The 61802-nt window shown below is 37.2% G+C and overlaps 1 protein-coding gene across 1 annotated transcript; it reads right to left on the bottom strand.

Annotated features, from left to right (window-relative positions):
• Window positions 1-1882: 1882 nt before the first annotated feature.
• On the bottom strand, window positions 1883-6840 carry LOC139730172 (NLR family CARD domain-containing protein 4-like). Its single transcript, XM_071641067.1, has 4 exons — window positions 5423-6840; window positions 4143-4301; window positions 2635-2664; window positions 1883-1927 (listed from the first exon to the last, which is right to left on the bottom strand). The coding sequence occupies exons 1-4, from the start codon at window positions 6779-6781 to the stop codon at window positions 1883-1885; spliced, it is 1593 nt and encodes a 530-aa protein (XP_071497168.1). The 5' UTR covers window positions 6782-6840.
• Between the last annotated feature and the right edge of the window lie 54962 nt (window positions 6841-61802).

Raw genomic sequence — 61802 nt, 5'->3', positions numbered from 1 at the left:
GACATGAAGGCACATCAACTAACTAGGAAATCACCCATTTTTATGTCTATTGCACAACGCGCTCTCCGAAAGTCCATTATTCAATGATGTCCTATACTATAGGTCACCGAATAGTCCAAATGGTCGGATGTGTGGAAGATGCGTTGCTTGTTTGCTAATCCTCCTCTGTTTACATATTATCCAAGATGCTGTCTTTATCCCTGGCAGCATGAGATAATCTCCCTTGATTGTTTCTTATAAGGTGCGAGAAATGAAAGCCACTTGCTCCATCTCTAGTGATAATTTCTAGGTGATTTCCCTATATCTGCTCCGACAAGGGAGCAGGTACAGTTCATTAAATCCACTGACTGGTTTCAAACTTGTATCTGTTTGTTCCCTGTTTCTGTATTGCTGCAAACCATACTGATGTAAGGAGGACGGATGTCACTAAATACGCTTTCCACAAGATAATTTTGTAGGTTCCAACTCTTCCCACTTCTTGTCTTTGTACCCTGATGATAGCGAGAAACCTGAATCAACAAGGTAAACAGTCTTGTTGTAACGATGTCCCTCTGTACAACATGTACATTGTATATCAATGAATTAACAAATAAATATTACAATGAATATAAACATGATGATATAGGTATAGACTTTTTTCTTATTCATCCATTATTCATACATTCAATGCTCTAAGAATCTTATATTATCTAGTCAGCATGCATGCATTACTCACACCACTGTTATTTAGTGCGTGAAGTTTAAAGGGATCGTATAGTTTTGGTGGAGACCTAATTTCAGGTTTCTAACATTTTTTGGTGAGATAATGAGAAACCTCTTATGAAATATGAAAGAGAATATAATTCTATGAGCAATTCAACGTTTATTTGATGAAAATTGGTTTTGAAATGGCTGAGATATCCAAAAAAGAGGGATTCTAATAAAGTGTGGGACCCACACTTAACTACGATCGTTTTGTTTTACTTTATTTTTGAATGTTTCAGTCATTCCAATCCCGATATTCATCAAACAAACTTTGAATTCCTCTTAAAATGGTATGCTCTGTACTATATCATAAGTGTTTTCTTGGTATCTCGCAAAAAGTTAAAAGCCCAATTCTCATCTCCACCAATACTGTACTATCCCTTTAACACCTTGTTCCCTGTTTTCTCTGTTTGAAACCGTCACCTCGGACAATCTTTTCATGGAAAGAAAATTCCTCTAACACTTCTATCTTTGGTACATCTCTCTCTCTCTCTCTCTCTCTCTCTCCCTTTGTATGTTATATCTATAAACAATGTTTTCAAGAACAAGTAAGACAGACAACAGGCAGCGATATAGGAAGACGTGTGATCTGTGACAAGCTTCAATTGTAAATTAGTATTGTAAAAAATATTGTACCAGGAAAATCTCGAACAATTGCTGTTTATGACACGACCCAAGTTTTCGGACCTTTTTGTCCGTCTGTTTGTAGTTCCAACAATGTCTCTCCAGGACAGCAGTCTTGGATTTTGAAAGTGAATATTTAGCACCAGTGTAATTATACTCCATGCTTAGTATGTGTTTATGTGTGTGTAAATGTGAGTAGCTTTTACGAAAATACTAACTCACCGTTTTGGTGTGGTTGTTTGTGTGTGTGTGTGTGTGTGTGTGTGTGTGTGTGTGTGCGTGTGCGTGTGAAGGAACGATTTCATGCTACTAGACTAATCCATTGAAAATCCACTCAAACAATCCCATGAATACATGGATGTTACGTCTGGAAATTACATCAACTGAACTACTGTCACGTCAGACTGAGCATTGGGATGCTATCCACTTCAGCATTGAAGAGGACGTAGCTGCAATTATTAAATCTCGCTTCATCACAATCACTTCTTGAAAGACGAGGGCTAATCTAGAAACGTCATCGTCCAAAGTGCGTACAGTAGAAATCCCGTTTCACGTCATCCTGTAATGATTTAGAGAAGAATAAAGATAGGACACTAGAAATAGAAAAAAAAAGGAAAGGAAAGAACGATAGATGGTTCTTGCTACGCAGGAACTTTGGTCTTGTTTTCGGTTCAAGTTTGTAGATTTTTTTTTTTGTCGTTGAAACGACGTCACAAGTGCAAATTCACTGAAACAATCAATGCTCCAAAAGTATTTATCTCATTTTTAAAAAATGAAATGCAGCAGGCCATTTGATAAAACTTGAAAATACGACACGCTGGTTGCTGAATTTCACCTTAGCAGATAATGTTGAAAATAGGCAAACCTGTCATTATTTCCATCACCAATTATGAAATTGGACCTTGTTTAATACACAAACTACCTTTGAATATTAGACTTTGCAAATGAAGATGAAGAAAAAAGGAAGAGAACATGCTACTACAAAATTGTTGATGTGTAGATATATTGACATTTTATAGTAAAATGTCTTAAGTCTTTGAAAATATTCATGCATCGAATTAAAAAAACAAACAATAGAACTTGCAATGGAAAGAAGTTATTTTGTCCATTTTTGCCCAGTTAATTTTTTTTTCAACAGAAGCCACGGCTGAAGGTTACAGCACTGAACGTGCTATCCTTTCAAGTGTGAAGAACCAATTAAGATAATCCACGGTTTGAAAGAGGCAAAAATTCAAGTTGCATTAAAATCTCAAAATCACGTATTACCTGCATAACGGGATCTTGATCCTCTTTGGCCTGCGAAAAAAACAAACAAACAAGAACAAAAATGATACGGATAAACTCAAATTTCTCTTGGTAGCTTTTATTTCTTAACGGAAATCCAATTAGAAGTAAAACAAGAGATAGGCGGAAAATAACCTGAGATGCCTTTACTTAATATAATCGTTGTATGGCACTGTAAATTAACGTCTAATTTTTAACATTTCTAAAACTAAAACTTTGATCCTCATGGGAGAGACGATAAGGATGTTTCGACACATACGTACAATGAATCCCGAAGTGACGTCTAAACATAGATTTGGTTAGAATGGTTCATTTAGTTCGTTTCTTAATGTATCATGATGCTTCGAAAAGTTGCCTCACCTCGCAAATATAAAAAATACCTCGCATATATAAAAAAGGCGGGTTGAGCGCCTTTTTAAACACTTCAAAACAAGAGTCCATCACTTGAAAAAATTAAAACCTTGAAAGTGATACGTAACTTGTTACTAAAAAAAGAAATGACCATTCTTGAAGTTGTAACTGAGAATATCCCTCATTTTCTTATCACTTTCTCTGTGATGTTTTTCGGTTTTAACGCTCATAATCGCAAATATCTAATTTTAAAAAGAATGCAGTATATGTACACGCATTTGGATCGATCTCTTCAATATTTTGCCAAATGCAGATCACCTCTTCTACTGTAACATATACGACCACAAAAGTCTCATAACATTACCGTTGACTATCCCGAGATCATGACATTGATAAATCATGAGGAAAATTAAGGAAACAAAAGCAACAAGAAGAAAAGGAAGAAACCAATAAACGAAAGGGAATTTCAGTATCCAATACAAACAAAACAAAGACAAAAACAGGGTTTAGTTGAAACAATTGGGTTCACTTAAAAGTAAACAAGAAGGAAATTTTACATGTATTACGAGCGTACTTTTGCAGATTTTCTTTTTTTTTTCGTCTGTATTTCGTTTTCAACATTTGTCTCCATGATTAAATATTCACTTGTATCTTAAAAACGGGCGCAGATGCCACAAGTGAAAATGTAACAAATTGGGTATGTTGGGATGTGTGTTTAATTATACCGTACATTTGTTTCTCTATCTCATCAGATCACTTTGCTCACTCAATTTGTCAACACTTTTGATTTCATATGTGTAAGTGTGTGTGTGTGTTTTAAGAACAGAGGGTGAAACGTTGGCATTGCAAGATACTCACGTGGAAGATGAGAATCCTCAAATTGTTCTCCCTTTGCTTCACGTGAATTCCACGCGCAAAGCTGTCAAGATCACCGTTAATTTGTGTTTTGCAGTACTTGAACCTATCGGTAAAAGAAAGTGTAAGAAAATCGATAACGAAAAAACAGCAACAACCAGTAACAATTGTGTGTCAAATTAAACAAGGATATAGACCTTTATATTAATGTTACAATATCATACACAAAGGGAGAGAGACAGAAAAAAGGAAAATACTCACATTATGCCTTTTGAGGATTTTACATGTCGTGTTGCAGTGACCATCTTCTCCATGGACGATTCTGCCATTTGAACTCCACGAAAGCCAAAGTGAACGAGTCCTCCAAATTGTTTGACGATTTCAGCAAAGTCCTTAATGACTTCATCAGGAAGTTCCATGGACTGTACGCGTGCTAATCTTATCTGAAAAAAAAATGCAAAAGAATAGGAAAACAATCAAATGAATCGAACTAGTACTCATAATGAAATCCTTATGACTTCTTGTCTTTTCTACCGTTACATATGTAGGATTATATCATGCATAGTTATATATAATTCATACACATATACCATGCATGTGGCAAGTGTGTGTGTGGTGTGTGTGTGTTTGGGGGGGGGGGGTGGTTGGCGTATGTAATCCCCTTAAAGTTTGGTGAAACAACACCTGCTGAGTACAGTATGTTTTATACTGAAGCCTTTTCTCCGCATTGTCATTATCACTGTTGCTGCTCTCTGTATCATCTGATCCCATTTAAATCCATTGGACAATCTCATTGCAATAAATTGATGCTTTGAAAGAAATGTCAACATCGAGGTGAATGCTCATTGTGTGTGTGTGTGTGTGTGCCTATGTGCGAATGTGTGTGTTTGTACGTGTATGTGTGTGTCTGCAAGGGCTCATGAATTTTCGCAAAACAAACCCGCTAAGTCTTTTGTCATAAGACATGCTGACATTCTGCTTACACTAAATATCACCTGTCACCATTTAAATCCATTACAAACATCTATTTCAATGAAATCATATTCCGAATGGCACGGCAACGCAATTATTTCAAGCGGACATACATTATTTTGTAGTTTTTATTCATAAAACAAGCACTCTACGTTTATGCCAATAGGAACAATTTAAATTTCATCAGGGCAGCAGAATATAGCAAGTCCTTATCAATGAAAGATACTAAAGAATGTTTCCTGTTGATTTCACAAGAAGTATAAGGGGGCTTATGGCTAGCGCATGTCCCATTTGACCCCTACACCAGAAACATTCCTATGAAATGGACATGTGTTGTGATGAAGAATTCCTTGCTGAAGCATTTGCATCTAAATACAATCGTTGTATTTTAACAATAAAGTGCATGGACAGATGTTATTAAAAAGTGTTGATGAATGACTTACACCTGTACGTTATCAATTCATTCTGAAACACATACTGACATAATTCTTTTCATTTTAAAGTCACTGGTAAATACACAGGCATTTTCATTTGACCTTTGTTTTGCACATGCGCTAATCACAACTGTGAACTCCCTTATTGTGCAAGTTACCTTGTTTCTGACAGTCACTGGTAGTTTGTGCAGCGCCCTAATGACTTGGGAGGGCAGCCCGTGGAGACACAGGTATCCGCGGTTGAATATTGTCTCCAGCTCTGATGTTACTTCAGAGGTGACTTCTTGGCACTCATGAAGCAGGTCAAGGGTCACTCGAAACAGGAAGTTAACGTCAGGGGGTAGAAGCCACTCTTGACCATGAATGTGCTGGAGGACCTTGGCACAGGCGGCCGCGCTCTCTCCACAGGTGAATCTTAATAGATTCTCATAGACGAGGACGCCCTCTTTCCCACCCATTCTTTTCAGCGCGTCTTCCAGGGCGCTTGGTTCCGATGTAAGCTGCGCCAGATACTTACTCGCACAGTGCTCCTGTGCTAGCTTGTGATAGAATTGAATCTCTGTCGTTGAGGGCGGTGCACCTCGCTTGATCTGCCGAGCAGTGACAGTCCTCTTCGATACCAGCCCCATCTTTCGTCCCATTTCAAGCTCGTCTTTCACGTCTTTAAAATCAGATTCTGAAAAGACGATCTTTTTCCTGTCCTCTAGGAGAGATTCAAATGCAATTCTGCCCAGATGTATAACAAGTTCATCTAATCTTGAGTCACTGTCGTCATCATCCAAAGCGTCGTCGTCATCCACGTCACCATCATCACCATCATCAGATCGCCGAGAATGGTGCCAGAGGAACAGATTGACCTGATCAAAGAGACCCGTCTTGGTGTTAACATCTTCCAAGGACTTCTGTTGCCATAGATCGCACAACATGACACAGAATAAGGGAACATGGATTAACTCAGTTATCAACGGGTTAATCTGTAGGAATTCGTGCAACCCTTTACCCATCTGAGGTTCTTCCTTGAAGAATTGTGTGACGTATTCTGCAATGTTCGCATCCGAAAAACCTTCAACGGTCATTTTCACGAATGCAAACTTTGGCTTGTTGAAATCCGTTTCCCTGTAGAATCTCGATGTGACAAGCGTCCGACATTTTCTCAACTTCCTATTGCACATGACATCAATAACAGAACTGCATAGGTGTGGATCTTGTGAGGACTTAGTGCATATCTTGCCAACATACTCATCGTATCCATCCAACACAAGCATGCATTTGTCCTCATGGGCAGCGATGAACTTTTCCAACTCTTCACCTGAGATGCCATCCATGCTCTGAAGGAGCTGAAAAAGAATAGCGTCGCCGAGCGAGGTATCCTTCTTCAGTCGCCTCATAGTTATCACAAACAAAAGTGGAATATCTTTAAGTGGGGAGCCCTCCACGGCGTGCTTCCAGTCGTAGGCAATTTTCGCTACCATTGTAGTCTTTCCTGTTCCAGCCTTCGCAAGAACGACGATGCGCATTGGCAGAATACCATCAAACTTTTTCCGGAAAACGTCATCGACAGAATTCAACTTTAACCTTTCCCTGCTTCTACCAGGGACGAACTTATTTCCCTCTTTGAAAACGGCGATGTTTATGTACAGATCGTTAAGCTTAACGTAGGCTTCCTCGCTCCAGGGAACTAACTGGACGTGACAATGTTCATGTTCGTACGTGTCTTCCAGTCTTTGCCTCAGGTCGTTCACAGTCAAAGTATCTGTGACCTTCGTATCCAGGAAGCCTTTCCAAAGAAGAGACATGGGGTATAATATCGTGATAACTTAATCAGTTTATTTCTGTTGATGTTTTGCAAAAATTTTTGAAAAAGAAATGAACGTGTCTCGGCTGCTTCAGATTAAATATAAAAAGCAAACTTGTTGAGGACGTTCATATTTTTGTATGATTAAAATACTTACGTCTGATCGCACGAAATTCATTAAAAGGAAAGCCTATTCTCCTCACACAATTGCAGACTTCTATTGTGTAAGTAAGTGTATCATGTACAAACGATTCTTACTGATGGGAGAAAGTGGAGATTAAAGTTTCTGTAAGGCAAAGAAAATTGTTAAATGAAATGTATGGATTTCAGTACTACCTTACAACGCATTCATTGTGCAAGAATGTAGCATCTTTTAAAATATTTGATTTTTCTCTTGTAGATGATAACGTAATTAAAAGATTCTTCGAAATGTGTGTTTTTTTTTTTTAGAAATTTGTTATTCAAGACAGGGTTAATCGCAAGACCCGAATATGAGGAACAATTGCTTTCTTACCAAGACTAGGAGCTGATGAGGAGTTGTTGTTATATGGCGGAGCTTCATCTTTGAAATATTTGTCGACCAAGGAAACGAGCCGGGCGTCTAGAAACGCCCTCTTGAGTTCGAAAGCATCCGCATTGGTCCTGCTCCTCCACGCATACAGCATGTCTTTCGTTCCCCTGTTTGTCATCCTTCCAAAGCTCGAGTTCGTGGCCAGATGGCGTGAGATTTCGGCCTGAGTACAGCCCAGGGCACGCCCAAGGGCGTCGAAGTCGTCACCAACCGAGATGTCCTTCGACAGGTTGTCCAGGAGGACATCGGTGATTTCATGGCAAGACTCCGAGAGCGTCACTGATTCTTTTCCTATTAAAAATGGATTTTTGCAGAACACAGTGATAATAATAACAGTAATTGCATTCATACGCGCTTTGTGTTTCTGAGAGCACAAAGACTCTAAAAGACAAAATAACATCAGGACAATGCAAAACCAAAATTGTAATCACAAAAAAGAAGAAGATTACAGAGTGATAATGATAACAAATAAAAGCATATATACCTTTGGGAAGATTTTGTTTTTCCTATGCATTAATTTTTTTCCTTGCTGGCATCGGGAGAACAGATTATCCTGTTACAAAAAGGAACGCACAACTACACATAATTTCATGAGAAATCTTAAACGCAAGCACGTGCAAGACAATTAATGTACTGTGACAAAAATAAAAATAAAAATAAAAAAAGAACAACATCATATACACGCACACCTTGGGGCGAGGGGATCCTTGCAAGCTCGGGGCGCCCAAAATCAAATTTGACTCCAGCCGTTCGCAGGGCTCTTTGAAGCCCGATGACAGGTCCACCGGTCCGACTTCTCCACTCACGTAGCATATCTCGTGTACCCTTGCAGGTCACCCTGCCGCTCATGAAGTTCGTAGCTTCGTGTCGTACAATCTCGGCTCGGGGAATTCCCAGCGCCAGTCCCACTTGGTCGAGGTCTCCGACGCCCATACTCTCGGCGACATCCGCGATGTCTTTGTCGCTGATGACTTCATCTTCGCTTGCTGCCAATAATGGAAACATTCTAGGGTTTAGTTCTCCAATTTTATATCAGGCCATCATTCCTTTCATTATAGTTAAGACGTTGCAAATGGAAAGTTATCTTCTTAAAAACTAACACAAATACAGAGGCTATTTCCAGACAAAATGTTCAAATTGAGAACCATCCTCTCTATCATACAAGATTTGCTCCCTCAGCGTTTAAATAATAATGATTATTATTTTCTTTCTCATGTATTAACATTTGCGCATGATTACAGACATACTGGAGGCCCAGTGTCTTTTACTGTCCTCTTGACGATTTTATCTTTGCTTCTATGTGACCTATTCTACGTGGAAGATTACCGTAATATGATTACAATATAACGGTAATGCACCAAACACTCGAATTTTACAATCATTACAACAAATATTTCCCTATGAAAAAAAGAAAAGAGTCAGTTATAACACATGATTTAATGGCATTTTTCGTGTAGTTCTATTTGTGCGCTATTACTCTACGTATACTTTAGTCAATTAGTATTTTTTTTAATCCTGAATAAAATAAAGACCTTTTGAGGAAGCTCAGCATTAAACTTAAAACATTCCCCCTGTTTTTACTTTAATGCACCAAACACTCGAATTTTACAATCATTACAACAAATATTTCCCTATGAAAAAAAGGAAAGAGTCAGTTATAACACATGATTTAATGGCATTTTTCGTGTAGTTCTATTTGTGCGCTATTACTCTACGTATACTTTAGTCAATTAGTACTTTTTTTTAAATCCTGAATAAAATAAAGACCTTTTGAGGAAGCTCAGCATTAAACTTAAAACATTCCCCTGTTTTTACTTTAATGCACCAAACACTCGAATTTTACAATCATTACAACAAATATTTCCCTATGAAAAAAGGAAAGAGTCAGTTATAACACATGATTTAATGGAATTTTTCGTGTAGTTCTATTTGTGCGCTATTACTCTACGTATACTTTAGTCAATTAGTATTTTTTTTTAATCCTGAATAAAATAAAGACCTTTTGAGGAAGCTCGGCGTTAAACTTAAAACATTCCCCCTGTTTTTACTTTAAATGAGAATGTAAAACATATGGGTAAAAATATATTTTGTTTTAACTAGTGTTTTCCAAAGTCTGTGCAGGTATAGTTGCTAGGAACTGTTCACATTTTATGAAGTGTGACATTTGAGTCCTAAGCGAAATTACTGACGATTTGCTCACAGCAGATTGTCCAATCAGCGGTATCAACATTGATATGAAACATGTAAATAGATACACGCCAAAGAGCATATGAGGGAGTATAGTGATAAACATATTTGGTATATGATATACAATTATCATCCTCCCAAGGAACAATAGAAATGCACAAATCTCGAGACAGGCCGCACTAAATTGAATCCTATTCAATTATCTCGTCTAGATATTGCACAAATCTGGATATACAGAGCGCCCTGAATTGAATCATAATATTGAAAACTATTATCATGAGTATAATACATCATACATATTTTTTTGGAAAATATTTTTAGCCGGGAGATCTTCTTCATTGTTGATACTGCGTGTATCAGAGGGCCCTGTCATTTTTATTACCCCAGCGTTGCTATGCAGCTACCCATGCAGTGCATTTTATACCGGGCTAAAAGGGATATCGTATACGTAAAAAAAAAATCAACAACAACAACAACAAAAAACACACACACACAAAAAAAAAAAACACTGGGCTGGATTTGAACTCGAGTTCTCAGATCGGTAGTCGGGAGTCTTAATCATTATGCAACAGTGCTGCTCCTCCATCACCCCCCATCCTCCCCACTCCGAGATGTTCCAGAGTAAGAAACTTACATCTTTGTAAGCTACTTTGTGTGTTAAGCACATTTCATGAATCTGAAGGAATCATGCTTTCACAAGAACCAAGGACAATGAAACGAGTACTTAATCTTTTACAAAGCAACTTCAAAAAAATGTAAATGCTTTTCTGATGAATAAATACATCGGACAAACGAAATGAAGCAGTTATGAAAGCAACAACCAAACAATCCAACTGATATCTGCAAATAGAAATTGTTACCCTTTCCCTGATGGTCACGTGTTTCCTCTGTCGCCATATTTGCCTGTCATGACAGGGTGAACAGTCTGTACCAATGCTCTTGCAGACATACCTTTCAGTCCCATCAGAAGGAAATCATCCCGGCACATTCTCTTGTCTGTAAGACATTAATTCCAATCAAGAAAAGAACCCGTAAACTCGTATGAAAACTTATATTATTAGATATTAGGCTCTACTTTTCGCTCAGATTTATTTTCACTATTATTTCAGTTCCGGTGAGGATAAAACACCAAATTGATTCGAGCCAAAAGGTAGATGTCTACAAACACAAACAGGGGATAACTGGTGTGGGTTACGAAAAATAGAAATCTATTTATTTTTTCTTTTCTTTTCAAGACTTGTTTGTACTTTAATTATATAGATTGATTACAATGCAACAATAACATGGTCTTGTGTCAAACGACGTACCTCATCTCAATTTAACTGATAAAGGTATTATCAAGTAACATTTCAAAAATACATTCCGTTGTGTATATATGATCAGGTGCCCTCATAACAACTGAGTATATGAATATAAGAACGACCCAAGTCCAATTTTTGGCCAAATTTAGTTTGACATGGGAAATTGTAGCTTATGCATGGACTCATCTTGTGTGTAAATGATAAATCCTAATTACCCCCGGAAGTGCCTGAAATGAATGAGTTAAATCTTATATTAATGTAAGAATGAAGGACTTGGGTCATTCTTACATTCATATAATAGCGCCCTCTCTCATCCTTCTCCCATCTCTATAGCAGAATATCATGTATATGAATCAAAGAACGACCCAAGTCCACCACACAAAATGGCCTCTCCACAATTAATGTAAATGTTAATTGTCATAATGATATATGTTCTAATTTGTAAATACAATGTTGCCTTCCCATCACAGTTAAATAGAATATTATTGGACAAATAAAAAAAGATATGAAGTTTTTTTTTTAGTTTACTCGAAATGATCTTCCATGGACTTGGGTCGTTCTTATATTCATATACCGGTACTCAATTGTGTTCGTTCATTTGCACAAACAAGCTTTAATTCAGGATACTTATACATGCATATTCTGACTACTATTAAGTGCCTTATTATAAACACAAGACATCTCAATTCCCTAAATGTTAATCAAAATAAAAGTCGTCTTAACCCTATAAAGCCCAAGGGGGGGGGGGGGGTACATTGTGCCCCCCTACCAGATTTTCATTTGCCACTCCTTCGTCCTTAATCCGATTTCAACCAAATTTGGTGACTTTTCCTAAAATCTTATTGCGAACATTTTGATATATAATTTAGCTATATTTGATGTTGCTGGTTGCCATGGCAACCATAAACTGACAACCATGTCAGTCAGATTTTGCATCTTTTTTTCTGTTCCCATTTCATTTTACAGCATTATAGTGTATGAAATAGGTGTTTCTTGGCTGAAATTTGTTGAAGAAGCAAAATTTGAAGTAATCGTGGTCCTGAAAAGTTTTTCTTATTATTTCTTTGATTTTATGTGACAAAGGCATAAAACAATAGATATAATAGAGATAATTGAAAGCAATAATATTTTCTACAGATTGCCCTTATATTTTGAGTTATTTTGATTCCTTCACCCAAGTTATGCCTCTGATATCATTATTTTATCATATTTTCAATTTGCAATCTCAAAATTCCACTATTATGCAAATATGAAATGTCATAACTATACATGTACCCATCCCAAACATTTCATCTCAGGTCTCATAATGTATCGCTATGTTGATATGAATAGCGCCCCCATGTGGTGACCTTGAGAAATTTCAAACATAACAAATAATAGAATTCCACTTGCTTATCATTTGTGGCAAATATGAAAATAATTGGTCTATAATAAGACATATATAATGGGGATAAAGAAATTATACCGAAATATCATGTTTTTAGCATATTTCCTATGTATTTCTTTATATTTTTGTAAATAGCGCCCTCCATGGGTGACCTTGTGAAAATTCAAATTCATGTAGAGTATGAGTTACTCTACCCACGTGCCAAATATGACGATGATACAGCAAATAATAAAAAAGTTATGTGGGGGGGGGGGGCACAATGTGCCCCCCCCCCTTGGGCCTGCGAGAGGTCAAAATAGCTTGGGCTTAATAGGGTTAAACCCTTGAACCCTAGCATGTAGGTCTGTATGATTGTGCTTTTTGATAGCAATTTATATCAACGCTGATGGGCATTCATTTTATTTTTCATTTCATCTTTTTTTTCAAAATTCACATTGAAATGCAAAGAACAAAGATGAAATCATAGCATTACATTGCATCACTTTATACAAAAAAGCCCCCAGAAAAATAGATATGACACTTTGAGAGAGAGAGAGAAAAAAATGAAATTGCACGATAAAGTAACATGGAGGAGCCAGCTGATAAATAACATGTTTTTTCCTCTGACGGCGCTGAGTAATTCCTTTTTCTTTTTAAATCTTATGTTACATCATCGCAAAATGATGTAGTATTATCACATGCTACAAGTTTATTCATGATGTCAGAATCGCCATATTGATTTTTAAGGTACGAGATGCATTGTGCTTTGCATTATATCCGTGCATCACAAAACAAACAAAAAGTCGCACACACTGATATTGTGTGAAGACTGAAAATAAGTAAAAGTATGGGTCAACCTAGCCGATCTTGACTTTTTTCATATCTTCTGAAAGAGCAAGTCTTCTTTTACATTATGCCAAAATTTAGGGTTATAAAATGGGCGGGAAGTGTGTTTTTTTAGCAGTTTATCTCGATTTTTTGTAAATAAAATAGTATGATTAGGTGTGTCTTTAGAGTCCCTTTTTCACTTTTGAAAAACCTTGTACACACTCTTCACTTTCAACTCTAATAACTTTTGGGTAACTTTTTTTGGGTAAGTTTCAGCATATATTTAAGGCAATGTTTTGTACATTAGAATAATCAATAATATTATTCAAAAACACGTTACACAGAAGACATAAGCCTGTATTCTAGTCACAACGATATTTTTTTTCTTTGCTCATTTCCCCGATTGACAGGAAGCAATTTGGTCACATCCATTATTTCAATGAAATCTGACACTGACCCATCACGGAAAGACGGATTTGGATATGAGTGTTTATCAATAACGGAAAGTGTAGTCTATGACGTAGGCTGGCTCAATGTACATGTGCCATGCTAATACATCTATTGGTGTCTAAAAGTTATGAACATGAGAGACTCAAGACGTACATAATCCTGAACTATACACTCAGCTATTAAAATTTCAGCATTTTAAACGATACAACCAAACCTCCTCACGATAGGACCACATCGTATTTATGAGTTATTGAGGACATACTTTATAGTTGTAAATCATATTTGTCACCTTTTTTTATTATGGTCACTTGTCCAAGAAAAGCCAATGTAGTTATACACAAACTAGAAAACATGATGTAGATTTATTTAGAAAAAAGTTCTGAGCTAGATGATCCCGAAAAATAATGAAGACGTATTTCTAAGGCTTGATGTTTCCTAATATACTATGTAATACTAGAAAAGACAGTGCCTTGTACCATTATGCTATACGTTGTCATCACGTCCGGTCATCATGCATCGGTCTTACAGTCTACAGTTATGGTTCAGTGAGTACATAGTGATATCTCCTCATATATTTGTTTTGGATATACATTGTATTGAAAAAGAAATTATATGGTAGGATATTTTGTGATACAGCTGATCGACACAATAGTCATATGGATGAAATGTTATAAGTCTAATATTTTTAATCACTGTTCCCAATGGTAAATAGTACCTTTAATGTTTCATTGACAACTGTTCGATTGTTATAAATGTATGGATGTATGAAACCGTATAGACACTGCAGTAATAAGGTGAGGTCAAAATACACCATGTTTTTAATCTCTTTAAGGGAAAAGAGCTACTTTGAAAGATACGCAGCAGGGTACGAACATCTTTCCTTACAGTCAGACCTAAATTTAGACAGTTCAAACACCAAAAGTTTCACTTATGTTCATAAAGAGGAACTATGATATCATGCGCAATCACATGGTATGATATAGTCTCATTTCCAGACCCATTTGCCGAGCAGGACCATTTCTCAGCTCAGCTAGACTTCTCTCGCCGTGTATAAAATACATTGGACGGCAAAGTAAAAAGCAGCAGAGGCAGATTATATGGAAGTCAGACTAGGTATGACATGAAAAAAATAAAATGGTAGATTTCGAATAATTTTTCTTTGTGATACTTGTTGCGGTGATGACATCAACTTCCTTGCGCGTGCAGTCACAAGGAACATTCTCGATCGGTTAAAACAAAGGGCAAAAAAAAATGTGTTGGTCTTTATTCCATATTCGAAAGTATTCTGGAGTGGGATGGGAATTGGTGAAGCGGGGAACCATGCCCCTCTCTACGTCAGCATTTGAATATGACCTCATACCCGGTAACCCTTGGTTATATAATATATATACCACACTCGAGCCGTATGTGCTAATTATATTATAGGGTGCTAGAGGTTCAGGGGAAGTACCTTTCAATGTTTATGTTCTTCTCCCTGTAATATAGGTCCCAACGGTCCCAATCATAGAAAAGAAAAGAAAAATATAGGTCGACAAACAAGCAAATCAACAAACAAACATAATTTTAAACCACTTACGTATCAGACGTGATAAGCCCAGGCTCTTTTCTCTCTTCCTTCATGGCTTGCATTTACCTTCTCAGATAACGCTACCAGTTTTTATCCTGAATGATTAGCTGTGATTAGGCCTGTACGTCACACAGCGCAGCTTCCACACGAGCCGTCGTCATCCTCAACTCGGCCATGACTGTATGCCTCTGTACAGTATACCTCCGGTTAACCAGTTAATATCATCGCACATGTGTGGGACCGCTAGGACGGCCAGACATGCAGGAAAAACAGGCTCTCTTTCTAATGAGGCAGCTTTCGACATCTACTCCCAACACTTTCTCAAAACCAACGTTATTAGTACTAGTTCTGCATACAACTGTTCCAATGTTGCCATTGATTTTCAGGTAGACCTAAGTCAGTTGAATGCCTGCTCATTGTTATACACATCACATCTTTCTATGCCGACGCACTGCACCGCGTCCTTTGCATGCGAAGTACACAGTCAAGTTCACTGCTGTTCCTTCCCGTGCGTTGTACGTAATAAACACAGTTGTTTGTGATACATTTACAGGACTTGGTGTACTATTATATCCTTCCGGCCATCCATGACACCGGACAAAATATCCTTGCCTGCTCTTCGCCTTGCCACACAATCAGTCATCAAACAACTTCGGCACGAAATGATACGATTTAAAATGCGTCTGTTTCTACACTACAACCGAGCAAGTTCACTGTCTTATATAGTAGGTTTGTGCTTGCGCCTATGCTGCATGTGGGTCACCAGCTTTTATTGTGAATTGACGTACAGCGTTTCTCCTCAAGACGCATGCGCCGAATCAGTTTGGGAAAAATTCCAGTGGAGGGAAATACCCGTCCATCTCCTTTCGAACTAGTCTCGTTGACAGGCTCTTTTATTTATTCATAAATATAAAATTGAAATGGCTAAAAAAGCAAGAATGTAAAAGATCAAAGTCAAAGTATGAAATTCCATTTCAAACACTAATGAATATGAATTAAGTACATCATTGCCTGTGGAGAATAGGACCACGTAGAGGTGGCTTATATTGAAAAGGTTATGATATTAGGCGTGTTTAAACATATCTCACAAGCAATAGGCCCTATATCACTTCATTGTTGCTACAGACCTTTTGATACTTTGTGTATTGAACAGAAATCAAAGATACTAAAGATACTAAATTAAATGAGAGAGTGAAAAAAAAAGTTTCTGATACCTGAGAACGTGTTGGACCCCATCAAAATGAAACTAAAAAAAAACAAGCAAATGCCGAGCAGGTTGGTTTATTACCTAAACCACATTATCCATTTATGCATTTTCTTTCTTGGTCTTGTTTCGCACTTTTGTGCATATGGCTAAGACTCTTGATTTGTAAATAGAGTGCCTATGGTTGATGAGTTGCCAACAACCCATCTTAAAATACACACACACACACACACACATAAATAATATAGTTTGAATTTCAATTTGGAACATGTTGACAGTGCAAACGTAGTGCCCCACAGTGTGTCCACAGTGTAAATTTTACACTTGGTACACGTAGTAATAAATCTGTAAACACACAGTAAACACACAGTGTGACAGAAGAGATCATGTCTTATGACCCTGTATTAATGGGTACATGCCAATCCCATAGAAAATAATGCAAACATACTATGGGCAAGGCAGATCAGTGTTGCAAAAGAGAATCACTGAAAATTCTACAAATTTTAGAATTTAATAAGGTTAACCATAGTGTAAACTGAGAATATTTTAGAACTTGCTATTTTACTTTAGCAGGTCTACAGTTGGATCCTTGCTAAAGTCCATTTCGTAAAACTTTTGTTGTTGTCTTTGTGTGTGTGGGGGGGGGGGAGGGAGGGGGTTCAAGTTCAAGTCATCTTTATGACAGTCTGGCTCAACTTTGAGCCCGAAGGGCACATATTCAATAAATTGGAGAATTTAGTGTCTGGTCACAGAGGATGATGAATACCAAAATCAAGATATTTTCTGGTTCCCGTGTAAACGATAAACGATATACACACAGAGAAATTAGGGTTCTATTAGGGTTCTTATTTTCACCCTACGAGCAAATCTAACTAAAAGGCACCTTATAGGGTTCGGGATGGATGTAGGGGTGCAAATCCGAACCCTAAAGGGAGCCAAGTCTTAAGGGTTCGAATTTGGAACCATTCCATAGTCTTTCCCGAAAGCTGACATGTGGGTGTTGAATGGTGTTTGCTTGAAATGCCACACTATTTTTGGATATTATCGTATATTTTTATTTGAAAATATAACTACACGTTGTTAAAGAGTAACAGTGTCATCAGTAATAGGCCTACTGTACTAAAAAAAATTACTACTTGAATCAAACATTTGTTTTTTCTTCTCTCACCGGGATCAAGAATATCATTTCAATGACGTTATCATAGAGTACACGTATTATGCGTGCACGCGTGGACCGTTGAGCACTTGGTCAATGGCAAAGCTAAAATCGCATGCGCACGCCACGCCGTTGGTCGCGCGGTATACGTACGTACGTGCATACTACTGACGTTCCTCGTTTGAAATGGATAGACGACCGTGAGGTTGGGATGATGAATTAATCTTTTTGATGAGCCAAACGTTGTGAGTAGATAGTTGTACTGTAATTCCGTTGAAAATCTTTCACAGTAATCGATGATGATATGTGTGAATTATGCTAATCGAATGCTGAGTGGTGAAAACTGATGCGAAAGAGTTGTATCGAGGTACATGTGTACTAACATGTCAGAAGTGTGATCATACATACAGTAAAGCATAGCGAATAAGTCAATGAAAGTGCACGGTAATACGGAAAGCCTCAACCAAGGTACTAACTACGACCAACAGCCCCATACGCATAGCGTAATTACGCTATGCGTATGGGGCTGCTGGACGCAGTTACCAAGGTACGTACGTAAATAGGTGACCGGATAAAGTCGCATCATTTTCGTTAATGGGAATTATTACGTTTGAGCCGAGTTGAGGCTCAGTTGGATATTGGTTTCTGTGAAGTTGACACGAAGAACGATGTAGGCATGTATGATGTGCCTAATGAAGAAAAATAGCGTTCCTGGTTCATTTAGGAGAATTTAAGACATGTATGAAGATTGAAGTCAGAAAATTTAGGTTGGCCTTGACTCCTTGTTGTCTATCAATGAAAATAGAATGTGTGTTATAAATTAGCAATGCCATAGTCACAGAGCATAAGCAATGATACACGATATGTGAATTTAGATAACATCTACTGGAGAAGTTGCATGTGCTAGACATGACATAAAATAAGTCACACAAACAAGGTATGTAAACGGTAAATCACTTCAGAAGTACAACTACTTGATCCCATACTTTAGCAGGTAGATATTCCAATATTGATTTATGTTGAACTTTGTTTTATTCAATTACAGGTTGAACCTTGCTGATCCATGCTGATGCATGGTGTTAGCTTGGTCTCATACTGGGCCAAAGGGACCTGTGTTTGATTGATTATTTATCATCGAGTTCACTATGTATAAAGTTCAATAATGGTCTTCAGGATGAGTGATGCAGGTCAAACTCGAGAGACTGGTGAGTCATATAAGATGCCAGAGCTGGAGATGGAAGATGTTCAGGATGTCAATCCTGGTTCCCCGTTGAGTCAGTGTGGAAGCCATGCCAGTCCTTCTGAGAGTGATGGCCAGAAGGGCATACTATTTGGCAGCTGAAGCAGGTGCCAAAGAAACGCATCAAAAACTAGAGCTCGAGGAGTTTCGACTTATGCAGCGTAAGATGAGATTAGCTATGAAGACCAAGCTGCAGGTTGCTGAAGCAGAGGAGCAGATATACCTTGACTACGAGAACAAGAAGTTGGGAGTCGGCTTTCCTGTGAAAGCAGAGGATGAAACCTTGCTGTACCCAACTGAATGCGCCAACCAACCAGTACACACGAGTACACCGATTTCCCCGACTAGAGAAGTAGCAAAAACGTTATTTTCAAATTTTCTTTGACTTTTAGCAGATATAGTCCAAAAGCCAATAAGATCATCAGCATCATGTAGTATCCCTGAACCAGGTTTGATGAAAGCTCATCAATTTTTCCGTAGATACATCCGCACAGACCGGGAGACAGACAGGCAACCTGAAAACATATGCCTCTGGCACCATTCAGGGCGGAGGCATAATAATGAGACTCCTATGTCATAGGCTATGTCATGTATGTATAAACCATATAAAATTTGAGACGGGTCACATTGAATCCCCCCCCCCCCCCCCCATTAGAATTGCTAAACACCACGGCTCTAGAAACATCTTTCCATTTTAATCCAGAAAGTAATCACCTCCCTGTTTTTAGCCGAGGGTGAGCATGAAGCCACTCCATGAAATGAAGATTAGCATTTTTTTTTTGCAAAATATATGTGACAATGTCTAATTTCATAGATAACGATAACTATTTATTCTGTCTTCTAAACTGTTGTCAGGTTATTCCCTTTTTTAGAATGCACTGGGCTTGAATATTTACAAGAATACTCTAAAGAAATATATAATAGAAAAATACAAGAGAACGAACTTGCAAATTACAAATTTAAACACAACCTAAAGAGAACTTGACTTCTATTCACTTTTATCTTTTTTTTTGGGGGGGGGGGGGGTGGATTATGGATGAAAATATGAATCTGCTAATGGATATGAAATACTCAAATTATGCTTTCCATTATATTTCATACTAGATGGGGTTAGTTTGTATTGTTCATATATTAGATATTTCTTCACCATCGATAGCCTCAGTGCTTCAATAACACATGCACACTTTGAATTTATTGTTTAAGTTGGGAACAAAAAAAAAAATAAGTCGCCTGCTGTTTTTTGTAGTAGACAGCCACACAATGTATGTCAATTTTGGGCAATCTCTGGCAATGCAATGTCATAAGTGGAGTAGCTTTGTGACACTTGACAAAAGCATGATTTTCTCACAAACCCTTTATGTATATAAGGATTGAAAAATAGAGTTTGTTCCAAAACCTGAGAAAACTCAACATATCATAATAATATCTACTTTTTTTTTTGCATATAAAAGAACACTGGACTTCACTCTTTAAGAAGGCAGAAGCTATTATCATTGCCCTTACATACGTCAGTGACTTGTTGAGGAAATGTGCATGTTTTTCCTAAAAGAAAAAAATTGTGAAATTCTCTTTAGGTTTTCCTTGAATTGTTCTACGCATGTGACATCATAAACTCTTCTCACTCTGCTGCGACTGCACAAATGATTTAAAGATTATTAACTTTTGAACTGAATGTCCGCTTTTCATTTTTTTTTTACTGATGTGTTCTAATAGTATAAGCCAGTTCGGGGTACCAGTTTGAGCATGTGCGGAAAAAGGTTATTTGTACCGAGAGACATGTTGGTTTTTTAATTTCACTGAGATAAGCATCTGTAATGCTAGGATTATTCATGGAATCCTTATAAATGGTGCCTGCCAGTACATCCACTTGACAGCAAGCCTGGTATTTGGCAATGTTAACACACAAAAAAAGTTTGTTAACATATTCAAAACAGCACTTGATAAAATAGAAGTGTTGATTGACGAACCATACTGGTCACTTCATCTACACTGGTTAGGTTCATTCTTTGTTTGAATATGAGTTCCATAAATGGCTATGGTGGGCAAGCTGCTGCATTATGTCACTTTGAATTGAGTGAAGTGCCTAACCAACTGAGAAAAATGAAAGGTCAGTTGTACCTATGTGCACATGAGCTATCTCCGGACTGGCTTATTGCTGCGCATTCACTCAATCCACATGTAGGTCTATATGAAGGTGGACTTGCCCTCTAACTCTGATTATAATTTTAAGCTTTCTTTAAGTAGGTTGTATAAAGTGCTGATATATTTGTGTAAGGTTTGGTGAAAATTAAGTGTTAAAATGATTGGAAGAGTTGTGAGACTGTAACATCAACACTTGAGGTATTTCTCATGCATGATCATAAATCTCTGTAAAATATTGATGGTAATACATGTAGTAATAATGATAATGATAATAATAATAATAATAATAGTAATAATAATGATGATGATAGTAATAATAATATATTTTGCTTCTGATCATTATGCTTGTGATGGTGCCAATACCAATACCTGCTTTATGAATGTGAAAAATCGACTGCTCTTTACAATATTTTGAATGTTGGGGCTAAACTGCATACATTTTGTAATTATATTTATGGTCTACTGAGTACAATGTGCTTCTTGTTTCCATCGCTTGAAAAAAACAACAATGTGTCAAAAAAAAAATTAAACTTGTCTCACAAGACATATTCCTTCCTCTTTATGTCCAGTTTGTCATACCACTGATTGGTTAACTTTATTTTCCCTGTCTGAGGTAACATTTTCTGTGGAATTGTTAATGTTAATTTGATGCAATGCAAAGTGTTTTCAGATGTGCTATTCTGCCCAAGATTTATAACTGGGACATATCTTTAGCTGTGTGCATAAAAAAGTAACCAAATTTAGATGTGCATTCTTCATTTTTGATTCTTTTTTTCACCTTTCTTATCATTGGTGTAATTGTATATGAAAAACAAAACGTGAAGTATACTAACTGTATAATGGGGCACATTCGCTAGCTCTCAAGTTTGGAATTGGATGGAATATGTCAGTACAAGTAGTGAGTTTCAAATATATATGACAGAACTTTGCCATACCCTTCATTGTTTTGGCAATAACTTGTGTACGAGAAATCAGAGTTGACATATCGCTGTTAATGTCTAAGAGCGTCATAAAGGTGCTTTTGATTACCGTAAGATGTGCCGGTAAATTCAAGGTACATATCTATGATCCATTCTAGAAGTAGAAGGACAATGTGAAAGATATTTGTCACATAGTTTACTATTACTCTGCACAAGCTTCAGGGATTTTTTAAATAAAAAGAATTAGTGCTTTTTGTCAATGTGGTAACTTCCTTTAAAAGAAGAAAAAGTAATCATTTGATGGAAAGAACGATTATTTATTTCTTTTTCAATGTACTGACCAAATTTCATACATTTTTGATTTACATTGCCCTTTTTATGACAAAATATGCATCTCGTATTAGAATTTGTAGAAATACAATGTATATTTGATGTTCACTTTAAAGTAAACCATGAAAAAGAAAATCGCTGTTAACTTGTCCCTCTTCCATGAGACATATATTAAAATGTTAATAATTTATATGTAAGTATGCACTGTATTCATCATGTTTATGTTCTATTTGTTGTTGAATTGAAGTCTCTGACTTCATATTTCGAAAGATTGTGGATTTAATTGACTGAGAAACTGTGTGTAAATCTATGCATGCTATTTTGCGTCATGTCTGGAGTGTTGCCTTAGGTAATTGTTTGTGAAGTCAGTGAAGGCATCCAGTAGACATTAGGTAATTGTTTATGAAGTCAGTGAAGGCATCCAGTATATAATTATTTTGGTTTAAAAAAAAGGTTATAATTTTCACCATATGGGGTGCAGAAAGGTAACCCTATATAGAGACGTGTGCAAATTGTATTGCATCCTATATTGCGGTGACTTTATCACCCCATAGGGTGCAAAATTACAACAATAACAATATGAACCATAATGGGTGCAGGTATGAGGTGCAGAAAGGGAACCCTGTATAGAGGTCCATATTTGCACCTTATAGGATGTTGAATATAGGGTGCTAAATAAGAACCCCCCAAAATAGAACCCTAAATGGAGCCGCTGGTGTTACAACGATATGAACCAGAAAGGGAGCAAATTTGCACCTGAATTTTTGTTCACCATATGGGGTGCAGAAAGGGAACCCAATGGAGGGGTGCAAATATGCACCAGATATGGTGTTGAATATAGGGTGCTAAATAAGCACCCCCAAAAATAGAACCCTAAATGGAGCCGCTGGTGTTACAACGATATGAACCCTATTGGGTGCAGAAAGGGAACCCAATGGAGGGGTGCAAATATGCACCATATATGGTGTTAAATATAGGGTGCTAAATAAGCACCCCAAAAAATAGAACCCTAAATGGAGCCGCTGGTGTTACAACGATATGCACCCTGTAGGGTGCAAATTAGAACCGTAATTTCTCTGTGTGTACCCCACCCGACGTTCAAATGAATTTCATTTACCTTTTTCCGAACAATTTTAAAGAAAAATTAATTTATCTACACTGGTCCAAACTATTGGAATTATTATCTGAACCACGATATAAAAACAGCTCCCTCTTTGTATTCATTTAAACGGAAATTAAAAGCTTTTCTTTTGCAACTTTACAATAACATTTGCCATGAATCGGATTAGTTTTACACGTTATTCATTTTGATACCCTTTTTATAAAATCCGCATAGTTGTTTACACATTGTCGCTCGTACTGGCTGACCACCGCCAAGTTCGTGAATAAAGTTTTGGGTTAAGTTAGTCATGCAGTTGATGGATTTTTCCTCGGGATCTGCACTCTATACGCTTATATAACGAGGGAGTTTTTTTTCCGTCTGGTCTTGTTTCTGTCTTGTTTTTGTTTTCCACCGTCCAACCCTCCGTTATCTCCGTTGTGCTAGTCTTGCTTCCTGTCGTAGCCTGTCTTTTGCGTTTAACTATAGCCTCGTCGATGTCCCATTGTCGCTTTATGTCCGTTTATATGTTAATGTTGTCATTATGTGTTTTTTCCTGTTCTGTCTGACTCTTTATGGGCTTCCATTTCTATTTCTATTTAGTCAATGTTTTTAAACATTTTTTTTCTCTCTAGTTTTTTTTTTCTTTTTCTGCTGTTACAAATATTTTCGCTGTTGTTGCTTCAGACATGCCGATAATTGTTACAAATATTTTCACTGATTCTTTCTCTCCCGAGGGGCCCACACTCTACAAGCTTCGTCTTTTTAGTGGGTCCCTCCGTTTTTCGCCTTGTGTACGTTGATATTCCACTTTATTTCAATTTACTTCAGGCATTGTAATGTATCTTTACTACAAGTATACAAGTACTGTTTTACTCTGTTAAACTCACTTTGTTTGTTTTTTTATACGATTTTTATCACTGAAGAAAGAGTGATGCATGTTATGTTATTTTTTTATTGTCGAAAAACGGAATAAACTTGAATTTGAATTTGAATTTGAATATCTTTATACAGGACAAGGAAATATCGTAGAAGAGTGGGAAGGGGTTGTGAAGATATAGTGATTGACCCCAGAATTCAAATAAATGACTGGACGCAGGATTGTGATTTATTTAAATTTATTGATAAACAAGGTCACAAAGTCAAGAAACACTGACAAAAAAAAATAAAGAAAACATGAAAAAATCATCGCGGTACATTTAGTATGTTCATTGCATAGCATTAAGATTATGCTCTACATCTCATTAACAGTGCTTCATTTCTTAGCTCAATATTATGGACAAATTTAAAGTGCTGTTTCACAATAGAATTATTCATACTTATTAGATAGTGCAATGCAAAAACAACATGTACAATAAACTGTCACTAAACTCATGGACTCAGTATTCACACATGTCCTTGAATACCCATACTTTGTAGGCATTGGTAGGGATATCCATACGACTCATCATCGTCCGATACATGAACTAGTATGGTATTCTCTGGTCGCATGTATCATATGAAGAGTTTGTTTGCAAAAACCGATAAGTCCATATTTGTCAAATGGAGATATATACGATTAAAGGTCAAGAAAAATAAAGAGAATAATGAGAGAATTTTTACTTCTTTTGACCATAACTTCAAAAATATACCTTTATGATCCATGTAGTGACCATCATTTAAAAGGTATTATTTTGTACGTTATGACAGAGATCGTACTTCAAAATCTTCAAAAATGGACTTATCGGTTTGTTTGCAAACAAACTCTTCAGATTCTAAACATGCGCTAGAATGAACAATTCAATCATTTCCTCATAGCGACTATCGCGAACCATGCACACCAATAGTTACTTTAATGCATATCTAATTTTTTTGTTCACTTAATACAAGAAACTATTAAAGCTCACCTATCAACCACCACGAATTTTCCTAAAACTTCACCATATTAGTTAAAATGTGCTAATTAAACAATCATGACTAAAAGTAACTAATGACAAATTCATGTCTACCCTAAGTCACGGTAGCATTCTGCTCTTTTAAAGTATGGTACGGTCCCTCATCCTCGGACAACAACTATACTAGTAATACACATCAATTCATGGACGCCGCCATTTTGAATTATTTTCCTCATACAAGAGCCGCCATCTTCAATTCCATACTCATACTAAAACGCCCTCCACCTGTATTTATAATGAATCATCGAAAAGTTAAAAAAAATCACACTTCAAATACTTATCTAAATTTCCCTATTCCCATCATTTTTGTGAATGCAACCTTTTCCAAATTTCTCCCATTGCTTCTTACAGTTAAATTTCAACTAGCTGTCACGAGCTTAGTCCAAATAAATTTCACCTGACGTCTGTCATTACATCAAATTCAGTGAACTTGTAACAAATGTTCAAAATGCCAAAGAAATAAATGTCTTTCTCATACTGTACTACCTAATACAAAATGCATTTATGAAGAACACAATTCTCTGTGTCCAAAAAGAAACTCTGCCAAATGATATTGTAACTAATAAAACTAGAAATGTCGCTATGGCGACTGATGCCTCCGCCATAACGCATGATTCTCCCCATAGGTGTATAGTACAATGTCTTCACAATGTGTGATCCATGACAGTTTCACATAACTGGCAAAATATTGATATGACAGGTTTGTCAGAAATGACTTGAATGTTCACTTTCCTTGAACTGGGTTTGCTATACATGTAATTGTCGAAGAGTGCAGGTACACATATTTGGGGAATTGAGAATTTTCACTTGAATTCTGACGGACCCTTTTATAAGTTTATGCATTGAGTAATTTCCAAGGTATGAAGAAAGAGTGTAATTACAGTGCAATATATATATATATATATATATATACATTTTTTTTTTGGGGGGGGGGCATTGAAACCTGACCTTTGACCCTTAACCTTTGACCTTTGACATTCTTCCTGGAAATTTTCTGGGGAATCTCCATTAGGTAATACATGTATATATTAAGTTTGAAAACTAATAATGCAAGCATTTCATATACTAGTGTATGAGGGAAATAGTAAACTATTGAGGAGTTGACCTTGACATTTGACCCCGTGACTATCGACCTATGACCCCTAAATTCCCTAGATAATCTCTGCCAGTCAGTACATGCGTATGTACCAAGTTCCATGAAGATACATTGAACCATTTGTGAGAAAAGTGATATTACAACATTTTCACCGAACCTTTGACCTTTTGACCTTTGACCTTATGACATGAAACTCTCTCTGGAGAATCTTTATGCAGTAGTACATGTCTACACCAAGTTTCAAGAAAATACCTTAGGGCATTGCATAGATATTGGGGAAATAGCAACATTTTTAGCATTTGACCTTGACCTTTTGACCTTTGACCTCTTGCCAATGTCACTAAAATCTACTCAACTAATTGTCCCATCATACATCGTCCTTGGAGAAAGTTTGGTGAAGGCTGCTTCATCCAGTTTTGAGTTATCACGTAAACAGACAAATTTCAGGATTTGACCTTGATCTTTGACCTTTGACCTCAGTCCGATTTCACTAAAAAAACTAATCAAGTAATTGTCCCATCGTACATCATCCTCCGACAAAGTTTGGTGAAATTTGCTAGATCCAGTCTTGAGTTATCGCGTAAAAGGATACAATTTCATGATTTGACCTTGACCTTTGACCTTTGGCGGATTTCACCCAAAATCTAATCAACTAATTGCCCCATCATACTTTATACTTGGACCAAGTTTGGTATAATTCAAGTCGATATTACTCAAGTTATCGCGTAAACGAAAGCGGACGGACGTACGTACGGACGGACGGACAACCCGAAAACATGCCTCCGGCACCACTTCGTGGCGGAGGCATAAAAACCGCCAACACAGTTACACAGCCCATTGCCACGCAAGATATATGTACAACGGTGCCAGAGGGCTACATGACCTCATGCACAGTGCAGTACATGAACAGGTGCGAGTGTACAGATCCCAAACTGCAAGTTTATCGAAAATTCATAAAGAACTACATTAGTTCCCAACACGAAATTCTAGTTTTCATATCGGGCATGATCGTCTCGAATGCTAACAGCACTCCAAAATTTTTACTGTTTAAATTACAAGGCACATTAAAAAAAGAATGCTTTTGTAACGAAATCTATTTCACACAATTCTTCAGCTGTAATAAATTCATAAAACAAACTACAGAAGTCTAAAATAATAAAGCGTTTTCATTACTTTATCAATTACCATTTCTTGTCAGAAATATAGTGTAATTTGAAGTATGTGTCAATAACTTAGATCAGAGTAAACTCAACAACAACGACAACAACAAGAATAACAGCAACAACAGCACGGTCACGATGAATTGAAAGCAGAACTGATGTCTTCGTTAATCCCTCCCAATTCAATAGTCGCAGTTTTACATGTTTTGTATGTTACACTAACATAAAAATTATATGTTATATATCAGCATACCTTTCCGATGCATTAAGAAATAGCAAAATTCAATCCTTTTTAAAGTGGTCTTTGACTGCAAAAAACTTTGTCCAGTGACAAGCTGCAATGATCACCATCCAAGAAGACAATCTATCCCTTTTTTCTTCTTGAAATATGAGTTACAACACGCACAAATTTCATAGAGAAAGGCGCAGATGAGTTGCGTAAAAGAAGCAAGGCTAATCCAAATATCACCGAAAAATACGGGAAAAAAGTGATAATGTCATAGGTATCACTTACATGCTTGGTGACGTGTCTATTGCACTGTCTACTGATTACATACATTTTGCTTGATGATATATACTTTTTTGTTTGTTTTGTTTTGGGTTTTTTCCTTTTTTGCTAATGACGTGAATAAAAACCTCTATTCAGTCTATCTAAGATGAAAATTATGTGACAATGCATCACAGAACCAGCAAAAAATGGCCAGACAAGGATTGTCATAGTTGAGGGCAGACTCTGAAAGAGCACACTTTATACGCTTTAATTGAAATAATTCATAACTCAATTCAAATGGACCTTTCTAACCTGTCCAAGTGACTGGAAGGAAGTACAAATTGTGCAAAGCGTTCCTTGAGAAAAAAAGGCCTTGAAGAAGTAATAGGGTCTATTTTTATTTTTTCTTCTATTTTCACCCTCTGTTATGGGGTATGACATACCTAATATCAAAACTAATATCCAGAAGAACAATGACTCTTTCAGAAAACATACAGACATAAAAACGATAGACTGGGTTGAATTTTTTGAACTATTTTGATTTCTCAAGCAAAGTCGGGTCGTACGGCATTTTACCCAATGATTTTTTCGTGAAAGTTTACATATTATTTTCACCTGAAGAATACAACGCCAGTACCACACATCATTGTAAGACACAAGTGTGTAAGATACGTTGTCTTTTCCCAATAGTCTACTGTGAATAGATTCACCACACATATAGAAATGACATTTGTGTTCGAGAACATTGTGATTATTTCCTTCCATAATACTTTGATAGCAAACTGATGACAATGTAATACTAATCCTTAAAATACTCTGTTTAAGAAATCAGTACCTCTGTCCAATTGATTCTTGTTAAGTCCGTTGATCATTTTCCGTCATGTTTGTCTTTGATGGGAACTATCCAGACAAATTTTCGACAAAAATGTCAAGATTGTAAGAAGCCTGCTGGAAAAAAAAAAACACACACGATATTCCATAGTGTTTTCATAATGTGCTCACAGAGTCGAATTGAAGGGTGTGACAATGATATCACACTTTCGTGTGGTTTCTCGTGAAGAGTTCACAGAGTAATCATCCGTTTCACTCTGTGGATTGATGTGAACAAAGTGTGCACTATGTTAAAACGCTCGAAATTAACAGCGTGAAAATATTTCACATTTTGCTTCATACTGTGTGACATCGTGGTTTTTTTTTTTTTGGAAGGGGAGAAAGCTTTAGATTAAATTGTTCTTATCACGTTTATTTGTCTTACCTTTCATTTATTTTCTCTATCTATCTATCATCATACAAAATCATTTCAAAGTAACAAAAATCATTTGCACAAAGAAGGATAATAACCAGAGAGTAAATCTTATCTACACTCATCATCGATGCCATGCAGACCAACCTTATATGTCATACTCTACAACTAGGCTTAACTATTTCAGATTAGGGTGTGTCATAGCAATTGGATAAATTCATTCTGGTCTCCAGTAGCTTTACCTCACACAAGCATTTCTACTCAACTCAGACGTTTTATACCGGCTTGACTTTCATCTCCACAAACGTGAGTGGCTGGCTGCCTGTGGGCCATGTTCTCCAAAACAGGTCCCCTGCATTCTGAGATCCTCCTTCGTAGACACCATTGAGATTGGACTGGCCACACCCATTATACCACCATCCACCTGTCGCAGAGGTGCAAGAGACGTCTACGTTGGGGTCGTTGAATCGATCCGCAGTGCTGAAGGGAGATCCGCTGTGCGCGGTCAGAGCATCCCCTGGGAAGCACAGGTAAGCACAGCAGAGGAAGCAAAAGTGGCAAATAATTGGCAGACAATAATAACCAGGCAGAAAATCGAGATATGGCATAATATGCAACCTACCTTCCTCTCCCCATCTCCCCTCCCTTTTTCTCTCTCACCATTTTTCTGAATGGAGAAGCAGGTTATACTCCCCCTTCATCTTTATATTCGTAGCATACAATTATTGTTACACATTATCATTGTCGTCTGTTGTAATTGTAGTTTCTTTACTGAAACATGCGTAAGTTCATTCAAATGATTTTCAAGAAAAACTACAACAACAAGTGTGATTTTAAAGAAAGTGCATGACAATAACACATGCTTCCCAATGCTTTCGAATAATGATGTATATCAGTAGGAATGACAGAGATAAAAAGAAAAGAAATCTACTTCATATTGTTCGTGTTCATACATGCATGTCCTTACCTCCATTTCCCTCATACTGGGAAACTGTAAGTCGATAATAATTCTCGGCATTATCTAAAGCAAAACTGCTGTACTTTGCGTATCGTCTATTTCCGCTATCGTCCTCGATATCGATCCGAAGTTGAAATGACCTTTGACCCAGTATCTGACGAAGGGGCTCGTTGCCCAACCAGTGGTTTCGGTCTAGATCGCCGAAACCAGATGTATAGTCCTCCCAGCTTCGAGAAAAGTTGCCTTCGCTGTCTACACGACGCTGGAAAACCTACACATATCGGATGAAGAAAAATTATGTGCAAAGACCTTCAGATGAACATTTCTTGGACGTAAATGCTCACATAAATTAATACCACGACTTACCTTCGTTCTTAAGTGAGGCCTAGGAGCTTGATATCATAAACATCCTGATTTGTAGAAAGAAACTGCTAGAAACGACTGAATACAAAATTAATAAAATGTAATTGAGCTTGAGATGAAAATGCTTTCAACATGTTCTACTTTGCGGAATTTACAAGGTAATTCAAAGATTTATTGATTAGTTGTTTGCAACTGATTACTTCCACGCGAGCATTGTTCACCTATATGTATATGTATATATATATATATATATATATATATATATATGTGTGTGTGTGTGTGTGTGTGTGTGTGTGTGTATTTGTGTATGTAGGGGGGGGGGGGTGTTCATTTACTAACCGTCCATCCACCTCCGTCAGTGTCCATATCACAGTAAACACGAACAGGCGACTGGTTATCAGAATCAACAGGTCTCAAAGAGTAGATGCCACTTGAATGCAGTCCGTTGTTATGCAAATCAGAACAGTCGAGGTCCAAAAAACCTGAAGGGAACGGCATGAATTAAACCGAAAAAAAAAAATCGGAGCAAAGATGGCTTGAAATTAAAGTAGGGAAACACACGCACAAGCACAAACATACACGCACATGTAATATTATATGGTTCATATATTTGTGTGTGAGTACGTGCGGAGGTCCGTTACAACAATGCAGTGATAATTATTGAAAACAGGACTCGAATGAAATTCTACAGTATTGCACTTAACACAAGAAGAGAAAAAAAGAAAAGTTCAATTTAAAGTTTAGCGAGGATATCACTACCATTTTCTAGGCCTATGCCCGGTTTGGAAATATGATTTAATCAAAATGTCTTTTTAAGAGGTCGTCGTCTTGTAAAGACAACATACGCTTACAGAAAGCTCCTGCACAAATTCAATCAATTTTGTTTTCTTTTCTATTTTTTAATGCCACCAAAACAAACAATATAAACCTTGTACAACTGACCAGCCTACAGCAATAAAAAGGGTTCACTAAACAAGTCACCTTAAACTATCTGCCATAATTAAATAACAAAAGAAGATGGATGTCTCGAATTCAATCAAGTTTCATGATGATAGGATATTCATGCACTCACCTAACATATGTTACGTACACGTATGTATGTATTTATGGATGGATGTTTGTATGTACGTATGTCTTTATCTTCTTTTTTTTACACTGTACTTATTATCATGTAAACACCGATAGCGCTCGAATTTTGCAGAGGCATAATTATATGCAAAATCCTCTGAGAGGCAGCTAGGATGAGAAAGGTTCGAGAAGATATGATGCATCAACTGGGAAGGAGTAAGGACAGCTACCTTGAACTCAATGTTAACACCCAGCATTAAATCAAACAAGGGGATGATTACTGTGAATGGATGCAACGACAGCATTCATTTTCGTATACCGCGCTGAAAAATGTTCAATCGTGTATTTTTGTTTTTAATGTAATGGGTCTTTTTTTCATGTTATAATGTAGAGGTGCAAGGATGTCATACCGAGGACTTCAGTTCGGAGATATGCATTATTGATGGTCGTGAGTTGATAGATCCTTACAAATCTGGAAGCAGTAGGATCGGGAAAAAGCACCATAACCACACTTTCAAAGTCGTAGTTCGTGGCATACACCTGCAAAATTAACATAATTATGCAAATAAATAATAAGTGTAAATGTCATTCAAACATATTTAATTTTATGACAACTAACGCAGAAGAAAAACGTTTCATCATAAAAAAAAGAGATTTCACAGCTACAAATGATGTCAAAATACCCGTTTTTGCATAAAGGGCCTTAGAAAAATCATTAGGCGGGTCTGCACAGACATTGTAGACATGATTTAAAACTATTCAGCTATCTCAGCAATGGAAAATGATAGATAGCTAGAAATGTGTGTATTAGTTTCCTAAGAGAGTGATCTACAAAACTAGGGTGAAAATTTGGACAACACAACAATGGAATTTAAATATACATATATAATTTTATCAGATTCCCTTAGTTTATATTTGATGATGAAATTATGTTGTTGGTTTTTTGAATGAAATCTTACGTTTGGCATCTAATATTGTTATCTTTGAAATTTATCAGAGGGAGAATTTTGTTGGATCGTGACAATTTTCTATTTGTTCTCTTCAAAATGGTATGTATCGTGATATAAACGCCAGAAATATATTTTCGAATAACCCCCTTTATACATATAGACACGCACGCACACACGCACACACACACAAATAGGGGCCAAAAATGCTCATGAGTTAATCAGATAATACCTTCCAAGTGATTGCTAAAATAGAGATATGTTTATCCTGTTGTCCTATTTATTCTACAGAGCACCACCGGGTGAGATGTAAGACCCTAAACTTAAAGAAGAAAAGTTGCCTTTCTCAGTAAGCACTTTTAAACGGGGTCTACTCTCCTTCTATTATTTAGATAAGTTAGGATAGTCTATTTGGGTTGAGTTATATGTGACTATGCATCAAAAAGCCAACGAAAAGTCGCAAATCAAGATTTTACGTGATAACATATATACCAGATGAATTGAGTCAACCCATTCAAGTTTTAAAAGTTGTATACATTGTCTGAAAGATCAATTTGTTTGTTTGTTTGTTTGATTTATTTATTTTTCTTCCAACACAATTTCATACATAAATCAAGATTCTTTTCAGTAATATCACATAGAAAGTCAGTATGCAGATTACAATGTACATGATTTAAAGAAGCAAAACAAAATTATAAATCGTCATACCAAATTTCCTAATAATTACCTTAGAAATTATGCGGAATAAGGACTCCACTTACATGTAAGTCCAAATTTTGGGTTCATAAATGAAATAGGAAATCGATTTTTTTTTTCGAAAGCTCTTTACTTTTTAAATGAAGAAATACGTGATCACGTATGTCGTAGAGGCCCCCTTTCATTTCTTAAACCCTTTACACACTCTCCTCTTTCAACATTAATAACTTTTGAAAAGGTAATGACTCTTCTGTCGCGTGATTAGTCTCCTTATTACTTAGATCAGCACAGTCGCGACGTCGGCGCGCCAGCCTGAATGCTATCGCCAAGTGCGCGTCGTTCGTTTATGTACATACATAACATACATAACACAGCGTTACATGGAGGCAGACATCTTAAAATCACCTGATTATCTTGACATCACCTGACAAATTTACGACGCGTTGATTGGATAAAGGGGAGGAATGGCATATTACAAAAAAAAAAGATGACGTTTGTCAGTCTCTGCCACAAAACACTGATTTCAGACTAATATAGAACAAACATGTTACAATGCGGTGTACTACAAACTTAACCTATTTTTAGACTGACAAAATGCAAATCGATTTCCATTAAAGTAAAAGAATGAATCTCATTTTAATCTGTGAACAATCTCTCGTAAACATCATTAAGGAATGCTGAATTATTCTTTAATTTGAATAGGGAATATTCATTGAAGAAACCTGTCCAGTTTTAGAAAAAGAAAAATACCCTTGTATTTAACAATCTTGAGCTGTCAAATTTCGACACGCGGTTCCATGGCGTAGCTACTTCTGACCTACGGAGAGGATAAATATATCGTTCTTTACTTCTTATCACTCTTGTTGTCTGTACTACCTTGTAACTTCCACAATGTGTTTGCCCGACGTCCTCCCACGTTGTGCCGTCATTTGAAAGTGATGCCTTTATTGTCGTTCCAAATTCGGAGGCGGTGAAGCGTCCCTGTACCAAAACCCCCGTAATCCAGCGCTGGAGACCCAGGTCCACCTTTGTCAATTAATAAATCTTTCGTTTAATTTCGATACTACTTTATGCAACCACAAAAAAAAAATGTCATTCCATCTGTATGAAAAATAAAATGGCCTAAATTTTCTTATCCAGCAGGTTTTGATCGAATAATTTTTAAGTTGTGTGTATTTACATCAATTACCAAGTGAAGTCAAGTTTTGTTGTTCCCCTTCCCTGCAAAGTGCTGGAAAACCCACGGGTTAATGCTCTGCGTACATTCGATTGTCTAGGATAGTGAAATATTGGGTGCTGTTCGTTATTCCGAAGGTTCGCTATTCTGAAGGTTCGTTGTTCCGAAGGGTCGTTAATCCGAAACACGCAAATTTCCTATACCTAGAGCTTCGTTAATCCGAAAATGAAAAAGGGTTCGTTAATCCGAAAATTTGTGGCGTTATTCCGAAGGTATGTTATTCCGAAGATCGGTTAATCCGAAAATGAAATTCGGAACAATGAACCTTCGGAATAACGAATATTAGAAATAAAGAGCCTTCGGAATAACGAACCTTCGGAATAACGAGCTGTAACCGACATATTAGCGTGAAATTCGAATCTTACGTCCATACTTATAACGTCTTTCACCTGATTTCTTGTTCAGGTGGTCTTACGAATGACTCGTTCATGAAGGTACCCTTACATCACTTTATTACTTGACCATCATTGTTCGTATAGTCCATTACCCACTAAAACAATTAGCAGGCATATATATCTATATATACATCTATATATATATATATATATATATATGATAATAATAATGATACTATACTACTACTACTAATAATAATATAATAATAATGATATTAATAATAATAATTATTATTATTATTATTACTACTCTTATTTTGCGTAATTGAAAAATTGCATGTTTTACTCTGTTAGTCCTATGTGTGCTTACTATTCATGCATGCCCTCAATTTGTGTGAATGACACTGTATTGTATTAATATCATAAAGTAAGTAAATGCCAGCCAAATTTCCATCATCAAAATTAACAAGGCATTTCGTTTCAACACAGCCAAACCTGGTACCAGTCCGTAGGAAAATAATTCGAAAGCCAACCCCCGATGGGCCTCACGCCGTTCAAGCGACCGTTAAGGACGCCATAGTGTGCATGGTTGCCAGCTCTCACAGAAGAGACGGATAGTCCGCTATTCGGAATCCGACCATCCTCTACCCCGAGGCGAAAACCCGGCTCTCTCTGGCAGCCTATCACATTAGAGTCTTCTTTCCAGAACGATAAGTAAAAGCGAGAAGAGAAGGGCAATATGACTAAAACGTGGCAAAATATTTCCTGTCAAAACAAAACGTAACAATAAAAAATATGCTTGCAAAGTTACAGCTATATACCCACATACCAAGCAAATCATCAGATAGAAAACAGGAACATGATATATTACCAAAAAACAACAACAACAACAACAACAAACAACCAAAAAGTCGGGAGAGATAGATACAATGTATTTCAGTTAAGGGGAGATTCAAAAAAAAAGAAAGAAGAAAAGTCGCAAGTGATAGATACAATGTATTTCAGTTAAAGGGCAGATTCTAAACAACTGACCTTAAGCTTAAGCTTTCTGCCGAGAAAAAGAGTTGATAAACGCACCCGAAAAGAGTTGGTAAACGCACCCTAAGACAGATATTCATTCCTCCCAAGAATTATTTGGTATAGATATTAGTTTCTTTCGTTGACAAAACCACGGAGGGAATACCAGTGAAATGCAAGTTTATAAATGCTAAACTAATATTCAGTTGAGGATGACAAAATTATGGCAATAGAAAATGGATGATAATTTTAGTTTCACACGTTTTCATACAAAATGATATCAGCTTTAAATGCATAGTGATTTTAATTATATTTTAATTATATTTTTTCTCAACTCCTGTTGGAAGAAAAAGATATTTCTTCCTCTATCCTATTCAATTGTTCTATTACAACTCTTATAGATACCATGCTTTAATAGCGTCTTTGATTTCCGTTCATACTGAAAAGTTCTAGGTTGATTATAGCTCTCCATCAACACGTTCTGGTTAGGATACTGTAGCAAATATAAGCATATTATTTTGATTACAAGTGAAACTTCTACATTCCGAAACGTTCAATTTCCTGAAGGAGTTCATTGAAATCTGTTTAATTTTACTGCGATTCCATTCAGGTTCATTTAACGTGGTAGAGCTGCGGAAAAGATTTAAATATTTGAATAGACACGCATTAAGAAATTACAAACCTTTCAGTTCTTGTTGTTTTGGTGGGCAAGCACCTGGTATCAATGTGATGTCATCTAAGGCAATTTTGTGAGCGCTGTTGGACCCCATCGTGGCATCAAAAGCAACCTTCAACGTCAAAAAAAAAAATGTTTATGTATTCATATACCTAGCCGAATATAACATTCTCCTTTCATTATATGTGATCAATAATAAACTTTAACATTCAATAAAAGGAAAATTTTTATAGCATCCAAACAGAATTGAGACAAACCACAGCATTTCAAACAGGTGTGTGGATGTTAAAATCATATGAATATGCAATACACAGGTACATTTAGTACTGTATTTTTGCCTGTAATGCTGATTTTGCTTTTAATGCTTATGACGAACAGAAGACAGAAAGAGAGGAAAACTAGTAAAGCAGTGGTGTTGCTTGAATTAATGCAAATAACAGTATTTACTATGAAATTACTGCTGTCGTCTTTGAATATCGGGAGTACTACTCGTGTGTGTGTGTGTGTGTGTGTGCGTGTTTGTGTGTGTGTCTGCGTGTGTCTGTGTGTGCGTTAAAGAATAGACTAGTTCGCCCATGGGTGGCATCTTCCGATGGACGGCCCTGCCATTATCATAACACAACAATCCCTTGTTGACCAATTTGATATTTTGGTTTAAGGAGTACACAAATTGCATTCTAAAGGAGGAGGCGATTTGCTTTGCTCTAGTGTCGCTTTTTTCTTTCATTGTCTTGTGTTTCTTGTTTGATTATTTTGTTTTGCTTGGTTTTTTTTTTTGAAGACATAAGAACAGGGTAGGATTCGAACTCAGGATCTCTTGCAAAAAAGAAAAAAAAGAAAGAAAGAGACTCACTATGAAGAGTGTATCGGATGAAGCGGTTAAAGAGTGGAACCGCCACTCGGACCCCTGGTGCCCGGACTTTGTCCACAAGGGTGCCAGAGAACTATAAACGGTCCCTGCCGGCCACACCGTCACGCTAAGCGTGCCGATACCCGTTCCCAGCATGTGATACCAGAATCTCAGGCAATAGTCGCCTGGAGATGAGTATTTTGGCGTCATCAACCGGGCAACTGACCCAGCCGGTTGGCCTGCATAGTCCGTGTACACAAAGTGACCTTTCGCAATGCAATAAACAAACAAACAAAGATATTCAAAGAATACGTATCTTATGAAATGAACACTTACAGTACTAGATACGTACTTTTCAATTGGTTCCTATATAATCATATTATATATATATATATATATATATATATATATATACTGCTGTATATATATCCGATATACTTAGGTATAGATTGATAGATATCACATGATAGATGATTTTTACTTGTTTGAGAAAGTTGAGCATTTACATAGCTTAATTAATGCAGACAACCCTATACAATGGATCAATATGCTCCCGAGACTGTCAGATCTGAACAAATATGCCCATACGTAATTATAGGACGATTAAGTACATAACGTTAACTGCGTGCCCTGGGAACGTCAGTTGAGAAACTCTGACAAAATCTGACAATTGATAAATAAAATGAATGTTCTGTTTCACACTGTGAATTTATGAGTCTTTATGTGTTCTTGTATTTAACAGTGGGTTCACACTGTGTTTCTCATTGTGTTTCACACTGTGGGACAACAGTTCTTCCCAGCAGGGCTGCATTGCCCTCTCACGACTCGGATGGATGAACTCTACTAACTTTATGTTTGCCACATTACTTTCCTGTCGATAGGACTGGTTTGTGTGTGAAGTTAAGTGCAAATTTGACTCATTGGCATAGATAGGGTTCAGAAACTATGCAAGTAACTTGCTGACAATAATATGATACGATCTAAAGGGATCGAATCAGAGATCAGTATATCTTCAAGAATTCTTCGTCTCTCAGATCTGCTCATTTACAAACGGCTCACAAGAAGACGCACTTAACCTCGTAAAACGGGAACCAGATTCATCTTGCAGTGAAACATTCACCATAAACAGGAACGTTTAGAGGTCTCTCACCACGTGTATCGCCATATGTGTGGTCATGGAGCGGCCCACGGACGTAGTATGAGTTCGGACCTGTTGCTCTATTCCAGTTGATGAAGTTGCCTCCAGTAGAATATCTAAAATCGCAATACATGGTCGTCTCGAAAGTACATCCTACTGCATCTATTCCGCGACAAATGCCATTCGTATCAAAACAGGGAGACAAAAAATATAAGAAGCCAAGCAAAACAAAAACTGTTGCATTTTGTTGTTATTGTTTTTGTTGTTGACATTAGGTCTTAAATAGATAAAGTTATTCTCAGATGAAGGGTATAATTAATATATATGAAAAATATAAGATATATGTGTTCATCAATCCATCCCAAAATGTTTTGTGTGTCTATTGAATCCACTTATAGAGTGACGGTTAAAGGGATGGTATAGAAATCCGTTGAGGTGACGATTCAGCCTCTGTCCCTCTACAAGATACTTGGAAGGAGGAAAAGGAGTTTAAAGTTCAGTTGATGAGAATCAGTAAGTTCGATTTCTCCCACAGTCACAGTTTCAGTACATCTCTGCATGGTTCCCAGATATCAGATATCTTTTATGAATTACGATTATGTATTATAAGTCCCTTATTTCAGTTTCATTACATTGTATTATTTTTTTTTTTCAAACAAGAATTGGATTTGTTTGATTTTTTTTAAATTAAATTTGAAATTATTCATTTTATTTGTTTTATAATGGCTGAGATAAAAACAAGAAGCAAAGCATAGCGATCCTAATATAACGTGGGTCCCATCTTTTATTAGGATTGCATTGTTTTTGGATATCTCAGCCATTCCAAAACTAATAATTTTCATTTTAAAAATGTTGAATTCCTCTTACAATTAGTTTATGCTCTTTCTGAATTCATGAGAGATTTTTTCATGATGTATATGTATTCGAAAAAGCTGAAAAACTTGTATGGACCCATCTCAACCGCTACTATACCATCCCGTTAAACCGTTAAATCAGTGTGACAGGGAGAAAAAAAATAAAACTAATGACATCATAATGTGCATGGAATGAGTACTAACCAATGCAAACACATACAGTTTGCCTTCGGCCTTCGGATAGAGTGAATGCTTATTCTTACGTTTATGGAACTGACGATAAAGATAAATGATAATGATTAATAGTTTTAAAAAAAAATGTTTAAGCCATCCACAGGAGAGCTCTAACTTTGATGCCAATTTATTTCAAGAGAATCTTAATCTCTTTTTATCTGTTTAAATTTTACATTCTACATACAAGGGAAACATGTATCAATATTGACCGCTGAGGGATTCTTCCGATAGGATTCATTTCACATTTGTGACGAGAAGGTGGACGGTCTGTTAAGGACATTCCTCAGTTGAGTTTGTGTGCATCCTAGCTGCGCAGGTTTGCGCGCATCCTAGCTGCGCAGGTTTTGCAGTGACGTAAAAAAGAGCGTAGAAAGCGCACGCACGAGTGATGAGCTGAGCTAGCTTGAGCTGAGCAGCTGCTAGTAGATCGAGTGTGGTAGGTCCTACCTACGGATACCCGACAGCTCCTCACCGCGGCCGCGCTGCTGGGCGGCCTCTCTCGGCTCGCGTGCCGACTGTAAGCGTTACAATTTGTACGTACCACGCAAAAGTTCAGCTGTCCAAGGCCTCATACATGGTCATGGTAGCACAACACTGATCGACGGAATCGGGAAGCTTGGAGGTGGAACTGAGCTGTTTCCATTTTCAAATACATAGATCTGTTTTTTGTGGACATGCAGTTCATTCAACATGGTCAAGTCGAGTGCTAAGGTACCTAGGGCCTACATTCCACAGTCGGGGATTACTAGTCTGCTATACAAGACTGGGTGTTTAAAAACAACAACAGCAAACAACAACAACAACAACAAAAACAAACATATGACAAAACATTTTATCCTTAGGTCTAACAACTAAAACAATCTGAGTATCTCTGTTTAAATCTAAATTAGATCTAAACTTGGCATTACTAATACAAATATTGTTTGTTTTTGTTTTGGTTACAAAATACAAGGTCACGAAAGTATTTTATCAAACAAGTTTTTTATCACTGTCACCATTTAGATATTAATTTTTTGATTACCGAATCCGGTATAAACAATAGGAGAATCGAAGATCTTTTTTTTCTTTCTTTTTTTTTTTGGGGGGGGGGGGGGGGGTCGAGGGGGGAAGGTACTCAAGGTACATCTCCATAGTTTTACAACACGCACTTTACCAACAACTGCAACAACCAACACAAGCAATCTACAAGCAACGTCATTACATCGTGTATTTGTTTTTTCCTTTGGAGGACCGTCAGACTCATGCCAAAAACTCCCATTTCCTTATATTTATTGTATTTGGAATTGGAATTATATGTTTTTTGTATAATCTTTTCCCTTTTTTTTTGAGCGCATAGGGGGACATTGTCACCTTGTGTTATGCTTTATATAAGCACTGTCAATTATTATTATTATCATTATTATCATTATATTTATTCTTCTTCCTCCATTATCTCTTTCTGCACATCGTTACAGCAAGTGGATAAAAACAAACAAACAAAACAAACAAGCATGTCAACGTGGAGTTTTCCACGCTTGCGTCAACATTGTATCATTAAGGCTGACGGTATAAGGGAAATAATGACAAAAAACGCACATGGACTTTCCTTTGTGAATATTTTTGTCACCATATCTCTTAAATTGTTTTTTTGTTTCTTTTTTGAAAAAAAAAAAAGAGGTTTAGGGTGCCCCGCTTGAGCTTCATGCATCCATAGCAAGGTATACTCTGCATTGGTTTCCTGGCCAGATTTGGGGGGCTTACAATGATTTTCTGTCGCAAGGATCAGGCTCTGCTGGCGCAAAAGCGAGCACATGAAAACCACCCCCCCCCCCCCCATTTTTTACAATTGTTCCGCATTAAGTAACCATTCTTCTACAATTTGATAAAGTTTCGTTAAAATGGCAATGGTTTTTGAATGTACAGCATGACATTCATGAACCCCACCTAATCAGGACACCCATGATAGGTTTATAACCAGATTTGGGGTCGTAGGATGATTTCTATCGTGGGGATACTGCCAGCACAAAAAACTAGCTCATGAACCTCTACGTTTTTATTCTTTCTCTGGAATTAGTAAGCCTTCTTCTAGACTTTAGTCAAGTTTCGGGAAAATGTCATGGGTCTTGAATGTACAGCATAAGTTTTATGAACCTACCCTGCCAGGGCATCCCTGCATAGGTTCCTGACCAGATTTGGGGACTTACAATGATATTATGTCGAATGGGGGCGCTGCTAGCACAAAAATGAGCACATGAACCCCCACTTGTTTGCTTTTCTGGAAATAGTAAAGCCTACTTCTACAATTTGGTCAAGTTTTCGTGAAATTGACATGGGTTTTTTAATGTACACCATAAGTTTTTATAAACCTTATCCTTTAGCTCACCTCTAACAGAAAAACGTCGATGGGAAGGATTTGAAAGATTTCGGTTTTTTTCGTCCGCGTGAGGGCGTTGCTTGCTCAAGAATGAGAGTGTAAACCCTAACTGAAATATTTTCCTCGTTTTTACGTACCTTTTTTCTGCAATTCTTGCAAATTTGGAGAAAATTACATGGATTTTTGACAGAATTATGGGGATTTAAGTTTGTCATTGCAGATTTTCTTGCCAATCATGGTCGTGATCCTGTAACGCTATCATTTTGGTACAGGATGACAGATTTGTCATATTCTTCAAAGTCCCGTAGAAGAAATACAAGCACATGAAACTTGGGTTTTTATTTACATATTTGGGCTTCGGATAGTTCAAAGTTATGGCATAGAAAATTTGAAGAAAATGACATGGACTTCACTTTAACTGAGGAACGTCCTTAAAAGACTACAAATGCTGGAGAGAATACGTCGTGTGCAGAGAAATAATAAAACACAAGATTACGAACGTACAAACAGCCAAGCAAGGTGTTCACAAGTACATGGTACTGTGTGGTATGCATGGCCGGTGCAACCGTGGGGGCCGTGGGGGCTCGGGCCCCACATTTTTTTATGCACCATACAAGGGAATACATAAGGTGTCATCACTTTGGGCCCCCACACTTTTTTTCAACCCGGAAGTACGTAAGTGGCACTAAAATAGAAATAGATAGAGATGAATGAAGACCTTTTTTTTTTTTTTTTTTGCTTGCCAGGTGAAAAACACACGGAAATGGGAGAGGAGAGAATGAGCTGAAGACCTTCTTTCTTTCTTTTTTTTTTTTTTTTTTTTTGCTGGTCAGCTGAAGAAAACCCGGAAGTGGACGGGGAGAGATGAACTGAGGACCCTTTTTTTTTTTTTTTTTTTTTGCTTGTCAGCTGAAGAAACCCGGAAGTGGACGGGAAGAAGAGATGAGCCGACGTGTTTGTTGTTGTTGTTTTTTTTTTTTTTTGCTTATTAGCTCATGAAACCCAGAAGTGGGCCCCCACACTTTTGAAAAACGCTGCGCCGGCCCTGGTATATTTAAGTGGGCCTATACAGCAGGTGGCTGGTATAGGCATGATAGGTAGGTGACCGCTAACGGCAGGTTTGCCTCCATATCAGTTTACACAGGATATTTTCCAAGCCTTGACCGTGGTGATATCTGTGGACACATAAAATGAAACGATCTAAGCACTTTTTCATCTGAGAGTTACGTCGTGAAAATGTGAGAGACATATCATACCAGTATCACACAGCCCGGCGGTTAGAGTAGCGTCGTCAATAGCTACCTCTCCGAAATTAATACTAGCTGCTGAAGGTGATGTTGATACCTCGATACTGATGGAGAAAAAAGGTTGTGCTGATGTTTGTAATTGAAAAACTGCAGATGATAATGGTGATAAGGATAAAAGCAAGAAACATTAGACATCAGCAATAATCACGTTTACAACAACTGAGACACTGAGAGCATTGTAATCATCATCAACAACAAACAAAAAATACAGGGTGCCCATCTCTGCCAAATCTAGATACCTTTTTCCTGCTCTGCGAAGCCAAATCTGAAACATTCGTAAAGCATTGTGCCCATGCAGGGTAATTTTTTCATGTTTCTAGGAATATAAATGGCTAGTTTAAGTGTTTTTACTTTGCTAATCGTTTGTGCTTTCTTTCTTGTTTTATTGTATGCCATTTTTCTTTCTCGCTTTCATGAAACGTTGTAAAGTCTGAGTAATTAAGATAATTTTCCTTTGCGGGTGTTAAAAACTCAAATGGCTGGTTTTCCTACACTCCTATACATCGTTGTGTATGCAACTTTGTATTGTTTTAAAGTCTATCAAAGCAGTGTGGGCAAAAGAGCGGGTGCCGTTATGGGTGCATGGCACTCTATTCTCATCCTGTAGTGAATACAGGGAGCTTGGAATCCTATAGGTCCGGAGGTTACTTGTGTGTAGGTTTCCTATTGCCTTTCTTCGTCTCCAAATATTGTGACCGTGCATCACAAAACAAACGAAAAGTCGCACCTCTCGATTTTTACGTGAGAGCTCAAGAAAAAAAAGGTGAAATAATTTCAATTGAGTCAATCTTGAGTTTTTTCATATATTTTCTGAAAAAAGCTATCCTCTTCCTATTATTATACTGTAATTTGGGATCATAAACATGAGTGAGAAAGTGTGTTTTTAAGGCAGTTTTTTATACAACCCTTTTTTTGGTGAGAGTAGAATGATCAGGTATGTTTTTGGAGGTCCCTTTTTATTTCTTAAAATCCCTATCACTCTCTTCAATTTCAAGTCTAATAACTTTTGAAAGGATAACGCTACTGCTTTCAAAGTTGATATTAATCATGGACAGAAGATATTAAAGGGAAACATGCTCAATTTCAGCTTAATCTGATAATCCATTCATTGTTGTTTGCTCAGGTGGTTTTGCATTGTGTGATTTGTCCCTTTCATTGCACAGCTAGCACGGCTTGGTAAAAGATTAAGCACTTGAATAGACTCTGAACTTCAGAAACCTCTTCTCTCGGTTCACACTTTCCCAGAGTTTTGTGCTTTCTTTCCAGTACCTAGACAGGTTAGGGGGAGTCCCATCTGAATTGAGTTATAACACCATTTTGATAGTTTAGAGACTACTCTTTCAGCATCTGGCCCTACCTAAAAAATCCATGTCTGGCGACTTTTTGTTTTGCTTTGTTTTTGTTTTGGGGTTTTTTTGTGGTGCAGGGTTACAATTGGTCAAATTTCATAAAGCCGGACGATTAAAATCGGTGTCCAAAATTTTTCCCATCTTATAGGCCGATTCGGCCTGCGCTGCCCCATGTGCGCTCGCGTATGCGAAGGCATGATAATACATGGACCCCCGCTTCGCGCCCGACGCAATATCTAAGCCATACATTTTTTTAGCATACGCGTGCGCCACCTTGACACCGTCGTGAAATGGCAGTTGTTCTGGTAGATCTAATCGGTCTATAGATCTTAACATCATCCTCAACTCACTCCGTGCCCGGTGCAAAGAAAACATACAGTGCCCCCAACCCCTATTTCTCACCTGTTTCCCTGATCCAGTAGTCCCCCCTGTGTTTCCGGCAAGACGAAAGACCCTCCTCGACATGCTCAGTATTGCTTATAACATCTATGGATGTCACTTTCACCACGAGTTTCATGGCTAGACACGCCCCTGCATGTAGTACCAGAAGCTGAAAACACCACGCGGAAGAGCTAAGGAGCATTGGTACACGTGGACTTACGACCTTCGAAACTTTGACCCGACGACGTGGGCAGCATAGAGGTAGTGGCCATCTGAAGATGGTAATATTGAGATACCAACAATGTCATATTATGACATCGTAAATGTCAGCCTTGATATTACAGTCAATATCGCACTGTAGCCACAGATTTTCTACCCCTACATGTCTGTAGTTTTTTTTGGCGTTTTTCAAGAGAAACATAGAGCTATTAGTATCTGTAAACAATGTATTCATATAACAAAACACCTAAGTCAAGCATCTATTTCTGTGAATACTGTTGTGTCTACCAGTCCTTATTACTTCTTCTCACTTCATATCTGCGAGTATTAATATAGCAAGATAGCTGCCTGAAAACAGGCATACATTGTAGAAAGTAGAAAAGTGTGTGAGGGGAGGGGTTTTTCGCTATTAAGACACCGCGTGTTTCAGCGATTTTTAATACATGCAGTGGCGGATCCAGAGGGGGGTGCAAGAGGCGCACGCCCCCCTTTATTTATCTTTAAAAAACAAATGAAATAAAAAGACAAAAAAAATGAAATGAAAACCCGGAAGTCGCACCAAAAAATAATAGTTACCCCCCCCCCCCCTTACAGAAATTCCTGGATCCGCCCCTGTACATGTGACCGTGCATCACAAAAACAAACAAAAAAGTCGCACCCCTTGATTTTATGTAAGGACTCAAGAAAGGTGAAACAGGTCAACCGAGTCAGTTTTGAGTTTTTCCATATTTTCTGAAAAAGCTGTTCTTTTTCTACATTATCCCTAATTTTTGATATCGTATACATTGAATAGGAAAGTGAGTTTTAAGGCAGTTTTTTCTACAACCCCTATTTGGTAAAGTGGTGTGATCAGGTTTTTTTTTTTTTAGAGGCTCCTTTTAATTTTTTTGAAAAATCCTTTGCACACTCTTCACTTTCAACTCTAATAACTTTTGGAAAGATAATGCTACTGCTTTGAAAAGTTGAAAAATTATTATGAACAGAATGTGTTAATCAATCATATTTAATTTCAGCTTAATCTGATAATCCCTTCATTGTTGGTGCTACAATGGTGGACATCGAGTATTTTTGTCCCCATTCATGGCACGGGTAGCACGGCTTAGTAAAGATTAGGCATTTGAATAGACCCCTGTACTTCACAGCCTCTTTTCTGAGTTCAAACTTTTCCAGAGTGTGCGCTTTCTTTCCAATATTTATATAGGCTAGGAGAATCCATTTGAATTGAGTTATACATCATTTTAAAGCTTAGAGTCTGCTCTTTCAGAATCTGCCCTCAAATAAAAACCTATGCCGAGAACTTTTTGTGTATTTTTAGGTGCAGGGTCACATATATTGGATAAGAAACTGTGCGAGTCACACTGACCTCCACTGGTGTGGTCACTGCTTGGACCTGTGTCCGGCGTCCCAAGTGACCCTTGTCCTCTTTGCCAGTCTGCGTTGTTCGACAAGTCTTGCGTCCATCCGCACAAATCAACTTCATAATCGCAATCAACGCTGTAGCTCACTGTGAATATGTACAATTGGAGTACAATGTACAAAGCATACCGTTGTTGAATTATGCACATACATTGTTTTTTTTTTTTTTTGTCCAGCATGATTTCGATATTATTGCAGTTAAGATCCTTCTAGATTCCGTCAAACTTTATTATCATTGTACGATTTTAAGCGCTCTAAAACCACACAATTTCTCGAACATCATGTGTAAACAAAGTCTAAAAAAACAAACGAATTGGAGGAAGAATTATGGAATTAGTAATAAAACAGATATGTAGAAAAAAAAACAATAAAAATGTAAATGGTGTACTGAACCGTTCATTGTGTCCAAACTTTCTAAAATATTTTCCGCAACTGTAACTCAACAATATTCGATTATAATTTGTCAATCATAATTTGACACTAACAACAAACAAACAAACAAACAAACAAACAAAAAAAAACACTTTCTCAACTGAACGAAGAAATATCTCACCTGAATTACAATGGCCTCTCTGTAATCTCGTGTTGTCTATGGCAATAACACCTTGGAAAGTACTGCCAGCTCCAGCCCCGTTGAAAACAATCACAAACGGATCCGGAAGATCCCATGTAATGTTCATCTATTAAAAGACGAATTTCTCTTTCTTCTTATTATCATCTATAATGCACTAGTTTGGCTAAAATTGCCAAAGGCAAAAACTGCGAGATGCATATTATATACGGCATATATAATGTGACCCTGCATCACAAAACCAACAAAATTTCGTAGACACTTATTTAGTTTGTGTTAGTTTTAAACTCCAAATACATGAAATCGTAAGTTCTTCATATTTTCTTAAAGAAAAATTCTTCTTACATTACTCTAAAGTTTGGGATTATAAAGCGAATGGAAAATGGAGCTTTTAGCCGTTTTTAAGCCATCTCTTGAAGAATTGTGTAATTACAGTTATATAAGTGTGTCTCAGTGTCCCCTTGTCATTTCTTAAAAAGAACTGTGTGAACAGTCTTTACTTTCAACTCCAATAACTTTTGTAAAGATGATGCTACTGCTTTGAGAGTTGGTATGAGTCATGGGTGTAATGGTTACTATATCTTAATCAATTTCAGCTTAATGTGATAATTCCTTCATTGTCTGGCGACGTTTGGTTAGTGTTGCGATGCAGAGCTACTAACGAAGGATTAATATTTAGGAGGGAAATATTGTTACCTGTCCTTCTTTCCAGCCGTTCCATGTTGTGTTCAGTGAGTAGAATGACCCATCTCCAGTCAGGGAAATTTGTTGACTATTAGAAACATAAACGCTAAGAAGATTTGCGCCTACTGGCGGTGCGAAATACGAGAAGGTGAAGCAAAGGTCACTCTCGGTATCGTCCACGTGATTCGCCGGGCTGACCAATCGTGATGCGTGATTTACTGGATGCTTGCTCGGCTCCATGTAGAAATATCTTCCGGCTGTGAACATGGTAATACATTTAACAATTACCTTTGTTTCTTATATGAATCTTGTTTTTTGTTTAGTGTCTTTTCCCTTTTTAAACAGGAACTGTATTTATAGATAACTGTTATTGCCCAAATTTTCCTGTTCACCGGCTATATTAAGCATTCGAAAACATTTAAAGGGAAATTGATCATTTTGATCGGTTGAAGAAGTCAATACACGAACGGACATCTTTGCAACCGACATCGCCAAGCAAATAACCCCAACTTATTGTTGTTGGGGTGATAAAACCTTGTATCTAAATTTTTGTTAAGACCCCCCCTTTTTTTTAAATAAATTGTCAGATAATCAGTTATCAAAAATCTAAGCTGTCTTTCCCCAAAGTAACTACACCATGTCCAATGGAAAGAGATCCCATATTTCGTTTTGATGCTGTCATGTTTTTTTCTGAGTGTTTTTCCCCGCACTCCTGAACATTTGAAATTCTCGAGATGCCAGAATCTGTCGCGCAATGAGATTTCTTGAATTCAAAATCAAGAATGTAATTTCATTATCAGAAAAACTGTAAACGCTGAAATAGAGACAGAAAAAGCTAAGTTTTGGAAAATAGTTGGGGGAGAAAAAAATCACATTATAGGTTAAAAAGAATAAGATCGGAAGAACTGTGATCTCTTTCTAATATACATACATCTCTTCTTCTCATGGGGAACAAAGAAAAGTAATCGAGCAGCAGATGCATTTCAACTAGCTGCACTCACCAAAACTGCCAGATTTGGACAGGATATGATAGGCCTATTTGAAGCACTTTTTTTTTCATATTGCAACTACCAAAATTTCGATGTAGTATAACATGTATATCACTTACACAACTTTATTGCTTTTATAGAGACTGATTTTATATTTTTGAAGCCCTATCCATCCTTGCCCCCCCCCCCCTTTCGACAGAGAAGAATGTTCCTCGTAAAATATCATGCTTTTTCAAAATGTTTTCTTAAAACATCCTCTAAGGGGGAAGGGGGTCGTCAGGTGGGGATATATATATCTTATCTCACAAACTTCCTGTATGTAATCCCAAAAGCACAGAACGCATTGTCATTGTGACATTATTGTCTGTTAGGATGCTCGTTACAAATATGTTTTATTATAAAGTTTAAGGTACGTTTAAAAACACAAATTGTCTTCAATGCGTCCCCGCATCTTTGATCTCACAATTTTAAACCAGAAACTGATTCCTTCTGTCATTGTCTTTGAAGTCGAATTTATTTGACAAAGCACATAAACTGGTAAACTTAACGTATTCTGTCTTTGGATGAATAAAGAAGCATATCAGTGATGCTAACATACTTCCATCTATGGATCTGTCGCGTGAGGGACCTAAGTCTGACGTTGTGACATTTTGGGACACCAGGAACCAATCGAAATCGTCGTTTCTTTCTTGACGCCAGCCACAGACGTTCCTGTCAAAATCACAGTCCACTCTCGATTCACTGTCTGCTGGAAAAGGGGAAATCAATTGGATCACATATTATGTTTATATATATATATCTTTTTTTTTGTTAGACAAGAGTTACGTTTTTGATTGTGAAAGTCTGTATAACATCATGTTAATTACAAAAAGACAGCATGTAAAGTCCATAAAACTGCCATGTGATGTATTCAGATTTTGTACGTGATTTTGTTCACCAAAGTTGCCCGTAACAACCTCAAAGCTCGCCGGAGACTTACCCTCCCTGGCAACAACGAAGTGAATTCTATCCTAAGGAACTTAATGGGAAGGCGCAGGTGAATGAAATGCTTTGTTACTGGGCTGTAGGAAAAGAAACACCAATAAGTTGTTATACTTTACAGAAACAGTGCATTATGAGCATATCTAGATTATACGGAATTTACACTCCAGACTCATGAGTATTACTCCTTCCTGCTGTTGACATAATTCTAAGAATGAATTGACATGGTCGACCTGAATGCTTTTATGTAAATAAAATATGCAGAAATTGAACAGTTCACATTTTTGAACTAACTTCTTACAAAAACTGTTTTGACCAAGGTTAATCTATACAGGAAGAAGGACAATCCTTTCAAAAAGTATTTAAACAAGAACTGCATACGAAATACATATGTTATCCAATTGACTTCAATTTTGTGTTTTTGCTTATTTCTCTTGTTTCATTTCCTAGGAAAAAAGTATAATTACAGCATGACATTTCAAAGTACATTGTTATATTGAATCAAAGAGGCTCGCGTCTTATCCGAAAGGGAATATGAAATCATAATACAAACACATTCATGCCATGTATTTATGAATTCATGAAGTAAACCGTAAAATCATCGTTGATGTTTTCTTAAAGATAAAGACAGAAAACAGAGTAAGAAATAACCTCTAAGACAGGCTCCGTTGAGCAGCTCGACGTCATCAATGGCAATACAGCCGACATTACCAGAACCGATGACGACTTCGAAGATCACACGGAAGAGTTGTGATGCTGGCACGTCGATATCGACCTGGTGCCGGATAGTAAGCAAATAATCATCGACTGCGTGCAAAAATGATAAAAGTGGTAAAATCTAGCATCGCCGAGATGAATCACAGTTCACCTCAGTGATCACCGAGATGATGTTAGATTGTATCCATTCCTCGAGAAATAGGGTATGATTACATGCTTTATATTCCACATTGTTTGACAAACTTGACATGAACAGAACTGAACATGCTTCCGTAAGGAATGTGCACACGTACACATGGTTTAGCTTACACACAACTGTTGTCAAACGATGGATGTGTTTAGGTGTTTGCTTAAAATTGTTTCTTTGTTCCATTTCCATCTGAGAAGATGGCTGGATAGTCCGTATTCAGCTGCAAAAGCTGGTCTTCCATGTAGTCCAGTAGGATGTACGGAAGAACTACTTCACCGGGTTAAACACCCTGCTCTTTGCGATGAATAAAATAATGAAGGGTGATCTTTCCAGCGCATGGGCTGTCACTCTCTCACAAACGGGACCTCAATTTTATGTCATATCCAAGAAACAAAGTGTTGTGCATCTTGCTTAAAGAGGACAGTTTTATCATACACAACATTGCTTCGTGGGACGGGAATCTAACCGGGGTTCTTTGGACGGTGAGGCAGACGCGCTACAGCTGAGCTAACTCACTGCCCTGTGTGTGACTGTGTGTGTGTGGGCGTGTGAGCGTGTGAATGCGTATGTGTGTGCGCGCGCGCGCGCGCGCGCGTGTGTGTGTATGACTGTCTGTATGTATGTACTTAAGGTCTGTGTCTGTGTAGGGGAACCAAGACGTTTCTACCACTCTTACTTTATGGCTTTTTCTTTTTTCCTTTACCTATTTTGTGCAAACATAGCACTCGGGGAAACACAAGCAAAGAATATTCATCGTCCTATCAACCCCATATTTTGCTCATGTTAAGTTCATGTCACGAACATCATTTCATGCGATAACAACTACTTCCTCCGACACCAGCTTGGGTAGGTAAAGTAAGGTCAAAGGTCAAGTGTTTAATCCTGTATCTTGGTGAATGCATGTCCTATCTTTCCCACATTTTGTACACGTAAGGACCATGTTGCAAAAATCATTTCACAAAATAACAACTCATGCTCAGATGCCATCTTTGCTGTGTAAAGCGGTTCAAAGGTCAATTAATATACTTCATTCTGTAATCTAATAAGTGTATTATGGTATCATCGCCATATTTTGCACACACATGAACCTTGATAGATGGATCATTTTGTAAGATAACGACGCTTTGGTCGGACGCCATTTTGGCTGTGCAAATGAGGTTCAAAGGTCAAATAATATTCTTTATTTTGTATCTTGCTTTAATGCTCAATCGGGGCCAGATCTTGTGCATATATGGACCATTTTTACCCGGCTCATTTCATAAAACAACGACCTTTGACTCAGATGCAATCTTGGCTGTGAGAGGTATATAGAATCAAGGGTCAAGACTACTTTGTCCTGTATCTTGGCAAATGCATGCCCTATCACTCCTATATTTTGCACATATTTAGCCCATGGCATATGGATCGTTCATGAAATAGCAACTTTCTAATTAGACACCATCTTGGCTGTCAAAAGTAGGTTAAGGGATCAAACACATTTTTCATAAGATAATGGTTTTTTCTCATACGCCACATTGCATGTCAAAAAGAGGTTCAAAGATATAAAAATTTCTTTTTCTCTCTTTGTTAGCATAATATGCACTTTCCATTTTAAATCTGTAGGCCTGACAGGTTTGATTCTCTTTTCTTCAATAACAATCTCAGAAATCATTCACTTCAGAATCATATCGGGTCACCTAATTTGTCAGGCTTGACAAATTCTCGAATCTAGTCTGCATTTCTTTTCCGTGCCAATGAATCGTTCTTTTGTTTGTATTTCTTATCATATCTATTGCCTATAACGAAATTTCTACTATAGATCAAATGCTCAGGCCCCTTTTGACTCCATTTTACTCCATTGGCTCGCCACTACTAGATATGCAGTTTTCAGCAGATTTTTCGCTACACCTTTCACGGTATATACTGTCCTACTTTGGCAAAAGGAAGCAAGTGACATACCATCCGAATTTGAGTTATTGATGTTTTCATAATTCACATAATAATATCTTCTTTCAGGCCAAATTTCATGCAGAAACATGTGCACTCATCCTACTAAGAGATATGTTAGATAAGACATCATGATAGTCCGTTGACGTCAGTGTAAATGACAGACACATTTTGCTCTTTTACGAGAAATGTCACTTTTGTCACTTGCTTCCTTTTGCCAAAGTATGGCAGTATAGGTCTTTACATTATTCACCAGTGATTCCCGTGAAACGGATACTTCCAGCTTTTGACTGTGTATCAGACAGAACTCCAATGAAAAGCTAACAATGTGAATCCACTGATAACAAAGAACCAGCTATGCTGTATACAGCAAAGATAATTAAATTTGACGTGGCATTCAAATCGAATTAGACCCCTGACGTAGATTACCATAGAAACAAGCCAGGCATCCCCTTGATTGCCTCTCTGTTCAAAAGCGACCTCTGGAGGCGAAGTATAGGTTGTATTTTCCTCTACAGTTATAACACGTAACGTCCCAACGTCACCGCCGGTCATGTGTGACCAAAATCTGAGGCAAGTGGTGTTGTGACCGCTCGGTACGAGTAATGTGGGTCCGGTGATCCTGGCTGTCTGGCCAGATGTGCCTTGTGACTCGACGAAGACGTAGCCACCGTCTGACGGACGATAATGTGAAAAAGCGAATAAACAGGCATGACCCATTCTGATGAAAACATAAACGTATGTTCAAATACGCACATACACTCACACTCACATACAAACAAACATACACAGACATCATGTAATGTATAGACATTAATATATATATGAAGAGTTTCGTCGATAAACGAGATAGCTCTATTCTTGTTAAGTTGAAATATTTGTGATTAAAAGTGCTAAAATCAAAGAAAATAATAGGAAAAATACAAGATTTTTTATCATTATTTCTAGAATATTCTTTGTCATTTCACAAGAGGTATTACTGCAAGGGATCATTTTTGCTCTATCTGATGATGGTCTTACTTTGAAATGTTAGAAAGGGCAATTAGCTCATTTTGCTATGAGACTCTTCACATAATTATTTATACTTTAATATGTATATATACTTATACATATATGTTATACATATATACTTATATATGTTATATAGTATATATATATATCATATATAATATGTGACCCGCTACAACTAAAGGTTCCTGAACTCGCTGACGGGCGAGCCAAGCATGGCCAAGAAAAATGTTATTTTCAGGCCTTTCCTTTGATCATTTAGCTTCGAAATTTCGGCAAATGATAGAAGATACATTAGCCTACGAAATTATGTAAAAACAGAAATCCGAACGTTTTGACAAAATTTTGGTGATCTCACTTCAAACTCAATTTTCTCGGCTCACCCGTCAGTGACTTTAGGATCCTTTTGTTGTTGCGGGTGACACACACAGACACACACACATATATATATATATATATATATATATATATGCGTTATAAAGGTTACAAATCAGAATTAAGCGCAGATATTTGCAAACTCCCGTTCCACTACATTGAACTATCAACTGAAGCTGAATTTCTGTTTATTTCACTCATTTTAAGCGTGACTTGCTCCATAACACCCGTTTTCCTTTCTCATCTCCACTGAATGACTACGGACAACAGCTTCAAATCGTCCGTGAGCAACGCTTAATATTGAAAAAAGTGGAAGGAATCTGTGATGGCGTTATTTACAAGTCATACATAATAGATCAAGGACACTTGTCGTGAATACAAGTGGAGGGAGGTATTAAGTATTTGACCTTCATACATCATTTGAAACACTACCGGCACAGAGGCATTTTTTTTTTTTTTTTTTTTTTGGCTTCAAATGAAATTTGGGAGATGGTTCGGTAACTTACAGACCCTTCGGCATTAGGAAGCGATTCTGATATGATGATGATCTGCCAAATTAACATTATCATAACGGTACTTCCATTGTATTTTTTCATTGCAGTTATTGGTATCAAGGCAAACTGGAATGCCCCCTAACGCGTATCCCCTCCATACTAATCGCTTCTCTCTCACAGAGATGAAACATGATCTCTCTTTTGTAGTAGCTACCAAGTTCTGGTCGTTTATCACTGCTGTAGAGAGAGACAAACATCGAACCAGCATTAATTCATTTTCGCACTCGGATCTTATATCGTTCATGCCACATGTACGAGGCGTAATGTATATTAATACTGCAATTTAGCGAATGGAGCGTCAAAAAGAACAAAATGGAAATAGAGAGGGAGAGAGAGAGAGAGAGAGAGAGATAGATAGAAGGCCATCAATCATATTCTAAGCCTGATAAGCTTGCAATTATAGAATAAAAATTATCTGGTGTAAAAGCGAAGTATCATCAATTAGCTTGAAAGTAAATGGGTCCTGTATAAAACACACCGACAATGAGCCGGTAATGGTATTGCAGTAACGTCACTTTCATTTTTTTTTCCTTTTTGGCGGGGGTGGAGATATTTTTCTCACTGCCAATCATAGAGGGATGCTTTTAAACCAGAGCTTCAATTTATATGATGACCTATAAACGTTATATTATCGGAGCACAACAGCTGTTGCTATGTACTTCATTGTCTATTGTTTATTAGATTGTTACCACAATACATCGCTACTATAGTACATCATTATCTATATGCAGTATGAATATGAAACGCATAAAACAAATTCTAACCTCTCTGCGGTTCGCTTTTGCTTTCATTTTCCATGTGTTCGTATTACACACACACGCACACATACTCACAGACAAACGTATGCAAAAAAAAAAACGAAAAAGAAAAGAGAGTATGCACTTCTCTTATTATATATTTTCTTAGAAGATCTTTGTAGAAATATTTGTGTCATATAGCATATCTAATTGGCTATCAAACCAGTAGGTTAGTCATTAGAGAAACTTTAGAAATGAGTGCACGCATTTTTTCTTTGTCTTCGAGAGATATATCATTTTTCACAAAAAAAGAAATATCGTTATACTTGATAACATAGACTCACGTGGTATTTCAATGTCGTTGGGAATTTGAATAGTCGAATATATTTTTCAGTTTGCTGTGTTTGAACTTTCTCACTATCCTTGTTTTAATTTACACATGCAACATTCAATGGATTTCAGTTATGTAGAGCAGTCATACTTATCATCTTTATCTCACTCCTTTCGCTTACATTATGATATGATATGATGTGATAATATGTATCATATCCATTGGTATGCTCGGAGTGTAGAGAAACTGAAAAAAAAATCCAGTCAATAGAAGCGAATTTCAATATTTTGTTGCACTATGGCGACGACTGACATGTATCTTGCTGACAACAGATTGTCTTGTTTAGTATGATTTCACTATTGTTGTAATCATAATACAGTATCCAATTTACTATAATCTTCACTCTAAAATCATCCGGGTCACTCTGACACGGAAAAGGGTCTATTGGGGCCACACTCCGTTCCGAGTCAGTAATGACAAGGAATAGGGTCAGGGTGACCCCATTCCGGGTCTTCATGTCCAAATTCCAAGTCATTTTTGACCAGGAACGGAGTGTGACCCTAACGGACCCCTTTCCGGGTCAGTTCTGACCCGGATGTTTTTTAAAGTGTTCCAGGTCATTTTAATTAATTGATGATGACTACTCACATTCAGAAGTGTGGTCAACTGAGGGACATGCTCCTGACGTTGAAGGATTTCCAGCTCGAATCGACCAATCAAAATCATCGATGGTGCTTTGGACCCACCCGCAGAAGTCCACGTCAAATGTGCAAATTAGTATCTGTAAGAGCTGGAAGTTATACATGAGCTGTTTGTATTCTCTTCATAAGCATTATGTCATTATACTTAGCTCTGAGAACCCCCCTTACAAAAAAAAAAAAAAAACACCACATGCTCCTTTTTGCCCTTTCCAATTTATTTCATAGTTAAGGTAAGGAATGGGCAACGAACTTTTCTTATCTCCAAAGTGCATGGAAACAAAGATCCAGTGTAATTGAGACTCACAGTACTACACGCATGGAGGCAGTGGTCACTTAAAATATAATCATATGATAAAATAATTGAAGCTTTTGCTGATAAGAAGCATGTTATAGGTATATACATGGATTTGTCAAAAGCATTCGACACCATCGACCATGAAGTATTGATACATAAGGTTAATACGTATGGAGTACGAGGTCACGCTCTGCTCTGGTTTATAAATTATTTGCAAAACCGTCAACAGTATGTTAGTTTCAGGTCTTATGAATCACAGAAACTTGATATTAAATGTGGGGTACCTCAAGGATCCATTTAGGGCCTCTGTTGTTAAGCATTGATATTATAGGTTCTTCATCATTTTTGAATTTTATACTTTTTGCTGATGATACATCCATTATTACATCAGATTATGATATAGGGACCATTGTTAATCGTTTGAAACACTGAATTATTGAATATATTGAATTGGTTTAAATCAAATAAGTTATCTTTGAATGTTAATAAGACAAATTTTGTTCATTTTAGAAAACCCTACTCACAGGATCTTAATGTCAACATATCAATTGATGGGTTTTCTCTTTGCGAGAAACAGGTTATTAGATTTTTAGGCATTACAATCGATTCTCATTTGACATGGAACGAACATATATCCTGTCTACAAATAGTAGAGGCTACTATGTAATCCCGTGAGATTTTTGTGCCAAAATTGATTTTATTAGCTAACTTTGTCAATTTGGGGGTGCTGAATCCAAAAAAACTTTGGTTCCATTTTTTCCAACTACGTCTTCAGCCGCCATTTTGAATTTCAAAATGGCCGCCACAGCAAACTGTAGTTTGACCCATATTTCATAAAGTGAGCATTGTAGAAGCTTCAAATTTGGTGCAAAATGCATGAGTGTGATGTCAGACACTCTGATATATCTTTTTTTCTAATATTGTGGATTGTTTTGATACAATTTTAGGCTGTCATCTTGAATTTCAAAATGGCCGCAATAGCAAACTGTAATTTGACCCATATCTCATAAAGTGAGCATTGTAGAAGCTTCAAATTTGGTGCAAAATGCATCGTTGTCATATCAGACACTGATAATCATATCTTTTTTCTGATATTGTGGATTGTTTTGTACAGTTTGGTAGGTTGCCATCTTGAAATTCAAAATGGCCGCCATAAAGTTTTTACCCATATCTCAGGTTGCAATTATTGTAGAAGTATCAAATTTTCAAGAATGCACATGGTTGTGGTGTCCAACATTCCAGTACAGCTGTTTCCTAATTGTGGATCTCCATAGACAGGCCACCATGTTGAAATTCAAGATGGCTGCCATAGAAAAACATATTATACTGTTGAAAGCGCCTGAGATGAATTTGCCAAAATTGTTCTAGATAGACCAAATTCATTTCTAGGTCAAGCAGAATGACAGCCATCTCTCAATTCAAAATGGTCGCCGTAAATTCAAAATATAAGGACGAGGTTCCAATGACGTCATCAAGCCATGCTGAGGGGCAAAAACTGCGTATGGAGGAGGGGGAGGGGGCATACCACTGTCCCATACATGTGGGCAAGCGTGTAAGCGTTACGTCCCATATAGCCAGGCGGGGTATATGGGGTTCGCGAACTGCACGCTATAAAAGCGGTTTGTTTTTGCCTCTCAGGGAACACATTATTTTGCATCGTGGAACCTCGTTAACGATTATATTTAAGCCCAGTCATAGCAGTAAAATATTTGTACAAAAGCAAGCATTGATACAACTGAATGTGATCTTCAAAACTTGATGCTGCTTCGAGAGAATGAAGACAAACAAGGAAAAGTCTCGCAATGGCCAATGGCAAGAAAGGCCATGGTCACCCTACAAGGCATCCCATTCACAAGCTTGTTTGTTGGCCACAAACAGAAACAAGATTGGCTAGACACTAGATATTTTTCAGGAATGATACAAAATTAATAAGGAATGAGTAGGCTTTTTCCTGATTGCCCTTTTTGGGTCATCTTCAGTTATTAAGACTTCCAAAATGCTTACTGCTGTACAGCCAATGATTCTAAAACAACAAAGGAGCAATAACAGCTCAGTTCTGTGGCGCTTTGCATGCATCAGAATTCCTCCACAATTTAGAAGACCATCACAAATTATGAGGGCAATCTAAAAAATTGTCACTGTCTTTAAGCTGATGAATGTGGTGTTTGGCAATCAGCTATCGGAAACATTCAAGGGGGATATTTCTAGAAAGAGATGAAAAGGGAAGTTTTCATGTTATGTACTAAGAATTTGTATCTAGGAGAATTAAAATATATTAATCTCTGGGATAGTATGAATAAGGGCAGACATTCAACTCGTGCAATTAAAATACACCATGTAAGATTGGATCCAAAGTCATTAAGCTTAAGAGGATCACCAACTTCTCATAACATTTCTACTGCTCCACAGTCTGATAGACCTGTCATTATCCAGTCATTGCTGAACGATACAATTATCGGAAGGTATAATTCCACAATCACTCTTCATCTCATAATGTCATGGCCTTCCCTTAATTCTCACTAACAAAGGTTCATTTTTCATACCCATGTCTTATAAACCCACAAAACTGAGCCATATAATCAGCCTGAAAGTTGAAATACTGAGCAGTCATTTCCATCTGACACAGAGACCACATCACGGAAAGAAAAGAAACAAAGGGTTCATCAAAGATGCCATGGGAGCTGTCACCCGTTACTCACAACGAGGAAACAGATAGCCTCATTCCATTGTATGGAGATGCTACTTCAAGAGCAACGGGAAAATCTGAGATATTGATGATTATTACACTGACATTTCAATTCTCCTCATGGATCTTGTAAGTTTACTTTACTTACTGCATTGCATGATATCTGCACCATCACTGGAAAAGGAAATGATAAAAATACAATTGACATTATTGAGAGATTAGCTTCTGCAGTTCGTTGCGAAGAAACAAAGGTCTACCTTTTCATGCCTTTTATGGTGCTGGCTGAAGTTGAAAATTTGAGGATGTCTCAAAGAGCAGATGGACCAAGAAGTATCCATTGTAAACCTGGAATCATGCAGAATGTGCAATGACACAGTCCATGCCTCCCAGAAGTTTGGCGTGGATGACTTCAACCAGGACAATCTCCCGCTTTACCCTCGTAGAGTCTTGATACAACAAATCCAGAGAGCAAAGCTCGTAAACTGAGCTCTCACAACCTAATTTGTGCCTCTACTACAGGGAAATATGATATATTACATTGTAGTTATTTCCAGAGGGTATGCATAAAATGTTCAATTAAATTCTTTGAGCTTCCTACACCAACGGTGGCCACAGAATTCATTATCATGCTCATAGCAAGAAATGCAAAAGTCACTGTTTCTGGAAGAATTTTATAAGAACCAATCTTCCTTGTGTACAGCCTTAAAGTGCTGTGACTTCAAAAACATATGCAGGGAATGAGCCTAGAAGACATTATCTATTAAAGAGACTATCCCATGAATTTTTAGAATGTAGGGCTAATGTTGTAAACTTTACAACCAAATCGTTTAAATAGGGCATTTAGTCACTCAGACAGTTATGAAGAGGTTCTTTTGAAATTCATTTGTTTTGACGTCAGAATCACATGATTTCCCATTTACAATTTTTACCCAATTAATGCTTTTAAATGAATGTTTCCCATGGCAGCCATTTTGCATGTCAACATGGCAGTGTACCTACAGGAGAGGAAGCAGTCCCGCCTACGCAATTCACTGAAGTGATTGACTTACACATGAGTGTTCCAGCATGCTTGGGTTTGCAGTTTAAAGATCTTACAGCACCAAATATGGTCGAAATCCATCTTGAATTTCAAGAGTGGCGGCCAATGCGAATAATCCATTATTACAGAATGTATAGGCCCTATGTGTGATTTTTAAAAGAATGTATACTGTACACCACCATAAACATTCATATGTCTAAAAGTTGCTTGTAACCAGAGATATTAGCTGAAAAGCAGCCATTTTGAATGTTAAGATGGCCGCCTCGAAAGTGATCTGCAATTTAAGGGAGGGAAAAAGTGCATCTGAATGTTCAACATCATGAGCCCGGTTTATGCCCGAAATGTGAACTTTCTTTATTGCTTACAACATGAGATATGGGTCAAAATATACGTTCTGGTATGGGGCCATTTTGAATTTCAAGATAGCCACCTTCAATATCAAAATGAACCATCGTTTCAGAAAAAGATGTTTCAGAATGTCTGATAGCATACGCATGCTCTTTGCCCCAAATTAGAACCTTACACAATGTAAACGAGATGAGATACAGGCCCAATTACATTTGTTATTGTGGCCATTTTGAATTTTAAGATGGCCGCCAATGAAAATGATCCATCATTTTAAAAAAATGTATATATTAGCATGTCTCACATCACAAGCATGCTTTTTGCCCCAAATTTATACTTTCCATAATGCTTTCAACCTTAGATATGGGTAAAATATAATAGCAATGGCGGCCATTTTGAATTTCAAGATGGCTGCCTAAAAACTGTATCAAAACTATCTACGGTATCAGAAAATGGTGCATCAGAATGTCTGACATCATAAACATGCTTTTTGCATCAAATTTGAACCTTCTATGAAGCTCACATTATGAGAATTGGGTCAAAATACAGTTTGCTATGGCGGCCATTTTGAAATTCAAAATGGCGGCTGAAGACGTGGTCGGAAAAAATGGAACCAAAGTTTTTTGGATTCAGCACCCCCAAATTGACAAAGTTAGCTAAAGAAATCAATTTTGGCACGAAAATCTCACGGGACCCAATATTTCGACATAGCAGACTGTACTAAAAGGACCCTATCAAGAAATATTGGCGTACTCTTGAAGTTGAAAGATCTTTTTATCAGAACGATCCCTGATTATTTAATATAATTCTTTAATTTTTCCTCATATATTGTATTCAAACATTGTATGGGGAAATTGTAGTATTACTAAACTGAATTCATTGTATTTACTCCAAAAGCGTGCTATTCGAATTATTATTTATTCCACATATTT

This window comes from Diadema antillarum, unplaced genomic scaffold, assembly GCF_040938485.1.
Source record: "Diadema antillarum isolate AM-2024a unplaced genomic scaffold, OU_Dant_1.0 seq00000297_RagTag, whole genome shotgun sequence".
Lineage (NCBI taxonomy): Eukaryota > Metazoa > Echinodermata > Echinoidea > Diadematoida > Diadematidae > Diadema > Diadema antillarum.
This window is presented reverse-complemented; position numbering and strand designations above follow the sequence as displayed.

Bases quoted from the DNA above. Each gene is read 5' to 3' on its own strand.
- LOC139730172 (XM_071641067.1), bottom strand. From the start codon at position 6,781: ATGCGCATCGTCGTTCTTGCGAAGGCTGGAACAGGAAAGACTACAATG. The intron at 2,665-4,142 runs GTAAAATCCTCA...TTTTTTTCGCAG, and splicing joins TGGTCACTGCAACACGACAT to GCCAAAGAGGATCAAGATCC. The intron at 1,928-2,634 runs GTAATACGTGAT...AAATCATTACAG, and splicing joins ATCAAGATCCCGTTATGCAG to GATGACGTGAAACGGGATTT.